Genomic DNA, 71,006 nt, shown 5'->3' with positions numbered 1-71,006 from the left:
CTACATGTTCGCGGGCATTTTATTCAGGGGTCGCCCATGTGCCTGCTTTCCTTTTCGCTTCTCCGTTTTTAGGCAGGACAATCGGAAAGTCTCACTCCATTCCGGCGTTAGGCCACCACACCCACTCCCCTTTGGATGCCGGGCTTCCAGACAGCGAGGATATTTCACCCGGTGCTGCGTGCATACAAAGGACACCTGCTGAAATTCCTTTTTCTGTACAAATGTAGAAGATAGAGAGGCCCCTGTCCTCCTTTCCATAGGGTCGCCCTAAAAGGCACAAGCATGGTGGGATGAAACGACACCCTTGGCCCTGAAATGTTGCACTGGGAGGAGGGAAATTCCATTTGAAATGTTTGGATTTATGTGAAATGGCAGCAAATTGTGCTGGGCAGCTCCTGAGCCCCCCACGGTGTATCCTGCTCACAAGATGGCTCCTGGGAGTCATTTCAGTAGGGCTGTGCTCCGCTCCGATTCGGATCGCGACTCCGGAGCGGAGCAACCAGATCCGCCTCCGCCAAAGGCGGATCCGAATCAGGTTGGGGGAGCTGCGGATTGAGGCGAAGCGGTTCACCTCCATCCAGAGCTCCGAGTGCAGGTAAGTGGGGGGGAAGGGGGCTTACCGTCACTGCGCTTACATGCAGTGACGACGGCGGAGCCAGGTAAGGGGGAGGGGGGCTTATTCGGCCCCCATTTTGCCCCCCCTTCCCCACTTACCTGCTTCTGCCGTCCGCCAGGGAGGCAAGTAAGTAGGGAAGAGCGGAGCGGGGGAGGGTCGGATCAAGCCAAAGCGGATCAGACCGATCCGAAAGTTGCGGATCGGGCCATGAAGTGGCTCGGGGGGTCCGTGCACAGCCCTACATTTCAGCTTCGTCTCCCATTTTCTTCTGACTTTTGGCAGGGATGGGAGTGGAGTTGCTGAGCACCCTGGTGGGAACGGGTATCCAAGGACAAATCGTTGGCAGTCACCATGCGAGCATGACGGAGAGCTGTGATGCTGCAAACGGCACTCTGAGGAACGGCACCTCTCTGCTCCCAGAAACGCTGGAAAATGCGGTATGAGCCAGCTGGCACTGGGCCTTGGGCAGCCAAGACTCTGGGGGCTGAAGGTAGAGTGGCCCTATGGAAAGGAGGACAGGGCTTCTGTATCTTTAACAACTGTATAGAAAAGGGAATTTCAGCAAGTGTCCTTTGTAGGCATGCAGCACCTGGAGAAATCCCCTCTTCATCACAACAGTTAAAGCTACAAGATCCCTTCCCTGTTTTGCATCTGGTCACTCTGCTGTAGCTCCCGCAGCTTTAATGGTTGTGATGAAGAGGGAATTACACCAGGTGCTGCATGCGTACAAACAACACTTTCTGAAATTCTCCTTTCAATACAACTTTTAAAGATACAGGAGCCCGGTTCTCCTTTCCATAGGGTCACTCTAACTTAGAAGAGGGCCGATGTGGGAGCTGAGTCAGTCGCAAGCCAAGAGCCAAACCTAGAAATTCATCAGTATGGGGATGGATTGGAGGGAGTGGGGGGGTGGGGCGGTAAGGCTGACCGACTAGGTAGGTAATACCTAGATCCTGATGATATAGGGCGGGATACAAATGTTTTAAATAAAATAAAATAAAATAAATAAATAGGTACATGCAGGAAAAGAACAGGCAAAAGTACCAGAGGGGGGGACACAAGAGCAAAGCCAGAGTCCACGTTTCTCCAAAGAGTCAGGCCTGACCTTGACCTACAGTATTTATCATAGAATTATAGAATAGCAGAGTTGGAAGGGGCCTACAAGGCCATCAAGTCCAACCCCCTGTTCAATGCAGGAATCCACCCTAAAGCATCCCTGACAGATGGTTGTCCAGCTGCCTCTTGAAGGCCTCTAGTGTGGGAGAGCCCCCAACCTCCCTAGGTCACTGGTTCCATTGTCGTACTGCTCTAACAGTCAGGAAGCTTTTCCTGATGTCCAGCTGGAATCTGGCTTCCTTTAACTTGAGCCCATTATTCCGTGTCCTGCACTCTGGGAGGATCGAGAAGAGATCCTGGCCCTCCTCTGTGTGACTACCTTTTACGTATTTGAAGAGTTCTATCATGTCTCCCCTATGCCAAGGTGGGTCAGGAGTAACCAAGTAGCTCCAGTTAAAAAAGGCCGGGAGGCTCTGAGTTCAAATCCAGATGCTTATGAGAGCAGATTTTATAGCAGGTTTTCCCCACCTGGTGCTTTTCAGATAAGTTAGACTCCAACTCCTATTACCTCAGCCCGCATGGCCGCTGGGTGGATCGTGGGTGTTTTAGTCTAACACAGCCTTTCTCAACCTGGGGCGCTCCAGATGTGTTGGACTGCATCTCCCAGAATGCCCCAGCCAGCTGGCTGGGGCATTCTGGGAGTTGTAGTCCAACACATCTGGAGCGCCCCAGGTTGAGAAAGGCTGGTCTAACACATACAGAGGGCACCAGGTTGGGAAAGGCTTGTCTGTGGTTTTCTGGGCCCTCCCTGCAGTTCTGAGCTGGACTCTGGCGTCTCTCTACCTCGGAGGGGGAGCGTGTGGTTCTCCTGCTTCTCATCATCTGCCCAGAAGCTGATTCTTTCTGCTTTTCTTTCTGTTTGGCAGCGCAGCGCGTACGTGGCTGCCTCCCTGGTGCTTGGCTCCCTTTATTGCTTCTCGTGTTTGGTGCTCTTCTTGGGAGTGAAAGAGCGACCAGGTAAAAATGGATTATGATTTAATTTATTTGGTATACGCACCCTGCCTTTTCTTGAAGGTATTAAGTACCCGGAGTTTGCAGTTGATCACATTTGGAAGAGCGCCCATGTGAAGAAGCCCTGCTGAAGTTAATACAACGTTTTTCTTGTATTGTATATACAATCATACATTTGTCTTGGACATTTTTTATGGGAAAGCAACTTAGGGTGCAATCCTAGGCATGCTTAGACAGAAAAAAAAAGTCCTGTTTCTTTGCACCCTGCTTTTCTACCAAAAATGGAGGCTTACAATCACTAATAAGATTTGATAAAATAATAATAATAATAATAATAATAATAATAATAATAATAATACATTAAACAACAATTAAAAACACAACAATTGAAAAAAGAGTCTCTCCAGAAGATGTTAAGCATCTTGGACTTGTCTATACGCTCTGTATTTCCTGTCGTGGCTGTGCGGTTACGCCCTATTGTTTATATGACGCATTCACCAACTTGTGCTTTTTCCCGCAAAACGGCACTTTTTCGAGGTGTTGTTTTACAGCGACTTTTAAAATTGCTCCGATGTCACAGTTGTTTGTTGTCTGTCAGCGGTGGCTTCTGTTCAGATTAAAAGAGTAGACGTAGTTAGGGGCGGATCCCAGTGCAGGTAGGCGCGGGATTACAGGGCAGGGGGTTGGGCTCAACTAGCATAGTAACAGCTGCCATGGCGATATTAAAGTCTGGGGAACAAAGGAAAAAGGAAAGGAACCTTTCGTGCAAGCACTGAGTCATTACTGACTCTTGGAGGGACGCCAGCTTTCGCTGACATTTTCTTGGCAGGCCTTATAGCGGGGTGGTTTGCCATTGCCTTCCCTGGCCGTGATTACCTTTCCCCAGCTAACTGGGTACTCCTTTTACTGACCTCGGGAGGATGGAAGGCTGAGTCGACCGGAGCCGGCTGCCTGAAACCAGCTTCTGCTGGGATCGAACTCAGGCCGTAGGGAGAGTTTCAGCTCCAGAAACTGCTGCTTTACCGCTCTGCACCACACGAGGCTCTATGGGGAACAAAAGTAAGGGCAATTATTATGAATATCGCATCAATTCATTGAACTCTAGCAATGCGTCTACACTGCTACAGGGTTTCAAAGTTGCGTAGAGTTGCCAGAAAAAAAAGGTTTTCGGGGTTTTCGGTCCCCCGATATCTGCTGCCCGTTACCACCATCGGACAACAGCGCTGTGATTTTTCCTGCCTGGATAGCTAGTGCACTCCTATATAACACTATCGCTACCACTTTGCAGCAGCGATGGTGCAGGGTTTTGGGGGAAGGAGTTGGCAAAGCAGTGTCCTATAGATGGCCCCCGTCTGGATTAAGCTTCAATTGGTTTGACCTCAGCCAGTCCATTACCGATATCAGATACTGATTTAGGACTAGAGCAGCTTTCTTGGATTTGGATGGAAAGGAGAGATAGAGTTGAGTGTCATCAGCATACTGGTGGCACCTGTCGTGTTTCTCCAAATCTCCTGCCTTCTTGGGAGACAATAATGAAGCCTGCTAAGTAATCCACAAAGCTTTATACAAGCAATAAACGTCTCTTCCCACCTGAAGAGAGTCTAATCTCTAGGAATTTTCCCCTAGGCAATTGTCCTTTCAAGAAGAATGGAAAGCCCTTACCCAAGACGCGTTTACTTCAGAGAGACTAGTTTTGAGGCAGCTTCTGACGGGACGCCAGTCGGGCTGACTTTCTCTCGCCTTCCTTTAGCTCTGCCCATTTTAGTCCGCGGCACACTCTAGGATCAGCTAACTTCTCCATGCTCTCCCGTTCGGAAGAATGTTGGCTTTCCATTGACTGTGTATTATTTGCCCTTGACGAGATAAGCTCTGGAAGAGGGTTCACTCCCAGTTGGTGAAGAGCCCGTGAGAGCTTTCTCCCCCCTCCCACTGGTACAGGCTGGCTTGTGTCTGGCGCCGACTCCTCTACTTCAGAGACTGATTCTGATTGATCACTTGAAACACCTTCTTCCAACCCAGGGAGAGCAGAGCTAGACGTGACAACACTGAACCCTACATTGGCTGGTGAATGCTGAAAGTTGTAGGGCTTTTTTCTGTCCAAACACACATAGAATTGCACCCTTAGAAATCTCGGGGGTGGGGGAAGAATGATTTTGCCACTCCTTCCTTTCCTCCTTCCGCAGGGCCATACAGCCCTTTGGGGAAGACGAAACTTGCATTCTTTGGCAGCTTGCGCACTATCCTAGGCCACGGACCGCACACCCGGCTCCTTGGTGGGTTCTTGTTTTCATCACTGGCTTTCCAGGTAACGATGGCTCCTACCACACAGTGACTGTTGAAGTGGCACTGTGTAGGGTGACCAGCTGCCAGGATTTCCCCGGATTTGCCTGGGTTTTTGTTCTATCCCGGGTGTCAGGTGGGATTTTCTGTAATTTTCTATAACGTCCTGGAAGGCGAGCTTTCCCTTTTAAGGCCGCCATTAGTGCAGTGGGGGAAATGACGTGCTTTCTGGAGGCGCATCATCTCCCCCCAAAAAACTGCTCCAATTGGGGACACCCGGACATTATAGAAAAGGCCCTGATTGGAGCAGTGTGGGGACGGACGGACAGGAATGACACTGAGCTAGGTCCCTGGGAAGCAGACCCAGCTCCAATCAAGAACTGGCTCTATATACACCCTCTACCTTCTCCCAGACATGTGCTGAGTTAACGCCTGTCATTGGCCTCTTTGCTCTAGAAAGCCTCTTTCCTTTTCTCCTCGCAGCTCGTGCAGGGAATCTTTGCCTTCTTCTGTACTCATGTGGCTGGATTGGCTGGGAGCTTCCAGTACCTGGTCCTTATCATGCTGGTAAGTATCCCCTTCCAGCCCTACGTGCACATTGCATCCAATGCAACTTTGGAGAGGAGAACTGAACCACACTGCCTTGTGCTCTTTCCCGCCCCGTGTGTCTGCTCTGCTCTCAGCTTCCAGGCACTGATGTCGCACGTGACTACCAGGGGACCACTGGAAGCCAGGGTTCCAGCCAGCACAGGCGCCAGCCTTCGATAGGCTCAGTTTTGTGAGATGCAGATCACACTTTGGGGTGTGTGTGTGTGTTCATGAGCGTTATGTGCATTTAGGGCCAGTGGAAGCTATTTATTTATTTATTTATTTATTGCATTTCTATACCGCCCAATAGCCGAAGCTCTCTGGACGGGTCTCAAAAATTAAAGCCAAGTATAAAACAAACAGCATAAAAACGCGATATAAAATGCAATATAAAAGCACAACCGGGATAAAATCAGCAGCAGTGCAGGAATAGGAAGCTGAGGCAGCCAGAGGAGGATGAGGAGAGGGCTACTGGGTGCCCGAACCACCTCTCCTCCCTCTGACCACCCTCTGGCTGCCTGTCCCCCGTCCCCCCTTTTTTATCATTATCTGTATCTGCGCAGCTGAGAATTTCTTTCCTGTTAGCAAATCTTATTTATTTACTTATTACATTTTTATACCGCCCAATAGCCGAAGCTCTCTGGGCGGTTCACAAAAATTAAAACCATAATAAAACTACCAACAGGTTAAAAACACAAATACAAAATACAGTATAAAAAGCACCACCAGGGTAAAACCACGCAGCAAAATTGATATAAGATTAAAATACAGAGTTAGAACAGTAAAATTTTAATTTAAGTTAAAATTAAGTGTTAAAATACTGAGAGAATAAAAAGGTCTTCAGCAGGCGACGAAAGGAGTACAGTGTAGGCGCCAGGCGGACCTCTCTGGGGAGCTCATTCCACAACCGGGGTGCCACAGCGGAGAAGGCCGTGCTCCTGGTAGCCACCTGCCTCACTTCCTTTGGCAGGGGCTCACGGAGAAAGGCCCCTGTAGATGATCTTAAAGTCCGGGCAGGTACATATGGGAGGAGGCGTTCCTTCAAATAACCTGGCCCCAAACCGTTTAGGGCTTTAAATGTCAATACCAGCACTTTGAATCAGGCAAGGACCTGGACTGGCAGCCAATGAAGTTGTAAAAGGACTGGCGTAATGTGGTCTCGCCGGCCAGTCCCTGTTAGTAAACGGTAGTAAATCTGTTACATTTGCTTACACAATCCAGGTGCCAGGGCAAAACACATTTTTATTTATCTAGATGCTTTTAGCATTCCCTGCCCAGAGGTTTTTATACTACGATTTTATTCTATTTTTAATCAAGCGTAGGGTTTTTTTTATGTTCAATCCTTTTTTGAGCGATTTTATTTTGTTGCGCTTATGATTCTTTGCTTCTAGGAAATCTTGGTTGTTTTGATTCTTTGTGTTGGGAACGTGTTTGAAATTGAAAAGCAGAGTAAAAATATCAAAATACAATTAATAGGACGGCTATTAGTTTGATGAAGAGCGCTGAGTCACCCCTGGGCTTTGGCTGCTGAGTTTTCAGTTGTTTCTTTCTGGTTCCTCCAGGCGGTCGCCTGCCTCACCATCCCTGCCTGGCAGTGGTTTCTGGTTAGGTTTGGGAAGAAGACGGCTGTCTTCTTAGGCCTGTCGGTGAGTGTCCTTCAAAAGATGCTGCTTTGATGAAATGCCTGCTGGTTGTTAGCCTTTTATTTTATTTTTGAGTGCGAAGTTTATGTGGCACTATCTGAATTACCGAGCGGCAGATGTGCAGTGCCTTTGCATGGGGCTTTTATGCTGGGTGACAGGGGGCTGGATGGCCCTAAGACATACAAAGTAGGGGTGTGCACGGACTCCCCACTCCGCTTCACTTTCAGATCCGCCATTTTCGGATCGGGCCGCTCCGCCCCGCCCCCACTCCGCCTGTGCCCACTCCGCTCTGCTCAGAGCTCCGGATCCGGATCGGAGCTCCGTTCCCCCCCCATAGGGGGGGTTACCGGGCCCTGCCGCCATCACCGCCCATGCGGCGACGGCGGCAGAGCCCAGTAAGGGACCAAGGGAGAGGGGGACCTTACCTGCCTCCGTCCGCGGTCCGTCGCCGTCTTCAATTGAGCCCGCGGTTCCACCAGGAAGTCTGGGCCGCGGCCCAGACTTCCTGGTGGAACCGCGGGCTCAATTGAAGACGGCGACGGACCGCGGACGGAGGCAGGTAAGGGAGAGGAGGGTGGGGGGGTTACCGGGCCCTGCCGCTGTCGCCGCATGGGCGACAGCGACAGCGGCAGGGCCCAATAAACCCCACGTACCTTTCCGGTGGAGCTCCGGATCGAGGCAAAGGATCCGCCTTCACCTCGATCCTCTTCGCTATGCTCCGCCGGCCCCCCAATCCTCTTCGCCTCCGCCTTAAGGGCAGGCGAAGCCCCCCGCTCCACTCCTGCTTCTCCGGTCCGATTAGAAGCAGAGCACATCCCTAATACAAAGCAGAAAACCCTAGTGGGTTTTCAGCCTCCCACTAATTATGGAGATGGTGTATGACTCAGTGGTACAGCACATATTTTGCATGGACAAGGTTCCATCCACAGCATCTCCAAGTACGCCAGGCACAGACTCCATCCAGCTTGAAAACATCTGGAGCTGCTGCCAAGTGGCACAGGCAAGATGGAGCTTGTTTAGCCCAAATTGCCACTCTCTGGATTTCTTGGGGTTGTTGAGGGTTGCTGTCCAACACTCCTGGAGGGTGCCATGTTGGGGAAGGCTGCCTCGATGGACCAAATTGGCTTGCAGGTCACGAAAGGTTGGGGACCCTTGCTCTGTGAGTATCGGGAGCACCTATCCTGCGTTCAGTCGTCTGCTACCAGCCTTTTCCTGCTGGCTGAGGATGATTGGAGATGTAGTCCAACACATCTGGAAAGCCTTGGGTTGGTGAAGGCTGGTCTATTCTGAGGAGTGGCAGAGGCAGGGTCTTCTTCTGCATGCAACGCTCCCCAACAGGACTTTGGTTCCTTCCTCATGCGTATGGGCTTGCTTGGGAACTGAACCCAGGACTGCTTGCATCCCTTAAATGAGAATTGTGCCTCCTGGCTACTGAAAACTCACTCAGGCTTGCTCCTTGGGTCCTGGTAATAGGGTAGGCATCCTCCTGAATATATTCACAGAAGCCTGTCTTTGCAGCCATAAGGACTAGAAACCTGTGTCTTTTAAACACACATGCGTGCACACACAGAGAGAGAAAAGTTGAGTTCTTTATTTAGTCTATGATGCCACCCACCCAAGCACAGTATTTTTATCAAATTTGCAGATGACACAAAATTGGGTGGGATAGCTAATACCCTGGAAGACAGAAACAAACTTCAAAGTGATCTCGATAGGCTGGAGTGCTGGGCTGAAAACAACAGAATGAAATTTAATAGGCATAAATGCCAAGTTCTACATTTAGGAAATAGAAACCAAATGCACAGTTACAAGATGGGGGATACTTGGCTCAGCAATACTACAAACGAGAAGGATCTTGGAATTGTTGTAGATCGCAAGCTGAATATGAGCCAACAGTGCGATATGGCTGCAAGAAAGGCAAATGCTATTTTGGGCTGCATTAATAGAAGTATAGCTTCCAAATCATGGGAGGTACTGGTTCCTCTCTGTTCGGCCCTGGTTAGGCCTAATCTAGAGTATTGCGTCCAGTTCTGGGCTCCACAATTCAAGAAGGATGCAGACAAGCTGGAGCATGTTCAGAGGAAGGCAACCAGGATGATCAGGGGTCTAGAAACAAAGCCCTATGAAGAGAGACTGAAAGAACTGGGCATGTTTAGCCTGGAGAAGAGAAGATGGAGGGGAGACATGAGAGCACTCTTCAAATACGTAAAAGGTTGTCACACAGAGGAGGGCCAGGATCTCTTCTCGATCCTCCCAGAGTGCAGGACACGGAATAACGGGCTCAAGTTAAAGGAAGCCAGATTCCGGCTGGACATCAGGAAAAACTTCCTGACTGTTAGAGCAGTGCGACGGTGGAATCAGCTACCTAGGGAGGTTGTGGGCTCTCCCACACTAGAGGCCTTCAAGAGGCAGCTGGACAGCCATCTGTCAGGGATGCTTTAGGGTGGATTCCTGCACCGAGCAGGGGGTTGGACTCGATGGCCTTGTAGGCCCCTTCCAACTCTGCTATTCTATGATTCTGTGATTCTATGATTTGCATTGTGCTTGTAACGCATCATCCTGAGAATCTGAATGTCATCATTTTAAAACCACGTTTTTAGACCTTAAGGCTGCAAAGATGGGTTTGGGGGGGGTGTGTGCACATTGCCTGATGGACTGTCAAAGGAAAGGGAGCTGGGCAGGATTTCCGGGAATCGGGTTGGAGTTTTTGTACCGGTTATAGGGGAGTCATTGTGACCTTGCAGAGTTAATGAACAAGGTGAAAGCTTCAAAGCATTTCCTTTGCTAATGAAAAAGATGCTGTGTTGAAGAAGGTGATGATAATGATGATGATGATGATGATGATGATGATGATGATGATGATGATGGGAAACCGTTCCAGTAGGTTCCTTACTGCTACCCTCTGTCCGCAGCTGATCATCCCGGCCCTCATTCCTATCACTGTGATGACCCACAACTTCCTGCTCCACGTCTTCATGGTCACCCTGGCAGGAAGCAGCCTGGCCGTCCTGTACCTGTTGCCATGGTGAGTGGAAGGGAAGTCCCGAACAATAGCAGGTTCGTCTGGGGAGGGCGTGTTACCAAAGAGAAGCTGGTTTCCTGCAATCCCTTTTCAGCGTTGGCAAAGGGAACGGCCATTTGGCTCACAAAGCACAAATGCGTAGGCATGCGAGAAAAAGAACCCACAGGAACGAACCGACCTGACGATTGCTTGTTTATTATGCCTTGAATACATATATTCCTCCCCCCCGCAAAATAATGTGAAATACAAATAATAGGATCTGTCGTTCCATTCCTTTTAGTTTCTGATCAGGGCTTTTCTTGCAATTCTGATTTGCTCAACTCAAATCCCTTCTCACTCAGGGAGCGTCCTTAAATTGAGACTCGTATCACAGTAGGGGATTAGATGTAAAAAGGAGAAAGCATGGGTTACGGCACTGGGGAGGAACCACTTTCAGTCTGAGGGCCGGATTCCATTTTGGAGAAGTTTTTTTGGGGTGTGTGTGTCACATTCCAGTGGTGGGCGGGGCCAAAAGGGGCAGGTCCAAAATACCCCAAACACCAGCATATTGTAGCTTAAAGCGCTTACCACCTGTAAGGAAATTTATTTATTTATTTATTTATTTATTTATTGCATTTCTATACTGCCCAATAGCCGGAGCTCTCTGGGCGGTCTACAAAATTAAGACAATTCAAAACAAAACAACAGTATAAAACCATAATATAAAATACAATATAAAAGCACAACCAAGATAAAAACAGCAGCAATGCAAAAATATACAAATTTAAAATGCAAATTTAAAACAGCCAAGTTAAAATTAATTTGTAGACTGTTAAAATACTGAAGGCCTCGTGTGGCGCAGAGTGGTAAGCGGCAGTTACTGCAGCTGAAACTCTCCCCACGGCCTGAGTTCGATCCCAGCGGAAGCTGGTTCTCAGGCAGCCGGCTCAGGTCGACTCAGCCTTCCATCCTTCCGAGGTCGGTAAAACAAATACCCAGCTAGCTGGGGGAAAGGGAACCATGACTGGGGAAGGCAACGGCAAACCATCCTGCTACAAAGTCTGCCAAGAAAACGTCAGTGAAAGCAGGCGTCCCTCTAGGAGTCAGCAATGACTCAAGTGCTTGCACGAGAGGTTCCTTTCCTTTCCCTTAAAATACTGAGAGAATAAAAAGGTCTTCACCTGGCATCTAAAAGAATATAATGTAGGTGCCAGGTGAAGCTCCTTAGGGAGCTCATTGCACAGCCGGGGTGCCACAGCAGAGAAGGCCCTGCTCCTGGTAGCCACCTGCCTCACTTCCTTTGGCAGGGGCTCGCGGAGAAGGACCCCTGAGGATGACCTTAGGGTCCGGGCAGGTACATATGGGAGGAGGCGTTCCTTCAGATAGCCTGGCCCCAAGCTGTTTAGGGCTTTAAATGTTAATACCAGCACTTAGGATCTGGCCTTGGGAGAGCCATTTCAACCTTTCAGAATGGGTGAAAAAACAAACAGAAAAAAGCTAGGAAACCCCCAAGAGATTGGTAGTGGGGGGGGGGAATAGGTGGGGCTGGCTACTTCCTGCAGTGTGATCCATTTGTCAGATTGCAAGAACTGCTATCATGCATGCTTGCAAATTCGTTTTTGGCTCCTGGTGCAGTTAGTTCTCTTTTACAGCTGCTCTGTTTAATGCAAACAGCTTAAAGATAGAATACTGGGTTAGCATCCAGTGATGAAGAAAAGCCCGGCTCTTAGAGCCGAAACTGCGCAGCTGTTAATGCTCTGCAAATGCACACCTGCGGAGAAACGTGTGTGTGTGTTTGTTGGTGGGCAGTGATAGGGAGTGAAAGGGGTCCGTCGCACGTCGCAGGTGAAACTGGAAGTTACTTCCAAAGGATGCCCATTTAATTGACCCAGATTGACCCCCAACCCTGCCCCAGTGACACACTGACACAAAACCGATGTGACCTGGGAGAAAAGTGGAAACCCGCGGTAAAACGACACTTCGATAATGTGCGGTTTCACAGGGAAATCCACGAAGTGGCTTCAGGTTGACAGCTATGTTGCATAAATGACACAGTGCCGCTGTGCAGCCACAAGCCATATAGATAGCGCCAGGAGTTCTTTCCTCTGTATTTCATTTTCCTGGTGTCTTGAACCAGCCAAACTGAGTTTATTTAAAAAAAGGCTTGCCCCAAACTGAATGTATTCTAGACTTGACGGCTGTGTACATCCTGATTTGCAACTAAATGTTTGAACAAACCCCATTGAAAAGCATGTGTTTATTAATTCATAGAATCATAGAATCATAGAATAGCAGAGTTGGAAGGGGCCTACAAGGCCATCGAGTCCAACCCCCTGCTCAATGCAGGAATCCACCCAAAATTAATTTATATAGCACCCTCAGTGCATATGGTGCTGTACAGAGTAAAACAATAAAATAGCAAAACCCTGCCGCATAGGCTTACATTCTAATAGAATCATAATAAAACAATAAGAAGGGGAAGAGAATGCACCAAACAGGCACAGGGTAGAGTAAAGCTAACAGTATAAAAGTCAGATCAAAATCAAGTTTTAAAAGTTTTAGAAAAAAGAAAAGTTTTTAGACGAGCTTTAAAACTGCAATTGAACTTGTAGTTCGCAAATGTTCTGGAAGAGCATTCCAGGCGTAACGGGCAGCGGAAGAAAATGGACGAAGCCGAGCAAGGGAAGTAGAGACCCTTGGGCAGGCGAGAAACATGGCATCAGAGGAGCGAATAGCTCGAGCGGGGCAATAGTGTGAGATGAGAGAGGAAAGGTAGGAAGGAGCTAGACCATGAAAAGCTTTGTAGGTCAACAGGAGAAGTTTATATTGGACTTCCTGACTGTTAGAGCAGTACAACAATGGAATCAGTTACCTAGGGAGGTTGTGGGCTCTCCCACACTAGAGGTTTTCAAGAGGCAGCTGGACAGCCATCTGTCGGGGATGCTTTAGGGTGGGTTCCTGCATTGAGCAGGGGGTTGGACTCGATGGCCTTGTAGGCCCCTTCCGGCTCTGCTATTCTATGATTCTGAGGTGAATTTGAAGCCAATGAAGAGATTTCAGAAGTGGAGTAAGGAGTTAGGTCCCTATGGAAGTTCTTTCTGTGATGTCAGATTTGTGGCAGCTCTTTCACATTTGAGGCATTGCTAGATGCCGTCGCCATCAGGCAGTCACCTTGCATGTGTCAGGCCGTGCCGACTTGACCCCCTTCTCCTTCTCAGGTCCATGCTTCCAGATGCAGTGGACAATTTCAAACTGGAACACCCTGACTGCCCCAACCTGGAACCTTTTTTCTACTCGCTCTACGTTTTCTTCAACAAGTTTGCAGGAGGGCTTTCCCTGGGCATTTCCACCATGAGCTTACAGTTAGCTTCCTGTTTTATCAGCTCAGTTCAGACAACATGATAGTCAATGCAGTGTGAAAACCAGGGCTGTGCTCCGCTTCGCTTCAGATCAGAGAAGCGATAGCGAGGCGGCCTGATTCGCCTCTGACAAAGGCGGAGACAGATCGAGTCGGGGGAGCTGTGGATTGAGACCAAGCGGATCGAGACCAAGCGGATCCTTCGCCTCGATCCGGAGCTCCGAAAAAAGGTAAGTGGGGGCTTACCTGTTGCTGCTGCAGTCTGTGTGGCGACGGGGGCAGAGCCAGGTAAAGGGCAGGGGAGAGGGTGGCTTACTTGGCTCCATTGCGGTCCGGCGGCGGCTTCAACTGAGGCCATGGATTCAAACCTGAAGACCAGGCCACAGCTGCAGCCTGGTCTTCCTGTTTGAGTCCTCGGTCTCAGTTGTAGCCGCCGCTGGACCACAATGGAGGCAGGTAAGTTGTGAGGGGGTAGGGGGGCCTTACCTGGCGCCGCTGCCGCTGCGGAGCTCTGATTCGGATCCGGAGCTCTGCAGCAGAGTGGAGTGGCACATAGGCGGATCGATGCGGGGCGGAGCAGACCCAATCCGGAAGTTGCGGATCGGGATCCAGAGCGGATTGGGGGGGGTCTGTGCACAGCCCTAGCGAACACTCGAAGATTGAGTTTTTAGATGGCACTCCCCACATTGCACATTCTAACTCCTCCGCTGTGTGACTGTGGGCTACTGCGGAGTTGAGTAAAATCCATCGTGATGCTTGATTGACAGTTCCTCCGCCCTGACTCCTGCCCCGGTCCTCCTATCCCATCAGCCATTGCTGCAAAAAACAAAACAACCCCCCCCCTCCAAGCCTGGTGGCTCTCCTAGAGCGACAGTCACTCCTTTCACCGCTCTTGCTAGGGAACTCTGTAGCCAGTAGGAAAAGTTTGCGGTCGTCTCTGGCTGCATTCATCTTCCCCGTAGCTAGGTATGTGCACTCCATCACGCCTGCTTGCTGGCTGCCTCCAGAGAGGGCTTCCTCACCCATGACACAGTTTGACCACCCCACCCCTTCAGCTTTGCAGGTTACAGAGCCACGGACTGCGCGCACAACCCCCGGGTCATCCTCACGCTGCGCATCCTCATGGCCCCGGTGCCTGTTACCCTGTTGCTCTGTGCCATGTCAGTGTTCTCCTCCTACCCCATCAACGAAGAGCAGAGGAAATGGATCAGGGTGGAAATGGAAGCTGTTGGGTAAGGATGGGGTTTCCTGAGGAAGAGGAAGGGTAGGACAGCCCCAAAGTACGAAGGGCTACCCAATTATTGACGAGTAAAGCCTGCCCTATCTTGAAGGCTTGGGGTGGGCAATAATGCATTTTAAAAGCTTATATAAAACACCAGAGATCAGTAAGATGACATGGATGGGCCGTGACACTGCCAATAAAAAGACATTGTGCATCTTTTCCTCCTTAACACATTCTTTGGGGAAAGAAAAAAGAAGGAACAAGTAGTGGGAAAACACAGGAAGATTCCCAGGGGCAGATGTTGACATTTAGATGCCCCCCCTCTCCCCTTAAAAGTCTGTGTATGAGGTAGGCGATTGCACAATAAACACTCCTCTGGAACCACCCTGTTTAAATAGGAGAGCGTTTAAATATGGAGTTCCCCCACCCTCAGCCTGAAGTGACACATCGTTCACTCCACAACCTCCTTCCCACTTCCTTCAATATGCTGTGTGTGTAAAGTAGGGCTTAAAAAGTAAGAGCTGCAACAAGAGATTATAGTGTGCAGTTCTTCCGTTTAGGATTCCAACCATGTTCTTCCCTAGGGCATCGCCATTCCAGTTTTCATCCTTCCCCCAGCAGACAAGTCAGGCCTCATCTAGAGCATCGCGTCCATTTCTTGGCTCCACAATTCAAGAAGGACGCAGACAAGCTGGAGCGTGTTCAGAGGAGGGCAACGAGGATGATCAGGGGTCTGGAAACAAAGCCCTATGAAGAGAGACTGAAAGAACTGGGCATGTTTAGCCTGGAGAAGAGAAGATGGAGGGGAAACATGATCGCACTCTTCAAATACTTAAAAGGTTGTCACACAGAGGAGGGCCAGGATCTCTTCTCGATCCTCCCAGAGTGCAGGACACGGAATAACGGGCTCAAGTTACAGGAAGCCAGATTCCGTCTGGACATCAGGAAAAACTTCCTGACTGTTAGAGCAGTCCGTCAATGGCACCATTTACCTAGGGAGGTTGTGGGCTCTCCCACACTAGAGGCCTTCAAGAGGCAGCCGGACAACCACCTGTCAGGGATGCTTTAGGGTGGATTCCTGCATTGAGCAGGGGGTTGGACTCGATGGCCTTGTAGGTCCCTTCCAACTCTGCTATTCTATGATTCTATGGCCCATGACCCTGTCGAGTCCTCTTTGAGCTGCGCAAAGTGTATTTTTAGCTACTTTCAAGTTTATTCCTAACCTTTTTTCTATTGCTGCAAACCTGGGGGTTTCCCGAGTCTGCTGGTACTTCTTTCTAGTGCATGGATGGTGTTATTTTGGCTACGTAACGACCTGCCCTCAGAGAATGAGCTGGCTATTAGTATTTTGGATTAGAAGATTCCTGCCCCAAGCCTCATTCTTTGTTCCCACTTCTTGAGCTACTCAGCCAGGAGAATGATCCAGGGTGTCCTCTTCACACGCTCATTTGTCCTTTTCAGAGGAGCTCAATATATGCCCAAACCCACACAGCTTATTAGACTTTGAACCTTTCTAATTTCATATCTGTCTTTGGTCTTTTTAAGCAGGCAGCAAGGTCAAACTGAATGCCTAGAATGAGAGGTACGTTAGGCTCTGGAGAGAACGAGGAATTCATTCACTCCTGGCTTGGGAACAAGAAATCATGACGATGGCAGGGATGTTACTGACAGCTCTCGCCTCTGATTTTAACACTACAAAGGAGAGACCTCCATTATCGCCTTTTGTATTTGGAATAGCACAGAAGAGGTAAAATGTCTTCCAGAGTTTTCCCTGATCTGGAGGGCTCCAGGTGTTCCAGACTACAACTCCTATCATCCTTACACAGACCGGAGTGTGCTGCTAAGGTTGGGGATGAAGGGAGTTGTAATCCAACCCATGTGCAATGTCCCAGCTTGGTATACCGGTTTGCCAAGAGGGCTGGCTTTCCTTCTGCATACAGAAATACCCCCAAGGGAGTGGGCGGCATACAGCGTGTGCTCTTTTATCCCATACTGCTTCATTTTTATTATATTCCGGGCTGTTTCCACACAACCACCCCCCTCAAAGAAAATTGCCTTTTGGTGCCAGGAAATCAAAAGCGGTTCTTATCCCATCCTTCTAAAAGCTTTGCAATTGCTGTGATGATTTGTATTCAGGTATTCTTGTAACTTGTATGTTACACCGTGTGGGTGAGAAGCGGGGGTGAATATCAAGCTGTGCTTTATACATCAGAGCTTGACTGTACATTAACTGAGTTTTTTTCTCCTTCTTCTTTATTTTTTTTTTAATGCGGATGTCTCTGGGGTTGTTTTATTTCAGCTGACAAAAAAGTGCCTTTTATTTTGTACGATCTGACAACCAATACAGATGTTTTACTTTCTCCCTGCCTGTGTGGTGTCCCTTATTTTACAGCAGGGGGCAATGTGTTCCATGCCTAGTCCTCTGTTTCCGTGTTTGTATTCCAGAGGGGGAGTAGTGCCCAGTGCACAGGGAGGAAGGTTGAATCCATGCCCCCTTCCCACCATCTCCCCTGGCCTGGTTGTTAAGCATCTCTGCATGAACATTCTGTAGTGTAGGCAGAAAACTTCCTTTGCTTCTTTGAGAATGGGAAGATGAGATCCCTGTCACCGTGGAGACTGAACTGGGCTGTGATAAGACACCGTTGATTTATAGCTTCATCCCACGTACCTCTTTCCTCGATTTATCCCCTACAGCGCTAAGCTGTCACCGTTGTTGTCATTGTTGCTACCGGGCGGCTAGATCCTTTGCATACCAGGAAATGGGTTTAAGGGGGGAAATGTAAAAACACACACATAAAAAATCAACGGATGATCCAATCCGATTCAAATTTGGCATGCTTAAAGCTCTCCTTAATATCTATTACTGTGCCAATTTTGATGTCTTTATCTTTAAAGCTTACGCAGATGTAAGCATTTGCTTAATTTTTCTTCAAATCCTGCCCCTGCGCCCCAGTGGCCGCTCAGATGATACACTCGAAAACTAGTATCAAAATACGGCGAGGCTTTTGCCTTTGAAGCACAATTAAAGCAGGATGCATGGGAGCACTTCACAATAAAAGCAGATTATAAGCTGGAAAACTTCGGAGTCCTTTGCATGCAATTTGCAGTGATTGCACATAACGCTGGTGTGATAAAGCTGTTAATAAGAATGCCAGAAGAGCCCTGCTGGATCAGACCAAGGGTCCATCTTGTCTAGCATTTTGTTCACACAGTGGCCAATCAGCTGTCAACTAGGAACCCACAAGCAGGACATGGTGCAACAGCACCCTCCCACCCATTTTCCCCAGCAGCTGGTGTATATAGCCTTACTGCCTCTGAAACTGGAAGTAGCACTTAGCCATCCAGACTAGTAGCCATTGATAGCCTTTTCCATGAATTTGTCCTTTTAAAGCCATCCAAAGTGGTGGCCATCACTACATTTTGTCAAAGCGAAATCCACAGTTTAACTATACGCTGTGTGAAGAAATATTTTCTTTTATCTGTCCTGAATTTCCAACCGATCAGCTTCATGGGACGACCCCATTGGGTGTTAATAGTATGAGAGAGGGTGAAAAATGTCTTCCTATCCACATTCTCAACATCATGCAACATGCCTGCCTTTAACCTCATTTTTTTCCAAGTGAAATAGTACCAGGTGTTGTAACCTTCTGTCTTAAGGGAGATGCAGATGCATAAAGCAGGCTGAGTTAATGGCAAGTATTTTCGATAGTCATGGACTGAAACATGTTGGACAGCAAGTCAAGTTCATGCGGTGAGATCTTTAGGTATAATATATAATTTCTGTGACATGGCGCTCCACCCCGGCTCTGTGTTCTTGTATTCGGTACACACTGACAAGGCATGGACTACTAAGCTTCTTATTGTTGCTGTTGTTATTGTTATTATTATTACTACTACTACTATTTATTATATTTATATACCGCCCCATAGCCGAAGCTCTCTGGGCAGTTTACAAAAGTTTAAAACAGTGAACATTAAAAAGAAATATACAAAATTTTAAACCATAAAAACATAAATTACATACAATGCATATATTGTGGGGAGTGACATCTGATTTCGTTTAATTTTTGGAACTTTTAAGTCAGCCCCGGATATTTCAAGGATATTCGTGGTGGTGATGGTGGGGAAACCGCAAATTTATGAAAAAAACAGCTTTGAATTTTTGAAAATATTTGCCAGGTTAAATAGAGTAATCCCATATATTACATAAATAATCCAAGGTATAATACTAATCTTAAGTGTATTTACCTTACCTCTCAGACTCAACTTTAAAGATACCCAACTATCTATGTCCCGAGAGATCTCAATAATCAACTTATTCAAATTTAGGTTGATCATTTGAGATATGTCTCTGGAAATAAGTATTCCCAAATAAGTAATAAAATCTGGGCACCATCGAAATTGCCTATTGGCTAGTGCACTATGAGATGTAATATCTCCAATTGGCATCAATTCAGACTTTGACCAGTAAATTGAATAGCCAGACAAGGCAATGTGCCAGGATCATACTGGGACATTCACCATTTTCCCATGCCTGTTGTAAACAGGTAAAGGCTGTGAAAGAATATTATTCAACTCATATTTAATATTCTGATGCTCCTGATAAAGTTGTGCAGCTGGCTGAATGGCAAACTGGGTTATAAGAGATTTCAACTTCTTATTTTGAGAAATATGTTGCATTTTAAAAAAAACTTATAGGACGCATAGGCAATAATTTGGCCTCCCAGTCAATGGTGCAAGAATCAAAAGTACCCTCATTAGTATGACCTACTCGAGTAACTCAGCAAAGATCTGATTTTTAAACATCTCATGAATAGAAACATTAAACTGCCACAGATTGGATGCCTTGGCAAATCTGTCCAGGTCCGGGCCCGTTTCAAAGTTCTGGTATTAACATTTAAAGCCCTAAACGGCTTGGGGCCAGGCTATCTGAAGTATATACCTCCTTGGGCAGGTACCTCCTCCCGTATGTACGTGCCCAGACCCTAAGGTCATCCTCAGGGGTCCTTCTCCGTGAGCCCCTGCCAAAGGAAGTGAGGCAGGCGGCTACCAGGAGGAGGGCTTTCTCTGCTGTGGCACCCCGGCTGTGGAATGAGCTCCCTAAGGAGGTTCGCTTGGCACCTACATTATATGCTTTTAGACGCCAGCTGAAGACCTTTTTATTCTCCCAGCATTTTAACAGTCTATAAATAAATTTTAACTTGGTGTTTTAAATTCGTAATTTTGCATTGCTGCTGTTTTTATCTGGTTGAGCTTTTATATTGTATTTTATATGATGGTTTTATACTGTTGTTTTATACTTTGAATGTTTTTTATTTTTGTGAACCGCCCAGAGAGCTCCGGCTATTGGGCGGTATAGAAATGTAATAAATAAATAAATAAATGAATGAATGAAAATACTGCGGCATGGTCTGAAACCACAAGTGTATCAGTCTTACAAACACTTACTTTTCATAGCAAACATGTAGAAACCAATAAATAAATAAATAAATAAATAATCTAATTGAAAGCTATTATGTTTGACAAGTGAAAAGAAGGTACAGTTTCCTTCACCAGGATGCGAAATTCTCCAAGCATCAATCAAAACGAATTCAGCCCTTTAAGTCTGAAGTGTAAATCTCACCACCGTTTAGGGTCAGCTGTACTCCTATCTAGCAAAGATCTCATTGAAGTTCCCGCCCACAATCATCTAAGCATAAGCTATATCAACCAATTTGCTAAAACGTTCATGAAACGTATCTGGGAAACCGTTATTAGGGCCCAGTCATATTAATCATAGCAATTACTTTATTGATATATTTCCCAACTAGAATGAAAAAGTGACCATCAGGCTCAATAATCACCTGTTGAACTGAAAAGGAGAATCACTTATGAATTAAAATCGCAACCCCTTTAAACCGTGTTGAAGTATCTGTTACAATAGCCTCACCAACCCAACCTTTTCTCAACGAATGTTTCATCTACAGCCAGCAAATGGGTTTCTTTGTTTGTTTGTTTTTAAAAACACACACAACTGTCTTTTATATTGGAAAGCACTCTCTTTAAATTCTGCAATCCCTTGATGTTCCAAGTTAGATTACTGCAATGCGCTCTACGTAGGGCTGCCTTTGAAGATGGTTCGGAAGCTGCAGCTCGTGCAAAATGCAGCGGCCAGATTGATTTCGGGAACCAGAAGGTTCGACCATATAACCCCTGCTCTGGTCCGCTTGCACTGGCTGCCTGTATGTTTCCGAGCCCAATTCAAGGTGCTGGTTTTGACCTATAAAGCCTTACACGGCTTGGGACCACAATACCTGATGGAACGCCTCTCCCGACGTGAATATACCCGGTCACTACGTTCAACATCTAAGGTCCTCCTCCGGGTGCCTGCTCCGAGAGCGGCTCAGAGTGTGGCAACAAGGGACAGGGCCTTTTCAGTGGTGGCCCCCAGACTATGGAACGATCTCCCTGACGAGGCTCGCCTGGCACCAACGCTGCTATCTTTCCGGCGCCAGGTTAAGACTTTCCTCTCTGCCCAGGCATATGGCGGCACATCTTAATCACCCACATGTTTAGTTTTTTAACGGTTTTTAATGCTTTATGTGTGTATGTTCTGTGGTTTAGAATTTTAAATTTTGTATACTTGTTTTTATCTCAATTTTAGAATTTCTGTAAACCGTCCAGAGAGCCCTGGCTATGGGAGCAGTATATAAGTTTAATAAATAAATAAATAAATAAATGTTCCATGAAATCACAATGAACACAGAAAAAGAAAAAGAAATATGATTTGCCTCTCCACGCATACAGATATTGCCAATTTTACAGAGGTTACCTACTTTTAAATTATACAACATATTGGTTTGGTTTGAAATCCCTGCTCAGCTATGCTATACAGAATGCACACGCTGGGCCTATTCAGATGACATTTCAAGCTCTGTGGTTAGTGAAACTGTGGTTCTCTGGAGGTTAGCACTAACCATAAACTGTGCTGTCGCACACAACACTTTAAGCCACGGCTAGAGCCGCTAACTGGTCTGGCTGTGGTTAGTGAGTGACCAGGGTTTAGCAAAATGTATTGCACAAGACACCTTAAACCCTGCTGCTTAACCAAAAGCCTTAACCAGCATCCATCCAATGTAGTTACATGTGACAGGAGGTTTTGGTTATTTATCTCACTTGGATGTTCCCGTTCCAGGCCATATTATAAAATATACGGACTGTTTTCTGAAACAGGCACAAGAAAATGGCTGTGTGGAGATTTTATAGCTTATTACATCACCCTCATATAATCATGTGTGACTGGTGAATTTGTTTGCTTTGGCTCACTTTGAAGTTGGTGTTCCAGGCCATTTTCCAAAATATGGACTATTGCCTGGAACAGGTATTCAAATGTGGCTTCTGTGGACGTTTTGTGGTTTATTGTATCACTCCGATGTAGTTATGTCTGACTAGTGAATTTAGTTGATTTGGCTCACTTGGAAATTTCCTTTCTAGGCTGTTTTTCGGTGGGTATTGGATAGGGTGACCATATTTGGGAAACCAAAAAAGAGGACACCTAGTGTGTGTGTGGGGAAGCAGCTTTCTGAGTCCTGCAGAAAGTACGTTATTCCCCCGCCACCTTAAAGAACCCGATAGGAGTGGAGGAGGGGAAAGGATTTCATTCTGTACCACCACCATCCACTCCAATTGGGGCCTTTTCTATAATGTCCACGAATGACCCACTTTCCCCTTTAAGACCTCAATTGGAGCTCGGGGTGGGGGAACGATGTGCCTCAAGAAAGCATATCATTCACTCCTGCCATGCTAATGGCAGCCTTAAAGGGGAAGGTGTGTCATTCCAGGGCATTATTGAAAATTATAGAAAATCCCCCCTGACACCATGGAAAGAACAAAAACCAGGACAAATCCGGGGAAATCCTGACAGTTGGTCACCCTAGTATTGGACCAATTCTTTTCAACTTATTCATAAATGATCTGGAATTAGGAGTGAGCAGTGAAGTGGCCAAGTTTGTCGATGACACCGAATTATTTTAGGTTGTTAAAACACAAAGGGATTGTGAAGAGCTCCGAAGGGATCTCTCCAAGCTGGGAGAGTGGGTGTCCAAATGGCAGATGCGGTTCAATGTCAGCAAGTGTAAGGTGATGCACGTTGGGGGAAAAAAACCCAACTTCAAGTATAACCTAATGGGTTCTCAGCTGGTGGTGACCAAACAAGAAAGAGATCTTGGGATTGTGGTGGACAGCTCGATGAAAATGTCCACCTAGTGTGCGGCCGCTGTAAAGAAGGTAAACTCCATGTTAGGCATTATAAGAAAAGGAATTGAGAATAAAACGGACAGTATCATACTGCCCTTATACAAATCCATGGTGCAACTACACTTAGAATATTGTGTACAGTTCTGTTCACCACAGCTGGAAAAAGTGCAGAAAAGAACAACTATGAGGGAAGGTTACATCAACTGGGGCCTTAGCTAGACCTAAGGATTATCCCAGGCAAACGGAGGGGTCGTCCCTGCCTGCTCCCAGTATCCCCTGTGTGTCATTTGGATGTACAGGGATGATCCCGGGACAATCCCAGGATATAGGCCTGGTCTAGCCATGGCCTAAGATTGTTTAGCTTGGAAAAAGGAGGTTAAGGGGAGACCTGATAGAGGTGTACAAAATCATGCATGGTGTGGAGAATGTGGATAGGGAGACATTTTTCTCCCTCTCTCAAAATACTAGAACCCAAAGGGGTCATCCTATGAACCTGATTGGTGGGAGATCCAGGACAGATCAAAGGAAGGACTTCTTCTCACAGTGCATAGTTAAACGATGGAACTCACTACCACAAGATGTAGTGATGGCCACCAATTTGGATGGCTTTAAAAGGGGGTTGGAGAAATTCCTGGAGGTGAAGGCTATCCATGGCTACTAGCCCTGATGGTTGTTTGCTACCTCCAGTATTCGAGGCAGTAAGCCTGTGTGCACCAGTTGCTGGGGAACATGGGTGGGAGGGTGCTGTTGCTCCATGTCCTGCTTGCTCGCCCCTGGCAGATGGCTGGTTGGCCACTGTGTGAGCAGAGTGCTGGACTAGATGGACCCTTGGTCTGATCCATTGTCCAGAACAGGTTTCCAGATGTAGTTTCTGTGGACCTATTGAGGGCTATTGCATCCTTCCCATAAGGGACTGGTGAATGTGGTTGTTGGCTCACTTGGAAGTTGCTGTTGGCCGTTTTTTGAGAATGTCAACTATTACCCAGAAGCAGTATCCAAACCCAGTTTCTGTCGAAATTTTGTGGCTGTAGGTATATGTGGCTGGTGAATTTGGTTGATTTGGCTCCCTTGGAAGTGGCTGTTCAGGGCTGTTTTTCTAGAACGTTGACTATTGTCTAGGGTGACCTTATGAAAAGGAGGACAGGGCTCCTGTATCTTTAACAGTTGTATTGAAAAGGGAATTTCAGCAGGTGTCATTTGTAGATATGGAGAACCTGGTGAACTTTCCTATTCATCACACCAGTTAAAGCTGCAGGTGCCCTGCCCTCTTTTAAATCTGGGCACTCTAGTATATCTCCTGCAGCTTTAATTGTTGTGATGAAGAGGGAATTTCACCAGGTTCCCCATATATACAAATGACACCTGCTGAAATTCCCTTTTCTATGCAACTGTTAAAGATACAGGAGCCCTGTCCTCCTTTTCACAGGGTCACCCTAATGCAGGGTTTTTTAACCTGGGGTCCATTGACCCCCAAGGGGTCCATGAATGGGCTTCAGGGGGTCCGTGAAAGTCAAATTTATTTATTTATTTATTTATTTATTATTACATTTCTATACCGCCCAATAGCCGGAGGTCTCTGGGCGGTTCATACTTTGTGTATGTCATACACTGTATGAGGCAATCAATTTTCAATAAAATAAAGTATATTCCTTGCATGCAAAGTCGTGTTTATGTGCTTATGTGCATTTTTCTAGGGAGGGGGTCCATAGCTTCCACCAGCTTTTCAAAGGGGTCCTTGACTCAAAAAAAGATTAAGAACCACTGCCCTAATGAATGCGCCTTTATAAGAAAGCGGCGTTGGGGAAACCATCCCGCAGAAAAAGTGCATGTCAAAGTGACTAGGCCGACCCCGTTGCCCTGACATGCTACTTTTCAATATGCAGGTTTTTAGAGTGACCCTATGAAAAGGAGGACAGGGCTCCTGTATCTTTAACAGTTGTATTGAAAAGGGAATTTCAGCAGGTGTCATTTGTATATATGGGGAACCTGGTGAAATTCCCTCTTCATCACAGCAGTTAAAGCTGCAGGAGCCCTTCCCTCTTTTATATTTGCTCACTCTAGTATAGCTCCTGCAGCTTTAACTGTGGCGATGAAGAGGAAATTTCACCAGGTTCTCCATATACACCTGCTGAAATTCCCTTTTCTATGCAGCTGTTAAAGATACTGGAGCCCAGTCCTCCTTTTCATAGGGTTACTCTACAGGTTTTGTTTTTAATATTGGTAGCAGGTGTCATGCGAAAGACTCCATATTGGATTCTGTGGTGGTGGGGAGTGTGTGTGTGTGTGTGGGGGGCTTTTATTATTATGTTTTATTATGGTTTTAATTTCTGTGAACTGCCCAGAGAGCTTCGGCTATTGGGCGTTATAAAAATGTAATAAAATAAATAAATAAAATAATTTTTTATCTGGTTGAGCTTTTCTGTGGTATTTTATCTTATGGTTTTCTACTGTTGTTTTATAGTCTTTGAATAAATTGTTTTACTTTGAATAAACTGAATAAATGTTGTTTTCTACTTTTAATTTTTTTGTGAATCGTCCTGGCTGTTGGGCGGTATAGAAATGTAATAAATAAATAAATGAATGAATGAATGAATAAATAAATATATTATGTGGGGCCTGAGGGGAAAAGCCGCCGCCCCTCCCCCAACGGCCGCTGAGGGGGAGCCAAGATGGCGGCGGTCTCTCCTCTCTCTCTCTCTCTCTGTCTCTCTCTCTCTCTCACACACACACGCATACACGCACACGCGTGCGCGCACGCACACTCCTCGGCCACGCGCTCTCGGCGTTCTGAGCGCGGGGCCCGGGGCCGGGCGTGGCTCTGAGGGGGGCGGCCGAGCCCGGCGAGGCGGCGGTTGGGCGGAGCCGCGGCGGGCTGTTGCTGCGCACGCGCGGCTCCTCCCCTCCACCGCGCTGCTTCTGGGCTGCAGGGTTCAGTGGAGCCTCCGCCGCTGCAGCTGCTGCTTGGACGGACTCGCTGCTCCTCCTCCTCCTCCTCCTCCTCCTCCACCCGGTGCGGATTTGGGACTGGCATCGCCGCGGGCCGGGCGAGATGGGCGTGCACGTGGAAACCATCGCCCCAGGGGACGGTGAGCAAGCAGGCAGGCAGGCAGGCAGGCAGGCAGGCGAACACCGGCCGCCCCAGCCCCACCCTATCCTCATAAAAGTGTGGGGGGGGTCTCGAGCCCCCCCTCTCCTCTAATAGCCTTTCTTTTTCTGTCTCTCCCCTCCGCCCCACATTGCAGGGAGGACCTTTCCTAAGCGCGGGCAGACCTGCGTGGTGCACTACACGGGTAAGTGAGTCGTGGGAATGGGGGGAGGGGGCGCACGAGCGCTTCACGGGGGTGGGTGGGGGGTGGGGGGGAGGGGGGGGAGGGAAGGTGACTGTATATGGGGTGGGTGGGGGTGGGGGCGTCTCCTCGCTTTGGGAGGGGGGAGGGTTCGACTGGGAAGCGTGTGAATGTGAGTGTGTGTGTGTGAGAGAGAGAGGGAAGGTCACAGCTGTGCCATACGCGTGATAGGGCACAGGAATGGGGAAGAAGGAGGGGGGGGCAGGTGTGTGGCAGCAGGGTGGGTACCTGGGAGCTTTGTGGGGGATTAAATGGGGAGGGGGAAGAGGCTGGAAACTGCTTTGCTCCCCCTTCCCCAGCAATGCCCTAACATCTGGCTGGTCTCCTCCTCTGCCCATGGTGTTATACAGCTTCCCCAACCAGGCGCCCTCCAGATGTGTGGAACTACAGCCCCTGGTATCTCCAGCCAGCATAGCTCTCTAGGCATGGCTGGCTGGTCTCCTCCTCCTCCTCTGCCCAGGGTGTTATACAGCTTCCCCAACTGGGTGCCCTCCAGATGTGTGGAACTACTCCCCCTGGTATCCCCAGCCAGCATAGCTCTCTAGGCATGGCTGGCTGGTCTCCTCCTCCTCCTCCTCTGCCCAGGGTGTTATACAGCTTCCCCAGCCAGGCGCCCTCCAGATGTGTGGAACTACAGCCCCTGGTATCTCCAGCCAGCATAGCTCTCTAGGCATGGCTGGCTGGTCTCCTCCTCCTCCTCCTCCTCTGCCCAGGGTGTTATACAGCTTCCCCAACCGGGCGCCCTCCAGATGTGTGGAACTACTCCCCCTGGTATCCCCAGCCAGCATAGCTCTCTAGGCATGGCTGGCTGGTCTCCTCCTCCTCCTCCTCTGCCCAGGGTGTTATACAGCTTCCCCAACCGGGTGCCCTCCAGATGTGTGGAACTACAGCCCTGGTCTCCTCCTCCTCCTCCTCTGCCCAGGGTGTTATACAGCTTCCCCAACCGGGTGCCCTCCAGATGTGTGGAACTACACCCCCTGGTATCCCCAGCCAGCATAGCTCTCTAGGCATGGCTGGCTGGCAGTTGTAGTCCAAGACATCTGGAGGGCACTAGGTTGGGGAAGGCTGACTGTGATAGGTAATGAGGCCATCTCTAAATAAATAAATAAATCCTATTTGTAAAAAGGAGGGGAGGCTTTCCTCCCCACCCACCCGTAGCTCGCCCCCTTCTTTGGGCATAGCTACAAGCCTGCTTTCTGAAGCTCTGCATCCGGAAACAGAACGGCTGTCGTTTCTCGCAGATGGCTTAAGGCGGTGGCACTTACCCGCTTGACGACTGGCACTTCTTAGCGCTGTGGGGTAAGGCAGAAGGGACCGTGCGCGTGGGCATCTGCCCCATGGATCTTTGTGGCATGCGGGGTGGGGAGGCTTGCCCACGTTCAAACCCGGCGTGTCATTTCCTGAGCCACCCTCTGCATGCTGAGGTTTTCTGGAACAGTGACTGATTCCCAAACAGCTGTGCTCTCAGGCTGGGCAGAAATCATCTCGCGGAGAGGAAGATATGTCTTAGATAAGCAGTTGTTGTCCTTAATACCTTAATTTTGTCGTAAATCGTGTAGCTTCTTCTGGCAAAGTGTCTTCGGCTGTGATTAGCATCTTGCAGGGTGTATTTCTCCCTTTTTCTCTGCAACCGTGTGGTTCTCTCTCAGCTGCTCTTTCATTTCATGCAAGGCTAAAAAAAAGGGGGGGGGCTCTTGAGGTTTCTTTTTGTCATGGCCTACTCTGGTTCCTGAGTGATTTTATGCCAATATCTCTGCATCCAAATTATCCCCCCCCCCCAATTGACTTACCTGTTTGTCTCTATTCCTGGGATTGTTAGAATATTTCTGGAATATTATTTCAAATTCCTAGGCATGAAACAACAAATACTTAGGAACTGATTTCTCTTATGCCAGGACAAGGCTGGACACCACCCCTCGCAAGTTTTTGGGGAGCAGAAGATTTTGCCCCCCCCCCCCCCAGTCTCTTCCACTTTGGAGTATCTTTATAATTATATGAAGGTGCCTTACATTATCAGACCATTATTAATCATTTATTATTAACATGTACTGCTTTACGTGCTAAAAAGCCATCAGGACATTATAATAACACATCTCAAATAACAAAACCTTCAAACACTGAACACAACATTAAAAACTTAAAATATTAAAGTCGCAGATTTTGAAAGGCCACATTGAAAAGATGACGTCCATCTTGCATAGTATTGGTTACTCTGCTATGTGAGAAGCTTTATTACAAATGATTCTGACTGTGAGGACAGAACTTGGGGTGGTTATGTTCTTCTGGATTAATTAGCAGTGAATGTGCTTTTATTGTGGAGTCTGTCATTCATACACGTAAGGTCGAAATGATATGTGCGGTGGATCCAAATAAAAGCTGTCTCACTTTTTAAACGCAAACACATGCCTCACCAGGTTTCAGTACATCTTGCCTCCCTTCATATGTGTCAGAACAGTGACGAGTCGTTGTCTCTGCATCAGTCTGATTCTTTGGTGCTCTGCAAGGAATCTAATCTTGGCATGGTGAGGAAAGTGCAGGTCTGGGAATGTTTGTTCCCGAATATTGTACTTAATTGTCAGTGTGCAGCTCTCTGAAGAGGCGATTTGTGTACTACGTTAGAATGAAAAGTATTTCTGCTTTGGCTCATATTAAGCCCTTCTAGCAATTATTGTACCTGCACTGCAGTTCGGCTCTTAGTGTTGTTTAAAAGGTCCCTGAAATTGATTCAGGTGGAAGGCTAGCCTCCTTGCTGTGTGGACTTAGAAAATAACTAGACCAGCATGCCGCTTCATGGGCCTCTGTTGTGTGTCGGGTCATACTTGTGAGAGTAAGCACTTCTTAGCCTTGTCCTGTCTGTGTGCCCATTCCTCTTTTGTGGTAACGGCCTCCCTGATTTTGAATCCACTGGAATGTGAACTCTCCATGTTACCTTCTTTGGTAGGTATTTTTGCTTTCCTGCTTCGAAAGCTGATTGGCTGCTGCGTGGAACTGACAGGCAGTTTGTCCAATAAAGTGTTCTCCTTTCTAGACTAGGCTTCATCACAAGGAAGAGATGAAGGTGACAGCTGAATCTCTGGAAGAAGGCTTTTAAAAAACCAGACAAGTGTGCATAGAAACACACACACCTGCCTGCCTCTATCTCTTAGGGCTGCTAACAAAATTAAACACACACACACACACACACTCTCCAAAATCCCTTGTGCTTCCACATCCAATGAATGACAGTCTAAATACTTGGTAAATAAAGCTCTGATTGTGGCAGATTTCCGTATGGCCTGGGATTTCATCCCTGGATTGTAGCTTTGGAGAATGTCTCTTTAGGTTAGTGTGGAGGGTATTCCGTTGGCATCGTTGGCCGGCCATAGAGATTGAATGGGACGAGGAAGAGATGATATTGGACAACAATATCATAATGCCTCTATTGTTGAGGTTTGAGTGCACAGTTCCATGCTCCTGATTATCCTGTGCTTGGTGCCTCGATGTGTAACAATCCACAAAGCTAGCAGTGTGGTGCCATCCTGGTGTGTGAGATTACACCTCCTGTAAACCCCGGCCAGCATGGCCAGTGGTTGTGGGCATTGCAGGCCAGCACATCTGGAAAGCCGCCAGCCTGGGACGGGGCACCTGCACAGCTGGTGTCTTGCACTAAGCACAGGGCTCTCCAAGAAGTAAAAGTACCTGCTTTTTCCTTGTAGGGCTTGAAGCTGATGGGGAAACTGTACCGTCTGTAAGGGCAAAACGCCTTGAGGATGGTGCAGAGTAAAAAAAAAAAAAGCTGAATATATGGCAGTGCTCTGCAGAAATGGGTGGGATGGTCTGGTTTTCAGCAAAGCAATTGCTGACGTTCCCCACCACCACCACCCGGGTGTGTGTTGTTTTATATACTATGTTTGACAAGGATTCATGCTGAGATAGTATAGGTAGTTTAGAAATGTGAGCAGGGCAGGCACCTGCTGAGTGGTGACTGCTGGCATCTGCAAGAATTCTGAAAAAATATAGTTTCATGGCTAGAAATAGTAGGTTTACATTTCAGGGTTGAGGGAGCAATCTGTGGAAACATGGATTTTGAGTCTAGGGAGGAAAAGCAATTTTGGAAGCTTCAAGGAAACAAGGAAGGGCAACTTCTGGGGGTGGTATAAATAGAAGATGGGGCCCAGTTGTGAAGAGACCAGATGGGATCATCTGGTCTCTTCCACCTATGTACTGTAGCTGTGGGATCTATGATGCTGACAAATGGGCTTTTGGACTCTAGGCTGAATGGTCCACAGCGATTCCAAATCACGTGACGTACTGGTTCCTCTCTATTCGGCCCTGGTTAGGCCTCATCTAGAGTATTGCATCCAGTTCTGGGCTCCACAATTCAAGAAGGACGCAGACAAGCTGGAGCGTGTTCAGAAGAGGGCAACCAGGATGATCAGGGGTCTGGAAACAAAGCCCTGTGAAGAGAGACTGAAAGAACTGGGCATGTTTAGCCTGGAGAAGAGAAGATGGAGGGGAGACATGAGAGCACTCTTCAAATACTTAAAAGTTTGTCACACAGAGGAGGGCCAGGATCTCTTCTCAATCCTCCCAGAGTGCAGGACACGGAATAACGGGCTCAAGTTAAAGGAAGCCAGATTCCAGCTGGACATCAGGAAAAACTTCCTGACTGTTAGAGCAGTACGACAATGGAATCAGTTCCCTAGGGAGGTTGTGGGCTCTCCCACACTAGAGGCCTTCAAGAGGCAGCTGGACAAGCATCTGTCAGGGATGCTTTAGGGTGGATACCTGCATTGAGCAGAGGGTTGGACTCGATGGCCTTGTAGGCCCCTTCCAACTCTGCTATTCTATGATTCTATGATTAGAATAGTAGAGTTGGAAGAGGCCTATAAGGCCATCGAGTCCAACCCCCTGCTCAATGCAGGAATCCACCCTAAAGCATGGTTGTCCAGCTGCCTCTTGAAGGCCTCCAGTGTGGGAGAGCCCACAACATCCCTAGGTCACTGGTTCCATGGTCGTACTGCTCGAACAGTCAGGAAGTTTTTCCTGATATCCAGCTGGAATCTGGCTTCCTTTAACTTGAGCCCGTTATTCCGTGTCCTGCACTCTGGGAGGATCGAGAAGAGATCCTGGCCCTCCTCTGTGTGGGTGGGATTAGGAATGGCCCTCCTTGCATGCTTGTGGGTGAGGATAACCCCTGTATGGGAAATGTGGGGAATCCTTACTCTTAATTCAGATTTAAACAGGAAAAACGGCTTTTCACCTTTGGAGAACTGCCCTTTGTTTTTGCTCTCCCCAATGGAGTGAGGCGGTGCTTTGCCCGTGGGTCATCTTTGCTTTGCAATCCGTTTTCCTTCTTCCTTTCTCCTCCTCGTAGATGCGGTGCAACATTCCCTGATGGCCCCGTTCCTATAGATGTCAGAGGGAAGAAAAGAAAAGGGTTGGTGCATAAACAAAGCCCCTCCCTTCTCCTCCCCCCTTCCCTCTGGCCTACCAGCCACTCCATCTGCTTCTCTTCCCTTTCCTGCTGTCATTGGGTGGGGAAAGGAAATGAGGATGGTCTCTCCCTGGCTGCCTCTTGTGCAGACAGGAAGAACAAAGGAATGGCTGGCAGGGGATCAAGAGGCTGTTAGTCCGGACAGCAGCCTTGTCAGCCCTCTTCAGTCCATAGGTGATGCCTCTCTGACATCTTCCATAGGATTTTGTGTTCGAACGACATCTGCTTGCTTTTAGCAAGAGCTGTTGTGCTAAAATTCTGCCCCTCCTGCAAAGGTTTTCTTGCCCTTTCCTCAGGTATTTCCTGTGCTCCTTTGCTTTCTCGGCAAGGAAGGCTGGCTTGTCTTTGAATTAGTGACATCAAATGTAAACAGGGTAAGGATTGCTTGGTAATGTACCTCCATAACGCAGGTGGAAACATCCAGTTTTGGGAGACAAAATCTACTAAGAAGGAAAGAAAACAGAGGAACGGTCCGTGGGAGAATCATTGCAGGCTGCCTTTCCCTTTTTTTTTTTATTCTGCCGTTTTAGAAGTTGTCCTTTGGAAGGTGATGTTCTATAGCATTTATTTTCTAGGAAGAAGGCTAAATGTACATGGTGATTAAAGAACTACAGAAAAACGCCCCAATCTCTTGTTGTTCAAAGAGTAATAGATCTAGATCTACAGCATTTAAGAACTGCTGCTAACAAATCTTGCTCTCCGCTGCGCTACAATAATTTTAATAACTATGGGCTCACTGCAGCTTCATAGCTGTATGCTTTAACCATTCCCAAGTATAGGAGAGCATTTACCCTGGCTCGCTTTAATGTGTTGCCATCAGCGTTACTAGAAGGACGATTTAGTAAGATCCCAGTTAATGAACGGAAATGTCTGTTGAACATGTCATTTTGCATTGTAACATGTATGAGGAATGCAGAAAAAAAGTTAATCTTTCCTTTATTAACAGCCTTTTCTGGATGTAGCCCCGCAACGTTGGTGTTAATCTGTTTAAGGGATGTGTCCTCCCATATTACTGAAAGGGTCTCTAAGTTTCTCATAGCCTCAATGCAAATTAGAAAAATAACATTGCAATTCTTCTGAGAGAAGCAACATCAGGAAAAACTTCCTGACTGTTAAAGCAGTACGACAATGGAATCAGTTACCTAGGGAGGTTGGGGGCTCTCCCACCCTAGAGGCCTTCAAGAGGCAGCTGGACAACCCTCTGTCAGGGATGCTTTAGGGTGGATTCCTGCATTGAGCAGGGAGTTGGACTCGATGGCCTTGTAGGCCCCTTCCAACTCTGCTATTCTACGATTCACCAAGCTGTGTTTTGTTTTTATGTCAATTTTTATCTATCCTTTGTATGTTTTGGTGTTGATTTTGCTGGTCTGTGACCGTAATAAATAACGATGAATGAAGCTACAGAAAAACGAACAGCAAAGCCTACTACTAGCAAAGGTTGTCAATGGCTACTAGTCATGATGGCCGTAAATTCCTTCAATATCAGAGGTAGGCATGTCTCTTCATGTCAGTTGCTGGGGGACATGAGTGGCAGGTGGGTGTTGTGGTGTTTGTGCCCTGCTTGCAGGCTTTCCATAGGCTTCTGGTTGGCCACCATGGGAAATGTGATAGTTGACTAGATCAGCATTTTCCTCTGTATGTTCTTGCGTACCTGTTTGCGGACAAAATAGCGCACGAGGTGCTCAACTACTATAGTATAAACGTTAAAGTCAAAGACAGGGTGAACGTGTCTCAATACTATTGATTAATAGTATCCCATTTATCCTGGTTGTGCTTTTTATATTGTATTTTGTATTTGTATTTTTAACTTGTTGGTTGTTTTATGATGGTTTTAATTTTTGTGAACCGCCCAGAGAGCTTCGGCTATTGGGCGGTATAAAAATGTAATAAATAAATAAATAAATAAATAAAAAATTAATATTACAATTGTGCAATATTGCAGTTGTTTATAACTTTGATGTTATCTGCTAAAGATTGTTTTTGTCACTATAATGTTGAATTTTTTTGTTCTTGTTATAAAACCTTCGGTTCGTTATAACTGTTCACCCCGTCTTTGACTTTAGCATTTATATTATAGTAGTTCTGTGCCTCGTGTGCTATTTTGGCTGCATTCATAGAATCATAGAAGAGCAGAGTTGGAAGGGGCCTAAAAGGCCATCGAGTCCAACCCCCTGCTCAATGCGGGAATCCACCCTAAAGCATCCCTGACAGATTCTGTTTGTATCAACTCCTGCCTTCTCTATCTATACACGTGTGTACCTGTTTGCCATCTCTTAACATATTTCTTCCGCTCACAAAATTATCAACTTCTCTCTCTTTCCTCTGGCTTCTCTGTTGCTTTCAAGCAACAGAGAAGTCTAAAAAAAGAAATCTCCTTTGAGCCTCGTGTGGCGCAGAGTGGTAAGCGGCAGTTACTGCAGCTGAAACTCTCCCCACGGCCTGAGTTCGATCCCAGCGGAAGCTGGTTCTCAGGCAGCCGGCTCAGGTCGACTCAGCCTTCCATCCTTCCGAGGTCGGTAAAACGAGTACCCAGCTAGCTGGGGGAAAGGTAACCGCGACTGGGGAAGGCAATGGCAAACCACCCCGCTACAAGTCTGCCAAGAAAACGTCAGCGAAAGCAAGCGTCCCTCTAGGAGTCAGTAATGACTCAAGTGCTTGCACGAGAGGTTCCTTTCCTTTCCTTTCCTTTCCTAAAAAAAGAAAATTCCTTTGATCCATCTGCCTTCAAAAGCACCACCTGATTTGCCTTCTGCTCCTCTTTTTACCCCAGCAATCTTGCTTCTGCCTTCTTGCACTCCACTGAAAGCGATTTTTGGTGATTTTGGTGTTGGCAATCTCCTCACTGCCTTTACATCCTCCTCGAACTCTTGGCTGCCTTTGATACTGTTGAAGACTCTCCTGTTTGACTCCCATTATACCCTAAGCCTCAGTGATTGTCACCAGGTGGCTGTACCTGTCTAACCCATTTGTTTACCATGTTCCCAGCTGGATGCTCTTCCTGTGTCCCCTCTCATTCCCTCTCTTCCCTTCTGAAGATAAAAATAACTGAATTAAATGGATATCTTTCCTATTTACTCTCCATTTTCCTGTCCTTACTGTATCGTCTTCCCTATGTCTGATTCGTCATTGTAAGCGCTTCATGCAGGGACCTCTCCTATAAATTGGATTGTGCTCTATAATTAATGCCTGGGTTGCCAGAAAACGGCCCAGGCAACATTGATTTATGGTACACTTATCAGGAGGGCCTGTGTAGACGTCTGTGCCATTAGGTCAAGCCTACGGACTCGCTTGGACTCCCATTGGTAGCCTGTTGCCTATTCCCAGCTTAGTAGTGACTAGAGCAAAAACCGCTTCAAGGCCCAGAAGGCTGCGTCTATACTTCAGGCTGCACCCGGATAGCACACTCCTATCCTTTGGGATTCTGTGGGAGACTTGCCAGAAAGGTTGGCTGCGTCTGATTTTTGTGTGCACTGGTTCCCCTTGTACTTCCGTATTCGCTAAATTGCTCACAAGGCTTCCTCCCCACACTACCATGGCTGCATGTTTTGGGTGGTGGGTGTTCTGATGGCAAGCTGAATATGAGCCAACAGTGTGATATGGCTGCAAGAAAGGCAAATGCTATTTTGGGCTGCATTAAGAGAAGTAGAGCTTCCAAATCACGTGAGGTCCTGTTCCTCTCTATTTGGCCCTGGCTAGGCCTCATCTAGAGTATTGCATCCAGTTCTGGGCTCCACAATTCAAGAAGGACGCAGACAAGCTGGAGCGTGTTCAGAGGAGGGCAGCCAGGATGATCAGGGGTCTGGAAACAAAGCCCTATGAAGAGAGACTGAAAGAACTGGGCAGGTTTAGTCTGGAGAAGAGGAGATGGAGGGGAGACATGATAGCACTCTTCAAATACTTGAAAGGTTGTCTCACAAAGGAGGGTCAGGATCTCTTCTCGATCCTCCCAGAGTGCAGGACATAACAGGCTCAAGATAAAGGAAGCCAGATTCCAACTGGACGTCGGGAAAAACTTCCTGACTGTTAGAGCAGTACGACAATGGAATCAGTTCCCTAAGGAGGTTGTGGGCTCTCCCACACTAGAGGCCTTCAAGAGGCAGCTGGACAAGCATCTGTCAGGGATGCTTTAGGGTGGATTCCTGCATTGAGCAGGGGGTTGGACTCGATGGCCTTGTAGGCCCCTTCCAACTCTGCTATTCTATGATTCCAGCCACGTCCCCATGGTGGTAGTTTTGGATTAGGCGAGGTGTTAATGTGTGCTCTCTGTGGTGCCAGTGTGGGGGCAGCAGGGACCAAGTCTCTGTACCTGCAGCATTTGGTTTAGAGGTGGACTTAACTACCGTATTTCTTTGATTGTAAGACACCATCAATTGTAAGACACACACTAATTTCAGTACCACCAACAGAAAAAAAAAACCCGAAGACACGCCTGTGATTCTAAGACGCACCCTGTTTTTAAAGATGTTTATATGGGAAAAAAGTGCATCTTAGAATTGAAGAAATACGGTAACTCCTGTTCCCCTTCTGGAACATTGGGTGATCTGCAGGAATTCTATAGTATTTTCAGATACATTTATTAGAAAAATTGTGAGATTAAGAGCAGCATCATTTCAAGTTGTTCCAGGATAAGATGCTTCTGGCCATGGCCCCAGCCTGATAAGCTATAAAAGCAGCGTAATGTGATTGAGCACAGGCCCAATTTTGCAGTAATTGCAGCTCTGGAGTCAACTTGTCTAACTGGCCTAGTGGGGTAAGGAATCCTCCCCCCTCCTCTCACTCTTTTTTCATAATATAAGTGGAGGCAAGGTGTTAGATAGGATTGCTGTTAAAAGTTTGGCTGCACCAAATGTTCGGCTGCACCAAAAGCCCTATGAAGAGAGACTGAAAGAACTGGGCATGTTTAGCCTGGAGAAGAGAAGATTGAGGGGAGACATGATAGCACTCTTCAAAGACATGAAAGGTTGTCACACAGAGGAGGGCCAGGATCAATTCTCGGTCCTCCCAGAGGGCAGGACACGGAATAACGGGCTCAAGTTAAAGGAAGCCAGATTCCAGCTGGACATCAGGAAAAACTTCCTGACTGTTAGAGCAGTACGACAGTGGAATCAGTTACCTAGGGAGGTTGTGGGCTCTCCCACACTAGAGGCCTTCAAGAGGCAGCTGGACAAGCATCTGTCAGGGATGCTTTAGGGTGGATTCCTGCATTGAGCAGGGGGTTGGACTCGATGGCCTTGTAGGCCCCTTCCAACTCTGCTATTCTATGATTCTATGATTCTCCAGTTTCAACTTCCAGGTAGAAATCATTAATCTTGGTAGGGCAGAAATTGTGCAAATGCTCTTTCAGTGCTCTCTTGACATCTCCTCCTGCTTCTTCCTTCGTGGACAAATCACTTGTGTCTCAGGGATCATGGATAGGATGTTGCAAAGAGGGCAAAATAAATGCACGTGCAAACATTCCCCCCCCCCCTGCCAAAAGCATTGAGAACGGACTGTTCCAGATAAGATTGATGATATCCCTCGGCAGAGACATGTGTCTTGGCATCTCAGATAACATGTGGTAAAACATGCTAGGGTATCTTACTGTCCGCCCCCGGCCAGCTTTCAGTGTGTCATGTGTCTATATTGAAATGTTCAGGGGCTGCACGTGCTTTTGGGAATTCTATTTGGACGAATGGAATACATACAGCTCCTTCTACAGCACTTGAAAGCGGACTTTTTGTTAAAGCAGTGCTACCCTGCTGAAGAGATTATTTCAGCTTGAGGCACACTGTTTTGGTTTTTTACTAGATACCATCAAAATAAAGAAACCCCACTTCCCTGTTACACTTGGGTTTGTGATGCTATCCTCTTCGTTCATATGTGCATCTCAGTGGCTTGGTTCTCACATAATGACTAAACACGGGTAGTCAGGGTTGCATGGGGGAAAGAGAGCGAGCATGGCCTGCCCTACCGCTCTTTGCTTGTGCTTTATTTTTTATTTTATTATTTTAAAACATTTCTTACCTGCCTCTCCCTCTGGATCTCCCTTCGTTTCCAGTTTACAAAAATCCAGGCGATCCTGGGTTGTCCTCCCGTGATGTGCGAACCTGGAACATTAGAGGCAGAAACAATCTAAAGCTTTAACTCAATGCACTGTGGGTTCATAGAATCATAGAATAGCAGAGTTGGAAGGGGCCTACGAGGCCATCGAGTCCAACCCCCTGCTCAAGGCAGGAATCCACCCTAAAGCATCCCTGACAGATGGTTGTCCAGCTGCCTCTTGAAGGCCTCTAGTGTGGGAGAGCCCACAACCTCGTTGGTTGTTCTTTGGTTGTTTTCTGTACCAGAAGCAAAGGCGAGAGTGGTGAGCGGTTGGGAGGCAGTGTGCAGGCATGCAACCACATGGCTCCCATTACCCATGGGTTGGTCGTTACTTGTGAACCAGGTCAGCATGTAGGCTCTGGGCGCTGCCGTTGCCAGCATACTGTCTGTGCTGCTCTTGCGAGCTACCAATACTCCAGTCCTCTTCCAGTCTTTTAATTCTTTAAAACGTTTGTATCCCAACTCCCCAAAGCTTGAGGTGGCTTACCTGAACCTCAGTTTCACACCGAAAAATGCCATTAAAACCAGCACAGGGTATGAGTGAGCATAGCGACGTGGAATCCTGTGATCTAGCAAGATGGGCATCTCATGCTACAAGACTGAAACAGCTGGGCATGTTTAGCCTGGCGAAAAGAAGATTGAGGGGAGACACAATAGCACTCTTCAAAGACTTAAAAGCTTGTCACACAGAGGAGGGCCAAGATCTCTTCCCGATCCTCCCAGAGTGCAGGACACGGAATAACGGGCTCAAGTTACAGGAAGTCAGATTCCAGCTGGACATCAGGAAAAACTTCCTGACTGTTAGAGCAGTACGACAATGGAACCAATTACCTAGGGAGGTTGTGGGCTCTCCCACACTGGAGGCCTTCAAGAGGCAGCTGGATAACCCTCTGTCAGGGATGCTTTAAGGTGGATTCCTGCATTGAGCTGGGGGTTGGACTCGATGGCCTTATAGGCCCCTTCCAACTCTATGATTCTAGGTGTATGGGCTCAACTTCTAGGGTTATCCATGTATTTCCTGCGTGGCCTCTAACCCTGTGAGTTCCTTGCTGCAGGAGGAAACTTTCAAGCAAGGTTTTGTCTTGTTCCAACTTGCTTTTTATTGTATTTGTCAAGTTTTAAATATAATTGCAGGCTGCCTTGAAGACCCTTTTAAGGTCTGAACAGTGGAGTATAAACATTTTTATAAAGAACGAATGTAAGTGGTTCTGACTGAAAAGCAGTGTGTATTCATTTTTTAAATTGATCATTTGTTGTGGTACGTATACCTCGCCCTGCCCTGATCAATCATACTCCATGCAGCTTACAAATAAAAAAACGTTACAGCAGATTAAAAACGAACAGCAGTACACCGTCAGCAAAACCGTATCAGTGAGATTTAAGTGTTGTTGAACTGGTTGGAAACATTGACTACAGTGCTCTCAAAGTTTCTAAGGAAGTCCTGCAGAGCTGCATTTGACTTCAAAAGAGAAAACTTTTCAGAAATGAGGGTACTGGTAAAAGGTAAAGTCAAGAGGTCAAGTCTCTTGGGAGAGTTTGGAAGTTTCTCAAAACTGCAAGAAGCTCAGCTTGAATGTGTACCACGGGTCAGGAAAGGTACCGTGAAGTTCAAGAAGGTCATCAGCGTAGTTTAAAAAAGCAGTGTGGAGGAAGCTGTTAGACTCCCTCAACCTGGGGCGCTCCAGATGTGTTGGACTGCATCTCCCAGAATGCCCCAGCCAGCTCTGCTGGCTGGGGCATTCTGGGAGTTGTAGTCCAACACATCTGGAGCGCCCCAGGTTGAGGAAGGCTATTAGAGAAATCAAAGCTTCCTTCAGAAAGTGGAAGTATTGCCCAAAGGAGGAAAGCAAAGGATCACGAACGAAATGCAAGCAAACAAGGGATGTGGAAACCACTCTTGAGCGTATTGCTAGTATCAAGATCGACAATTAAAAAAAATAATTCTCTGAACACATTAGAAGCAGAAAACTGGCAGGGATGTGGTCAGACCTTTGGATGAAAACGTGTTAAAGGGATGCTCTTTATGTCTGCCTTCTCTATAGAAGATGTAGAGGCGATACTTGTGTCTGAGTCATTTAAGGAGAGGAATCTGAGGACGATAGTGATCATGAGATGACAAATTGAAAACGAAACAAATAAGAATGTCCCTCAAATTGGCCTCTGTGCTTCCGGAGGACTGGAAAGTGGTCAGTTTGACACCATTTTAAAGCAAAACAACTGATCTAGGCGGGAAATGACGAATTACAGGCTGGTTAGCGTAATCTCTGTTCCAGTAAATTGTTGGAAATGGTTGGTAAAGATAAAATTACCAAGCGTATAGATCAGGGGGCACAGTTGGCATGTGTTCTCCTAGATGCCTATTGTATGCCTTCTTCTCACATCAGTCTGTTGGTTTCTGTCCACCACTCTGCTGCTAAGATCATCTTCTTGGCTCGCCGCTCTGTCCATGTCACTCCACTTCTGAAATCTCTTCATTGGCTTCCAATTCACTTCAGAATCCAATATAAACTTCTCCTGTTGACCTACAAAGCTTTTCACTGTCTAGCTCCTTCCTATCTTTCCTCTCTCATCTCACACTATTGCCCCGCTCGTGCTCTTCGCTCCTCTGACGCCATGTTTTTCACCCTCCCAGGGGTCTCTCCTTCCCTTGCTCGGCTTCGTCCATTCTCTTCCGCAGGCTGCCCTTTACGCCTGGAACGCTCTTCCAGAACATTTGAGAACTACAAGTTCAATCGCAGTTTTTAAAGCTCGGCTAAAAACTTTTCTTTTTTCTAAAGCTTTTAAAACTTGATTTTGATCTGACTTTTATACTGTTAGTTTTACTCTACCCTGTGCCTGTTTGGTGCATTCTCTTCCCCTTCCTATTGTTTTATTATGATTCTATTAGAATGTAAGCCTATGCGGCAGGGTTTTGCTATTGTATTGTTTTACTCTGTACAGCACCATGTACACTGGTGGTGCTATATAAATAATAATAATAATAATAATAATAATAATAAGCACCCCATGCCTGTTTGGGTCGCTGAGAAGGGGAGTTGGGAGGCACAAAGCAGAGAAGCCTATTGCGCCTATGCATCGTAATTCCTGACCGTTGACTATACTTGCTGGGGCTTATGGGTGTTGTAGTCCAAAGCAGATTGCCTATCCCAGGGTCTAAGCAAAACACTATCTTTGGGCATTCTCCCAAAGGTATGTCCGTCCGTCCTGGGCCTCCTGCCTTTCCAGTGAGCCACAGGGGCACGCTGTCCTTGCTTGACTGCGTCCTCTACGCCAAGTGGTCTTTATTTTGTCCTTCATTGTTAAACTTGCTGAGGCTCACCACTGTTTGCAAACGGGCTGTCATGCGTCTTGGCTTAACCCTGGCCCTTTGCCTACCACCAGGAAGTCTTCTATCCTGTTAACAACTGCCAAGCTCCACAGGCTGCCAAAGCGTTGCGTCCCCCTCCTAGTTTAGTAAGATGGCACTCTAGGAAATGTCGCACATTCTGTTCATACCTTCCCAAAGTAAACCGCTCTCGTGCAGGAATGCCCTTTGCTTTTCCAGCTGCTGCTTTTAGTGGGGACTCTGGCTGGTGGGGGAGTGCTTTACCGTGTAAGGTGATGAGGCTTTCTGGCTGAAAGGCCAGTTGTGCGGCCAGAGACTGAGAGTTGCAGTTAAAGCTGCCTTGGGTGCACTCCTTCCTCTCTGCTCTGTAATTCAGAGTGGGTGGGAACTCCTGGGTTGGTCTTGCCAATTTGCACATTGCCTTCTGAGGCTCTGGAGGGCAGCCTGCCAAGTGTGGCAAAGTCCCAATGAATGTGAGATGTCTGCCCTTCTTGAAATGGAGCCATTCTTCATTCAGTTCCAACGTCTATGTATATGACCGTTGCTTAGGCTACAAGCGTGGGTAGGGTGCAGTTTCTCACTTTTTGCGACAAACTGTCGGAGGAATTTTCTGGTGGTCTGTTTAAGAGGTACTGAACGCAGGCGCAGGTTCCTGCAGTGCCTTGCAACAGGACTCCTTCAATTCCCCACTCTAGTAGTTGTGAAGAAGATCCGGAGGTAGACATCCAGAATGATTGACTTTCACTCAGACTCACAAGCACTAGGGCTGTGCTCCGCTCCGATTCGGATCGTGAATCCGGAGCGGAGCGGCCTGATCCGCCTCCGCCAAAGGCGGATCTGGATCGGGTCGGGGGAGCTGCGGATTGAGGCGAAGCGGTTCGCCTCCATCCAGAGCTCTGAAGGCAGGTAAGGGAGGGAAAGGGGGGTCACCTGGCGCTGGTGCTGCCGCACTCCATGCAGTGACGACAGTGGAGCCAGGTAAGGGAGGAGGGGGCTTACCTGCCTCCGGCGCCGGCTTCAACTGAGGGCCAGGCCTCAAGCTGGAAGAGCAGGCCACTGCCTGCTCTTCCGGTTTGAGGCTTGGCCCTCAGTTGAAGCCGGCACCGGACCGCACCGGAGGCAGGTAAATTGGGGGGGGGGGGCTTACCTGCCCCTGCCATCGCAGTCCATGCAGCGAGGGAGGTGGAGCCTGGTAAGGGGGAGGGGGGCTTATTTGACCCCCATTTTGCCCTCCTTTCCCCACTTACCTGCCTCCGCCGCCCACCGCGGAGGCAAGTAAGTAGGGAAGGGGGGGGCAAAATGTTGTTCCGCCCCTTTGGATCTCGCTCCGTGGAGAGGGGGAGGGGTGGATTGGCTCGAAGCCGATCAGCCCGATCCGAAAGTTGTTTATTGGGCCACGAAGCGGTTCTGGGGGTCCTAACCAGCACTGCGAAACTGTTGTCACTTTAAAACATTTATTAAAACAATTTAAGGAAGTTAAGGTCAAACAGTCACACAAACCTCCATTCAGCAAAGCAAATTAAAAGAACGTACAAGTCTGGCAGATTTGGAGAACAAGGCAATCATAGACAAACACAAAGACAGACACAGACTGTCAAGTTCTCTGTTCTTGTGGTTAACCTGTCTGGGTTATTTCTCTATTCTTAGGTACAATCTCACCTGTCCTTTACCGTGGAGCCTTCCCCTAGTTACACTTAGTACGTGTCACTGTCACAAGTTGTTATGACTAAAGTCTTTTGAGCAATACCAAGTTGCAAGTCCTCATGAGTAACGTCTCTGAGCAACCTCAAATCATATTTCCAAATAATTTTCTATCAGGCCTTATTTAACTAAATCATCTAAGCCTTGATACAGTGTTCTCTGTGTGTATGCCTACTTACGCAGACAAGCTGGAGCGTGTTCGGAGGAGGGCAACCAGGATGATCAGGGGTCTGGAAACAAAGCCCTATGAAGAGAGACTGAAAGAACTGGGCAGGTTTAGCCTGGAGAAGAGAAGATTGAGGGGAGACATGAGAGCACTCTTCAAATACTTGTAAGGTTGTCACCCAGAGGAGGGCCAGGATCTCTTCTCGATCCTCCCAGAGTGCAGGACACGGAATAACGGGCTCAAGTTACAGGAAGCCAGATTCCAGCTGGACATCAGGAAAAACTTCCTGACTGTTAGAGCAGTACGACAATGGAACCAGTGACCTAGGGAGGTTGTGGGCTCTCCCACACTGAAGGCCTTCAAGAGGCAGCTGGACAAGCATCTGTCAGGGATGCTTTAGGGTGGATTCCTGCATTGAGCAGGGGGTTGGACTCGATGGCCTTGTAGGCCCCTTCCGACTCTGCTATTCTATGATTCTTTGATTCTATTAAACCACTACCCTATCACTTGTACACCCATTTAAACCCATTCTATGGCCCCCCAAAAGCTTCTTTCTCTATGCTATCCCAACAAACTTTTATAATCCCAATCTTACATATATTAGTAAAATTTCAAATGAAAAAATAAGCTTACAGAACGCAGTCTTTTGGAGCTGTCTGATTATTGGAGTCATATTCTAGAAGAGTGTCAGTGTGCTGCAGCAGCAGGGCTGTGTCAGATTCCGGATATCCTCTGCATTCTTACCTGAGAGTAATTGCATTTGAGACAATTCTTCTCAAAGATGCAGGTTGTACATTATATACAAAAGTAGTACTGACTTCAGTGGGGCTAACATACAGTTAAACATGCTTAAGTTTAGGCCAGCCTTCCCCAACCTGGTGCCCTCCAGATGTGTTGGACTGCAAGAACTGCCCCCCATTCCCACCCAGCATGGCCATTGAAAGTCAAATAGGTGTTCAAGGGAGTTGATATGCTTGCTCACTGGTTTGTTACGTTTCCACTTGCAATGTGCGTTGTGCGTTCGGTTGGCTTTGGTGTTGTCCTATTTGACCAGTGAAACCATAGAAAAGTATTTATGAATAGCCCACAAGTGGCTCAAATACCCCTCCTTGTCTGCGTATAAAGGCTGTAATTTCTGGCATACTTGGAATTCTTCCAGATTTATGGAGAGGAAGGTTATGGATGGACTACAGAAGAGATAGTAGGATTCATAGAGAATTAGAGGGCTCTCAGGAAAGGGGATTTTGGCTGTGCAGAGTTCCTGATTTGTGGCTGCTAAACACCTGTGTGTTAACACCCCTTCTGAGTTTATCAGAACATCTTAGTAGCCAGCTGGAAGAAACTAAAGCCACAGCATTTCGCAGATCCCACGAAAGTTTGCACTAGACGCTGCTTTCTACACTACTGTGCACTTACTACAAAACCTACTGCAGTTCTTGAAGTAAGCCATAACCCAGAGCAGAGATGAAACAACCAAACAATAAAAATTGAATGGCTAAAGGTGACATGGATAAAGAAATACAGGTAAGATAGAAGACGTAAACAAGACATTCCTGTATAGCAGTGGTTCTCAACCTTCCTAATGCCGCGACCCTTTAATACAGTTCCTCATGTTGTGGTGACCCCCAACCATAAAATTATTTTCGTTGCTATTTCATAACTGTAATTTTGCTACTGTTATGAATTGTAATGTAAATATCTGATATATGCAGGATGTATTTTCATTGTTACAAATTGAACATAATTAAAGCATAGTGATTAATCACAAAAACAATATGTAATTATATATTGTGAAATATTTATTTCTAATTACAAATAAATGTCGTCACGCCAGGCACTCGTATGTGGACGGACCCTCCTGGAGACGGATAAAGGAGCGGTGTCTCGGTTCCTAAGACCATTGGAAATATGTGTTTTCCGATGGTCTTAGGCGACCCCTGTGAAAGGGTCGTTCGACCCCCAAAGGAGTTGCGACCCACAGGTTGAGAACCGCTGCTGTATAGGAAGCCTTTAATATCTTTTGAAAGGTGCTGCAGGATCTTAGGAGAGAATTCCATAAAATTCAAAGGCTAGCTCTCTGGCCCCAGAAGGAGACTGAGCAAAGGTTGCCCCTGTAAATGGGCCAGTTTCATAGAATCATAGAATAGCAGAGTTGGAAGGGGCCTACAAGGCCACCGAGTCCAACCCCCTGCTCAATGCAGGAATCCACCCTAAAGCATCCCTGACAGAGGGTTGTCCAGCTGCCTCTAGTGTGGGAGAGCCCACCACCTCCCTAGGTAACTGATTCCATTGTCGTACTGCTCTAACAGTCAGGAAGTTTTTCCTGATGTCCAACCGGAATCTGGCTTCCTTTAACTTGAGCCCGTTATTCCGTGTCCTGCACTCTGGGAGGATCGAGAAGAGATCCTGGCCCTCCTCTGTGTGACAACCTTTTAAGGATTTGAAGAGTGCTCTCCTGTTTCCAGAGGGATAGCTGTGTTAATTATTACAGGAAAAACACAAAACCTTGTGGCACTATAAAAAACAAACACACTTAACTATGGCATCAGCTTTTGTGGACCGGCTCATTAAGTGCATGGAGTGTTATCCTGAGTTTCAGGTGTGTGTACACACACCTGTTTTTGGTGTGAGGACTATAAACAGTCAACATGTACAGACATCGCTGATTACTTTATTTGCAGTGGCTATTCACAAAAGAGCTGTTGAGTGATAGCACAGACATCCGGGCACGGATGAGCTGATTAACACACAGTGTAATTTAAAACAAAACCTTTGTCCCTGTTGAAGCTCTTGATGAATTGTAGCGCAACTATTTCGCGTTGAAATCTGCTTTTGAAGTCCAAGAATGGCCAATTGAAGGGTCAGTGACAAAGTCTCCTAGGAAGTTGAAGTCGTCCCCCCATGGTTTTTTTTTTAATATTGCTATTTGTGATAACAGATTTGTGTCCATTTGTTCATTTCCATAACGACTGGTCTGTTTGTACTATGTAAGTAGGGCATAACTGGCAAGTTATGTTATATATCACATTGGAATATGAGCAAGTTATGAACCCTCCTGATGTTGTAGATGGCATTTTGAGGACCTGTAATACTGTTGCCAGAGTAAGCATGAATTAGTATGAAGTGTTAGTCCTACATAGAGTAGACCCATTGAAATTAATGGGACTTAAATTAGTTGTAAATAACTTAAATCTCATTTATTTCAATGAGGGCAACCAGGATGATCAGAGGTCTAGAAACAAAGCCCTATGAAGAGAGACTGAAAGAACTGGGCATGTTTAGCCTGGAGAAGAGAAGATTGGGGGGAGACATGATAGCAGTCTTCAAATACTTAAAAGGTTGTCACACAGAGGAGGGCCAGGATCTCTTCTCGATCCTCCCAGAGTGCAGAACACGGAATAACGGGCTCAAGTTAAAGGAAGCCAGATTCCGGCTGGACATCAGGAAAAACTTCCTGACTGTTAGAGCAGTGCGATGGTGGAATCAGCTACCTAGGGAGGTTGTGGGCTCTCCCACACTAGAGGCCTTCAAGAGGCAGCTGGACAAGCATCTGTCAGGGATGCTTTAGGGTGGATTCCTGCGTTGAGCAGGGGGTTGGACTCGATGGCCTTGTAGGCCCCTTCCAACTCTGCTATTCTATGATTCTATGAGTCTATCCTACATAAATAACTACTATAGGGTCAAAGTTGGTATTTGAAGAGTTGGTTCTTGTGTTTGTAACTCTTTCCCGTAATCTCTTGCTGAGGAGAGCTCTTTTAGGTTGGTGTGTGTGTGTGACAGGCCTACCACCCTAGGTCTGTGAGAGATTGAAGTATTGCTGTCCAGGGTGGGTTATAGATCGCTGATATGTTTGAGTGGTTTTAGTTGGGAACCGTAGGTGATGGTAAGTGGTGGTCTCTTTTCTCTCCTGGGTCTGTCCTGTAGTAGATGGTTCCTGGGTAAGCGGTCTGACCTTGTTTTGCTTTGTGTCCCTCACTTCGGTAGGTATTGTAGTCTTGAGGTCTGCCTGATTTAAATCCTTAAATTGTGTGCCTCTGTCAGACAAATCGGATAAGACACACTGGCATTATAGGGCTTGGCTGTAGACAATGGATCTTGTGGTGTGTTCTGGATGGAACCTGGAAGCATGTAGCTATGTTCAGCGACCATCCCTTTTCTGGTCAAGGTGGTGTGGCGCTTTTTTGTCCACTGTGTGATGACTGGTCTAGGTTCAGGTCAATGGCGCCTAGACCATCACAGCCTTCTGTCCATGAGCCCAGATAATAAAGTTGTCATCAGTGAATCAAGAGAACAGGAACTGAGAAAACATTCTTCTAAGTCAAACATGAAGATGTTGGCATACTGTGGGGCCCATAGCAGAGTCGACGATCTGATGATACATGTTCTCCCCAAAGCTGAAGTAATTTGTGAGTAAGCAGAAAGTTTGTGAGTAAGCAGAATTTGTTAGGTGTGCTGTAGCGGAAGGGTAGGTAACTCAGCGCCATCCAGGTGTTATGAAAGATAACTCCCATAAGCCTCAGCCAGTATGGCTAATAGTCATAGATTCTGAGAGTTTTAGTCCAAAACATCTGGAGGGCACCAGGTTGCCTGTCCCTGCTGTAGCACCATCAATGATAACATTCCGGATGGCTTGTAGCCCATCTTTGAAGGATATTGGTGCAAAGGACCTCAACATATTGGTAACTGGCATATTTTTTTCCTAGGATATTGTCAGTGGGTTGTAATTGTATGTGTTGGTGACAAATAGTCCGAGACTAGTCCAAAACAATGGGGGGGGGTCACCTGTTTCCTCAAACATTGGGCTTGCCTGATATAAAGCTTCATCCCACGTACCTGTTTTCCTCAAATTATCCCCTACAGCACTAAGCTGTCGCCGTTGTTGTTGCGGCTAGATCCTTTGCATACCAGGAAATGGGTTTAAGGGGGGAAATGTAAAAAAAAAATCGACGGATGACCCAATCCATTTCAAATTTGGTATGCTTAAAGCTCTCCTTAATATCTATCACTGTGCCAATTTTGATGTCTTTATCTTTAAAGCTTACGCAGATGTAAGCATTTGTTTAATTTTTCTTCAAATCCTGCTCCTGCACCCCAGTGGCCGCTCGGAAAACAACAAATGATATTTTATTTATTTATTTATTACATTTTTATACAGCCCAATAGCCGAAGCTCTCTGGGCCCTCCACAGAAATTAAAACCATAATAAAACAACCGACAGGTTAAAAGCACAAATACAAAATACAGTACAAAAAGCACAACCAGGATAAAACCACGCAGCAAAAATTGATATAAGATTAAAATATTTATTTATTTATTTATTTATTTAAGGATTTTTATGCCGCCATTCAGCCAAAAAAGGCTCTCACGGCGGCTTACAAAAGTATTTCTTGACAGTCCCTGCCCACAGGCTTACAATCTAAAAGGATTGTATTTATTACATTTTTATACTGCCCAATAGCTGAAGCTCTCTGGGCGGTTCACAAAATACAGAGTTAGAACAGTAGAATTTAAGTTTAAGTTAAAATTAAGTGTTAAAATACTGGGAGAACAAAAAGGTCTTCAGCTGGCGACGAAAGGAATACAGTGTAGGCACCAGGCGGACCTCTCTGGGGAGCTCATTCCACAGCCGGGGTGCCACAGCGGAGAAGGCCCTGCTCCTAGTAGCCACCTGCCTCACTTCCTTTGGCAGGGGCTCACAGAGAAGGACCCCTGTAGATGATCTTAAGGTCCGGGCAGGTACATATGGGAGGAGGCGTTCCTTCAAATAACCTGGCCCCAAACCGTTTAGGGCTTTAAATGTCAATACCAGCACTTTGAATCGGGCCCGGACCTGGACTGGCAGCCCATGAAGTTGTAAAAGGACTGGCGTAATGTGATCTCGCCGGCCAGTCCCTGTTATGCTCGAAAACTAGTAGCAAAATACGGCGAGGCTTTTGCCTTTGAAGCACAATTAAAGGCCGGATGCACGGGAGCACTTCACAATCAAAGCAGATTATAAGCTGGAAAACTTCGGAGTCCTTTGCATGCAATTCGCAGTGATTGCACAGTATAACGCTGGTGTGATGAAGCTTGTATTTGTTTTGTCCTCCTATGAAAAATCGACGTGTAGCACCTGGATGCTTCATTGTTCCTCAAACTCTGTCCAGGGCTGAACCTTCTCCTTATCCGTTGCCAAGCGTCACCACCCGCCCGGTTGAACAGGCACAAACCCCCGGCTTTCTTTGACTGTTCTCTCTCCTTTGTTCCTCCATATTCGTCGTGGGGCCGTGATGTCTATATTTGGTCCTGTTTGGATGGAACGTTAAAAATTATTTTTACGGCAGGAATGTATTGTGTGGATTCTTTCGAGGAAAAATGTGTGGGTTTAGCTTTTTTTGCCAGTTTTGAGCTTTGCCGGTCCTGTAATCAAATGGAGTTCACGTTTGTTACGGTTAGTGAGGACGGTTCTGCGGTCCCCTGTGTGCGAAATATTTAAATGGTTTTCTTGTTAAACGTTATTTTGAGGAAGATAAATGGGTTTGGCTACTTATTTATTTATTTATTTATCGTATTTTTACCCCGCTCTTCAGCCAAAAAACTCGCTCGTAGTGGCTTACAGTCAGTTAGCAAAGAAGACGGTCCCTGCCCTCAGGCTGACAATCTAAAAATACGTAAAGGAATTGGAGAGGGAAGAGGGAGGGAGAGAGAGAAATCAAAATAATAACAACAACAACATTTATATTCCAGTTCTTTCCTCCTCAAGGAACCCAAGGCAGGTTACGTAGTCCTCAGCTAGACCTATGGGTCTAGTGTGACGGAGGGGTGAGGATCTCGCGATATTATGATCGCCAGTTCGTTCCCCCTCTGTTTACACGCGGCGCACGACGTTCAGGAAGAAAGAGGACATTGTGCCCGCCATTTTGTTTTTGTTTTTTTAACGAAGAAGGCGCCGAAATGTGAGGTTGTTTTTTTTAAAAAATAATAATAATCCCCCACTCCCCCCACCCCACCCCCGATGGCCACAGAGCTCCTGAGGAGCTCTGTGCCCCGTGCATTGTTCCCGGCTCCTCGCGGTTACTCACGAGGAGCCGGGACAAACGGCAACACGCGCCCACACTTTCTGCGGTCTCAGGATCGTCCCGAGGCCGCGGAAAAAGCGCGCTTAAAGGGTAGGGCGAGATCCTGAGACAAGGGAGGGATCATCCCTCCCTGATCCCGGGATCCCCTGTGTGTCATGTGGACGCACAGGGATGATCCCGGGGATCGCCCTGTCTAGCTGTGTCCGTAATCCTCCTCCCTTTTTTATCCTCACAACAACAACCCTGCGAGGTGGGTTGGGCTGAGAGTCTGTGACCGGCCCAAAGACACCCAGTGAGCTTCCATGGCCGAGTGGGGACTAGAACCTGGATCTCCCGGCTCTTCGTCCAACACTCTAGCCACTACTCCACGCTAGTTCTCACCGCACTGGCTCTCGATTTTTAAAAAGAAAATATTAATTGAAGGTGCAGTAGCCCCTGGGAGGAGGGTGTTCCAGGGGCCCTAGGAACTGAGGACCTCCCTTTCCGCCTATGGGGAGAGAGGGAGATCCTCGCTGAATGGTGGTGGGAGTTTCTACTACTGTGGCCACTACCCTGCTATTGGTGAGGACAAAGCAACAAATCAAGAGTTTACTTCTGACATCTCATGCATTTGGAATCATGTAACAGCCCCCTCTTTTATTCTGTCACAATGTCTTATTCCTTTATAACACTGCAAAAATATGCTCCGTTCTCTGTGCCCCTTCTGCCATAATTCTGCTTCATATCTTGATAATCTTTCACCTTGACTATTAGTCTCTCTGCTGTCAAAGTGAGTCAACTCTCTTCTTCTGATCACATGACACCCTGCTTCCTTCCTGTCTGCTGCTGGACCCACCAGAATCTCTCTCTCTCTCTCTCTCCCTGTCTTCTCCTCCTGCCCCGCCTTATATCATGACACATGCTTACTTGTTGCCTCCTCCAGCTCCAGCTCCATCACTCATCCCAAGACCTCCTTCAAACAGGGGTCTGGAAACAAAGCCCTATGAAGAGAGACTGAACGAACTGGGCATGTTTAGCCTGGAGAAGAGAAGATTGAGGGGAGACATGAGAGTACTCTTCAAATACTTAAAAGGTCGTCACACAGAGGAGGGCCAGGATCTCTTCTCGATCCTCCCAGAGTGCAGGACACGTAATAACGGGCTCAAGTTAAAAGAAGCCAGATTCCAGCTGGACATCAGGAAAAACTTCCTGACTGTTAGAGCAGTACGGCAATGGAATCAGTTACCTGGTGAGGTTGTGGGCTCTCCCACACTAGAGGCCTTCAAGAGGCAGCTGGACAACCCTCTGTCAGGGATGCTTTAGGGTGGATTCCTGCATTGAGCAGGGGGTTGGACTCGATGGCCTTGTAGGCCCCTTCCAACTCTGCTATTCTATGATTCTTTGATTCTATGATCTCAGCCCTTTCTCACTTGTTGTCCTCGATGCTTGGAACTGGCTACTGAAGCACTTGCATGATTTCACCTCTCTGCCTTTATTATTATTATTATTATTATTTATTTATATAGCACCATCAATGTACATGGTGCTGTACAGAGTAAAACAGTAAATAGCAAGACTCCGCCGCATAGGCTTACAATCTAATAAAATCATAGTAAAACAATAAGGAGGGGAAGAGAATACCAACAGGTACAGGGAAGGGTAAGCAGGCACAGGGTAGGGAAAAACTAACAGTAAAAGTAACAGTAGAAGTCTGCACAACATCAAGTTTTAAAAGCTTTAGGAAAAAGAAAAGTTTTTAGTTGAGCTTTAAAAGCTGTGGTTGAACTTGTAGTTCTCAAATGTTCTGGAAGAGCGTTCCAGGCGTAAGGGGCAGCAGACGAAAATGGACGAAGCCGAGCAAGGGAAGTAGAGGCCCTTGGGCAGGCGAGAAACATGGCATCAGAGGCGCGAAGAGCACGAGCGGGGCAATAGTGTGAGATGAGAGAGGAGAGATAGGAAGGAGCTAGACCGTGAAAAGCTTTGAAGGTTAACAGGAGAAGTTTATATTGGATTCTGAAGTGAATTGGAAGCCAATGAAGAGATTTCAGAAGCGGAGTAACATGGTCGGAGCGGCGTCCCTCCTCCAAATGGCATCTTCTTAGAGAAGTCTTTGGTAGAATCTCCTAGTCCTCATGTGATACTGGAGGGGTCCTCAACCCTTTGGAGGTGGTGGACACATCTGACTTTTTGAGAGTGTGGTATGAGAGCTCTCGCAAAATGGCGGACCTTTGAAGTTTCCGAACTAGGTACAACGGTAGCCCTATGTACAGCGCATTGCATTATGAGTTACAATGCCCATTTCCCAGAAGGCAAACTGGTGAGGCTAAAAGAAAAGTAACTTTCCCAGAACTTTTGTACAAAGCAGACTTGGGAGTGGAGTTCCAAAACACGGAAGCCGCCCCTTTGAACTCACAATTTCCTGCTTCAGCATCAACCATTTCAGAGGGCAAACTGATGAGGCTCAGAGACCAAATAACATGGCCATGGACGAGGTCTGAGCCCCAAATGCCAAAAAAGATATTTACCCCACAAAGCACAACAAAATACCCATTTCACAGATGGCAAACCAGTGATGCTCAAGCATGCTCACAGTCTTCCTAGGCAGAGATATTGGGGTTTTTTTTAAGGCTGTGCTGGTTTTAATGATTGTTACTTTCATGTTGTTGAAAAAAAACAGAATTTGTTTTATGGGACATTTAACTAATATAAAAATGACAGTGAGCCTTTTCAGAAGATACTTTAAACCCTGCTGGATGATGATGGTGATAATGATGATTATATTTATTTGTATCCCGCCTTTGGCCCAATACTGGGCCTCAAGGCGGCACTACAAAATCACTACTGGGCCCTTCTGGTGTTAAAGCTTTTGATTAAGCGGCCGGGTTTAAGGCGTCTTGTGCGATGTGTTTTGCTAAACCCTGCTCACTCGCTAACCCCAGTCGGACCGTCTGCAGCAGGGTTAGCGGCTCTAACCATGGCTTAAAGTGTTGTGTGCGACAGCACGGCTTGTGGCTAGTGCTAATCCCAGAGAATCATGTTTCTCTGGGGTTAGCACACTTAGTTTCTCTGGGGTTAGAACACGGGTTCTCTGTATGTTTCCGAGCCCAATTCAAGGTGCTGGTTTTGACCTATAAAGCCTTACACGGCTTGGGACCACAATACCTGATGGAACGCCTCTCCTGACGTGAATATACCCGGTCACTACGTTCAACATCTAAGGTCCTCCTCCGGGTGCCTACTCCGAGAGAGGCTCGGAGTGTGGCAACGAGGGATAGGGCCTTTTTGGTGGTGGCCTCCAGACTGTGGAATGATCTCCCTGATGAGTCTCGCCTGGCACCAACACTACTATCTTTCTGGCACCAGGTTAAGACTTTCCTCTTTGCCCGGGCATATGGCGGCACATCCTAATTACCCACATGTTTAGTTTTTAATTGGTTTTTAATGCTCTATGTGTGTATGTACTGTGTTTTAGAGTTTTAAATTTTGTATTCTTGTTTTTATCTCAATTTTAGAATTTCTGTAAACCGCCCAGAGAGCCCTGGCTATGGGAGCGGTATATAAGTGTAATAAATAAATAATCACAGTTTTGCTAACCACAGAGCCTAAAGTGTCATCTGAACAGGCCCACTGTGGATGGAGGCGGCCTGGGAAAAGGTGGTAAGGCTGTAAGGTAGCAATGCCAGCTTGAACAATATATAGCGTGTGTCCTGAGGAAGCATTCCTGGCGAAACAGGTTATGTGTACCGGACTCCTGTTACTGAATTACTACACGCTGTATAACCTTTTTGAGGCACAGGGTTTTCAACATATAGACATAGTAGGTGTTTGCTTCTTTTATCTCAGTCTTCCCCAGGCTTCCTCTAGATTTTTTAGACTGCAACTCCCATTATTATTAGAAATACAAATTAATCTGAGGCGTCGTGTTCAGTCCTGTTCCTTGAGGTTTTATTCCCATGGCTCTGGGGGTGTAGTTGTCAGATAGCTTGTTTATCTGGGAACTCCCTAACTCGAGTCGAGGTGAAAATGTCCTTCCGAGTATGAAAACGAACAGCCATGTTACACCCTTGCGAATAATTATACTGACGCAGTATATAAGTATACGGGGTAAGAATTTTAGCGAAGTGCGGGTAGAAAGAGGGATAGGAGTGAGGGATGTGAACAAGCTGGAGCGTGTTCAGAGGAGGGCAACCAGGATGATCAGGGGTCTGGAAACGAAGCCCTATGAAGAGAGACTGAAAGAACTGGGCATGTTTAGCCTGGAGAAGAGAAGATTGAGAGGAGACATGAGAGCACTCTTCAAATACTTGAAAGGTTGTCACAAAGAGGAGGGCCAGGATCTCTTCTTGATCCTCCCAGAGTGCAGGACACGGAATAACGGGCTCAAGTTAAAGGAAGCCAGATTCCAGCTGGACATCAGGAAAAACTTCCTGACTGTTAGAGCAGTATGACAATGGAATCAGTTACCTAGGGAGGTGGTGGGCTCTCCCACACTAGAGGCCTTCAAGAGGCAGCTGGACAACCCTCTGTCAGGGATGCTTTAGGGTGGATTCCTGCATTGAGCAGGGGGTTGGACTCGATGGCCTTGTAGGCCCCTTCCAACTCTGCTATACTATGATTCTATGAGGATAACGATTCTGTTTTTAATAGACTGAAAGGATAGCTTTTGCCTGGGGCATGAAGGCACACTGATGGCACTTAAAGCAGACCGGGCCTGATAAATCATAGAATCATAGAATAGCAGAGTTGGAAGGGTCCTACAAGGCCATCTAGTCCAACCCCCTGCTCAATGCAGGAATCCACCCCTTTTTTTAAAAAAGATTCTTGATTTGTAGGCTTGGGTTGCTATATAGCTCCTCTAAGGGCAGCAGCCCACCCGCCTTCAAGCCCTCGGTGCTTCTGGCTGTGGGCTTCATGTAAGTGCCAATTCCCCCGACGTAATGCTTTTGTTTGCCTTATTCCCCTTTGTACGTTTTCCTCCACTAGTGGAATCCGTGTAGAGACACATCTGTGAGCCGCTTTTCCTGCTGCTTCCTATTCGGTTTCAGCTCAGATGCTGTGGATACCGCGATAACGTGATCCTGGACTGGTTTTCCAAGAAGAGACACAATATTTATCCTTTTGTGTCTCGGCTTTCTCTCTCTCTCCCCCCACTTCCTGTAGACAGCGATTTGCTGACTCTCGTGATCACAATGAAACTGCCTCGCAATGTGCGTTGTGGCATTTAGGCTTCTCCCAGAATATTATTTTCATGCAGTGAACAGTTTCCTGTCTTAATTCCTGGTAATCCGGGGTCATTCGTTCCACGGTTAGGTTTCTTACTGATATTCAGCTATCGAGAATGTAGCAAACACTGTAGATCTGTTCCAGCCTAATGCTTTTGCAGGTAGATTATTAATCGCCTGGCTTTGAGAGTGGGACATTTATTTTATATTTATTTATTTATTTTATTTATTTATTGCACTTATATACCGCTCCCATAGCCAGGGCTCTCTGGGCGGTTTACAGAAATTCTAAAATTAAGATTAAAACAAGCATACAAAATTTAAAATTCTAAAACACAGAACATACACACATAAAGCATTAAAAACCGTTAAAAAATTAAACATGTGGGTGATTAAGATGTGCCGCCATATGCCTGGGCAAAGAGGAAAGTCTTAACCTGGCGCCGGAAAGATAGCAGCGTTGGCGCCAGGCGAGCCTCGTCAGGGAGATCATTCCATAGTCTGGGGGCCACCACCGAAAAGGCCCTGTCCCTCGTTGCCACACTCCGAGCCTCTCTCGGAGTAGGCACCCATTATGGCAGAACAATACGAAGTTTGCGTTTTTAGGGGTGTGTGGAGTGGGGAGATTGCCTAGATTCGGTTTAAATTGAGCTGTGATGAAATCTGGTACATCTGAGAGCTGGTACTATCACTGATTTTCATTTTAAAAAGTAGACGATAAAGTATTGCGCTACTGAAATTGCCTTTGTGTATGGAAGGAAAGGAAAGGAACCTCTCGTGCAAGCACTGAGTCATTACTGACTCTTGGAGGGACGCCAGCTTTCGCTGACGTTTTCTTGGCAGGCCTCATAGCGGGGTGGTTTGCCGTTGCCTTCCCCGGCCGTGATTACCTTTCTCCCAGCTAGCTGGGTACTCATTTTACCGACCTCGGGAGGATGGAAGGCTGAGTCGACCCGAGCCGGCTGCCTGAGAACCAGCTTCCACTGGGATCGAACTCAGGCCGTGGGGAGAGTTTCGGCTGCAGAAACTGCTGCTTTACTGCTCTGCGCCACACGAGGCCATACTCTTTGTGTATGGAGACTTTTCAAATTGTCAGAGCTTATGGGAGCCCCTGTTGGTAAAGTCAGACCCCAGTATAGTATGTGGCCTGTTTTGAATAAGCTTTTCGCAACTAATTTTTAAGGTGCTGTGGGGTTTTGCAGTAGACTAGCATGCCTGCCCTCTGGAAATTATCTTTGGATGTTTGGTTTATTTCGTGTTCAAAAAAGAATTTGGAACTAGCAAGACAGAACTTTACTTTATCTAAAGTAAAGTTCTGTCTTGCTAGTTCCAAATTCTTTTTTTAAACCATAACAATGATTTATCACGCTGGCTTGTAATTCTCTTAATAGGAAACCTTGAGTGTGCTCTGAAGTCTCTCTTCCCCTCCCAGGGTGCAGTGTTCCGGTTTGGTGAACACAACAATTTCCTTTGTACCTAAGATGCATTGCTCTGTGGTTTTAAGTAGCTTATTTGGTGGCTTACAGCCTTTATCTTGGGTGAAAAGTTTCTAAGAGCTCTGTAGTTAAATGTAGATTTATTGGGGACCTGTACTTGATGGAGAATTCCGACATGGGCAAGGAACAGTTAGTATTTTGCTCATGTTTTGCTGCAGGGAGATTACTGGGCATTGCAGAATTTATTCTCTTTCGGTTCTTGGATGTGCTTGTTCAGCAAGTACAACACTTGCCGGGCACACGGATCTTATTTATTTGTTTATTTATTTATTGCACTTATATACCGCTCCCATAGCCAGGGCTCTCTGGGCGGTTTACAGAAATTCTAAAATTGGGATAAAAACAAGTATACAAAATTTTAAAATGCAGAACATAAAACATTAAAAACCATTAAAAAAACTAAACATGTGGGTGATTAAGATGTGCCGCCATATGCCTGGGCAAAGAGGAAAGTCAACCTGGCGCCGGAAAGATAGCAGCGTTGGCGCCAGGCGAGCCTCGTCAGGGAGATCATTCCACAGTCTGGGGGCCACCACCGAAAAGGCCCTATCCCTCGTTGCCACACTCCGAGCAGGCACCCGGAGGAGGAGCTTAGATGTTGAACGTAGTGACCGGGTATATTCACTTCGGGAGAGGCGTTCCATCAGGTATTGTGGTCCCAAGCCGTGTAAGGCTTTTTAGGTCAAAACCAGCATCTTGAATTGGGCTCGGAAACATACAGGCAGCCAGTGCAAGCGGACCAGAGCAGGTGTTATATGGTCGAACCTTCTGGTTCCCGAAATCAATCTGGCTGCTGCATTTTGCATGAGCTGCAGCTTCCGAACTGTCTTCAAAGGCAGCCCTACATAGAGTGTGTGGCAGTAATCTAACTTGGAGGTTACCAGAGCATGGACAACTGAAGCCAGGTTATCCCTGTCTAGATAGGGGCGTAGCTGGGCCACCAACCGGAGTTTGTAGAAGGCACTCCGTGCCACTGAGGTCACCTGAGCCTCAAGTGACAATGATGGATCTAAAAGAACCCCCAAGCTACGAACCCGCTCCTTCAGGGTGAGTGCAATCCCATCCAGAACCGGTAGAACACCCCCCATCCTGTCAGCGGAGTCACCTACTAACAGCATCTCAGTCTTGTCTGGATTGAGTCTCAGTTTAATAGCCCTCATCCAGTCCATTGTTGCAGCCAGGCACTGGTTCAACACATCCACAGCCTCTCCTGCTGAAGATGAAAAGGAGAAATAGAGCTGTGTGTCGTTTCTGTGGAGATAATGCAAGATGGCTATCCTTGGCTCTGCATGAGGAAGGTCCATGGCTCAGTGGTAGAGCGCTTGCTTTGCATGCCAAAAGTCCCAACTCCAGGTAGGACTGTAAAAATTCCTTCCTGAAATCCTGGAGAGGTGCTACCAGTCATGATGACCACGGCTCATCCCAGATGAGTATGCTAAAACTGCTGGTGACAAAATTCCCGTGTTGCAATTCCTTTTCCTTCCACGCTTCTGCTTTAATGCAGAACTCTGAGCTAGGGGTTCCAGAAGGCATTTTGTAGATCATAGAATCATAGAATGGCAGAGTTGGAAGGGGCCTACAAGGTCATTGAGTCCAACCCCTTGCTCAATGCAGGAATCCACCCTAAAGCATCCCTGACAGATGGCTGTCCAGCTGCCTCTTGAAGGCCTCTAGTGTGGGAGAGCCCACAACCTCCCTAGGTACCTGGTTCCATTGTCGTACTGCTCTAACAGTCAGGAAGTTTTTCCTGATGTCCAGCCGGAATCTGGCTTCCTTTAACTTGAGCCCGTTATTCCGTGTCCTGCACTCTGGGAGGATCAAGAAGAGATCCTGGTCCTCCTCTGTGACAACCTTTCAAGTATTTGAAGAGTGCTATCGTGTCTCCCCTCAATCTTCTCTTCTCCAGGCTAAACCTGCCCAGTTCTTTCAGTCTCTCTTCATAGGGCTTTGTTTCCAGACCCCTGATCATCCTGGTTGCCCTCCTCTGAACACACTCCAGCTTGTCTGCATCCTTCTTGAATTGTGGAGCCCAGAACTGGACGCAATACTCTAGATGAGGCCTAACCAGGGCCGAATAGAGAAGAACCAGTACCTCCCGTGATTTGGAAGCTCTACTTCTATTAATGCAGCCCAAAACAGCATTTGCCTTTCTTGCAGCCATATCGTACTGTCGTCTCATATTCAGCTTGTGATCTACAACAATTCCAAGATCCTTCTCGTTTGTAGTATTGCTGAGCCAAGTGTCCCCCATCTTGTAACTGTGCCTTTGGTCTCTATTTCCTAAATGTAGAACTTGGCATTTATCTTTTCAGCCCAGCACTCCAGCCTATCAAGATCACTTTGAAGGTTGTTTCTGTCTTCCGGTGTATGAGCTATCCCACCCAATTTTGTGTCATCTGCAAATTTGATCAGCGTTCCATGCACCTCCTCGTCCAAATCATTAATAGTTTAATGATTTGGACGAGATGTGATTTTGGCCTTTGCTAGATGGGGCTTTATCCCGGGAGATTCCTGGAATCGTTCCTGTTTGTCTACATGATGCGCAGGGGATCAGGGAGAGATGATCCCTTTAAGCCCGTTTTTTCCTCCGGTCTTGGGCTGAGCCTGAGACCATGGCACATGTGGCCGGGCATCACGGTTTGTCACAGCTCCTCATAGAATCATAGAATAGTAGAGTTGGAAGGGGCCTATAAGGCCATCGAGTCCAAGGACCCGGGACCCGCGCACGGGGCGCAGAGCTCCTCAGGAACTCTGCACCCATGGGGGGGAATTAAAATTTTTAGACGAACGACTTACCTTTTGCGCATGAGCACTTGTGCGCTGCTGACTTTTTTTTTAAAAAAAGGCAGTAGCGACACCTCTCCCTCTGAGGTCGTCGTGCGCCACGTGTGAACAGAGGGGGAGATCTTGTGATAAAAATATTACGGGACCTTCACCCCTCCGTCCTGCTACACCAGTAGATCTAGCTAAGGCCTTTGATTTGAGGAACACCAACTACCGTATTTCTTTGATTGTAAGACGCCATCGATTGTAAGACGCACACTAATTTCAGTACCACCAACAGAGAGAAAAAAAAACCCTAAGACAAATCCGCGATTCTAAGACGCACCCCGTTTTTAGAGATGTTTATATGGGGGGAAAAGTGCATCTTAGAATTGAAGAAATACGGTAGTTGGGTGGGAGGTTAGGGTTACCGTATTTCTTCGATTGTAAGACGCCATCGATTGTAAGACGCACACTAATTTCAGTACCACCAACAGAAAAACAAACAAACCCTAAGACACACCCGTGATTCTAAGACATACCCCGTTTTTCGAGATGTTTATATGGGGGGAAAAGTGTGTCTTAGAATTGAAGAAATACGGTAATTGGGTGGGAGGTTAGGGTTACCGTAATTTTCCATCTTTAGGTATAGATGGTGGAATTGGAGACTGGCAATGCCCTAGAGCAGCCTTCCTCAACCTGGGGTGCTCCAGATGTGTTGGACTGCACCTCCCAGAATGCCCCAGCCAGCCGAGCTGGCTGGGGCATTCTGGGAGCTGTAGTCCAACACATCTGGAGCGCCCCAGGTTAAGGAAGGCTGCTCTAGAGAAAGAAGAGGCCATGAAGCTAAGAGAAATTTCTCTGCAGATGGTAGAGCAGAGCTATATTGAGGAAGCGGAAAAGAAGGAAGAAAAGAAAATCTATAGGGTTGCCATTGAAAGCTGAGCTGGAAGGGTGCTGTAGAAGGAGATTTTAAAATTAAGAAAGAGGAGATTAAAAATAGTCTAATGGTTACCAATTCTCAGATTTTCAGAATTTGGGTATTAGCATTATTCATGTAAATAACGATGTCTGCGCCTTGAGACTTCTTGAGGAGAATGTTCTGAAACTGGCAAAACTAGAAGGTGTGGAGGAACTCCTGCTCCAGGTCACTCATGCTGAAGAGAGGACAAGGAAGGCAGAGGAACCTAAAAGTGAAAGAGGAATGTTTAAATGAATAGAGACCGAGAAGCACAACTCCATGCAGGAATCAAAAGGTTATAAATATGAAAAAGACATACCTGCCTATAAATAAGAAGCTGAAAAATTTAAAGGTGGAAGGTAGAAGGTGACAAACTTGACCTTGGGGGAGCTAGGGGTGGCGACAGCCGACAGAAAGCTCTGGCGTGGGCTGGTCCATGAAGTCACGAAGAGTCGGAAACGACTGAACGAATAAACAACAACAACAAGATAGTTTCGAGAGGAGTCAGAGATGGAAGATCAACCTTGAAAAGGTGCAGAATAAGCTATGCCAGTGGGACAGAGAGTCAGTTCGATACTGCATTGCGCAGTGCAAAATCTAAATAAAGTCCAAAATGACACTGAAAACTTTAAATCTGACAACTGTTTAAGAAATCATATGGTAGAACTAAACTCAGAGCTGTTGGAAAAGACAAATTAGCTAAACATTTTGTGAGGCAGGAGCAGTCAGGCTTATTTATTTATTTATTTCATTTTTATACCGCCCAATAGCCGAAGCTCTCTGGGCGGTTCACAAAAATTAAAACCATAATAAAACAACCAACAGGTTAAAAGCACAAATACAAAATACAGTATCAAAAGCACAACCAGGATAACACCAGGCAGCAAAAATTGATATAAGATTAAAATGCAGAGTTAGAACAGTAAAAATTAAATTTAAGTTAAAATTAAGTGTTAAAATACTGAGAGAATAAAAAGGTCTTCAGCTGGCAACGAAAGGAGTACAGTGTAGGCGCCAGGCGGACCTCTCTGGGGAGCTCATTCCACAGCCGGGGTGCCACAGCGGAGAAGGCCCTGCTCCTAGTAGCCACCTGCCTCACAGTCTTGGACACACAGGTGTGTGTGTGTAGACATTGCTGGGTTCTTCAAGGCAGTGTTTGTCCCTCAATTAATATAGAGCAGGGTTAGGAAATCTGGTACTCTCCAGTGTTGCACTGCAATTCCCACAATCCCCAGTCATTGGGCATGCTGGCTGTAGCTTATGGGAGTTGTATTCCAAAACAAAGTGAGGGCACTGGGCTGCCTACCCCTTGCTGTAGAGACAGGAGGGATGGAAAAAGCCTGAGTCGAAGGAGAACGGAAGCTGTATACTGGGGTAATTTTACTGGATGAAAGCTGTGTCGGGCATGTGAGCGGGGGCGCTGGTTGTATTTGTTCAGCCACAATTAGCAGCGTGCACTTTAAGGGAAGCCAGAAAGTTATGAATGTCTACAGGAAGGGTAGGTTTATACTTAATAAAATCTATTTCCTGCACCTGTTCATATCTCGTTGGCTTGGTTGCGTCTTGGGGGTGCCGCCGTCTCCCGCTGCGTCTGAGCTCACGCTAGCTGCGAGCCCGGGGGATTTCCACTCGCTCCTGGGTGGGTGGGTTGTAGGAAGCGTCTGTCTCGGCTGTGCAGCCCCTGGCAGCTGATTGGCAAAAGGAAATGGCTGACCCGGTTGATCCCGCATGCCCTTGAGCGCAAGGGATGGGGAAAGTTGGCCAAATCGAGCCAAGCACAGCTTATTTGAAAGCCTGTTCTGGGGTGATGCGGATGGCAGTGGCATCTCCCCTGTCCCCTTACCCCTCTCATACGGTGTCTCCTAGTGGAGCTGTTTTGGGGTGGTTAGGTGGCTTCTGTATCTGCACTGTGCTTTTACTTTTTTCCGTGATGCTTTGCAGATAAGGCTGCTTTGCCTCTGCTCTGCAATTTATGTATTTATTTATTACATTTATATACCGCCCTGTAGCCGAAGCTCTCTGGGCGGTTTACAAAAGTTTAAAACAGTAAACATTAAAAAAAAGTATACAAAGTTTTAAACCATCAAAAACATAAAGACAACGGTATAAAAACAACAGTATCCATTTAAAAACAACAATTCTGGGGCCCATTAAAAACAAACTTAGCGTTGTTCAATGCTGTTAAAATGCCTGGGAGAAGAGAAAAGTCTTGACCTGGTGCCTGAAAGATAACAGTGTTGGCGCCAGGCGAGCCTCGTCAGGGAGATCATTCCACAGTCAAGGGGCCACCACCGAAAAGGCCCTCTCCCTTGTTGCCATCCTCCGAGCTTCCCTTGGAGTAGGCGCTCGGAGGAGGACCTTAGATGTTGAGCGCAGTGTACGGGGAGGTTCATGTCGGGAAAGGCGTTCCGTCAGGTATTGCGGTCCCAAGCTATGTAGGGCTTTACAGGTTAAAACCAGCACCTTGAATTGGGCTCGGGAACGTATAGGCAGTGTTGCTGATCCTGCGCTGGAGTTCTGCCTGATTTATTTTTGTGGCAGTTGCTTATATCTTCTCCCCCCCCCCCCGGGAGGGTGTAGACAAAGCACTCGGAGAAGTCTGAGTCACGCGTGTTTCCTCAACCCTTTGCCCTTCCCTAGCTGGCAATAGCCAAGGCTGGCTGGATTGGGCTGCAGGATTGACCCTTTTGGCAGAGACCACACCTGCCGCTTTGACAAGGGGCATGGCACCTCCTAAAGGAACGATCTTTGGGTCCTCTTGACCTTAATAATGAGAGAGATCTGAGATGTAAAATTTTCCTGGAGATTCTGAAGCCGTGGGTGAGAGAATTACGTTTTCCCTTTTTCGTTTCGCTTTTTTTAAAAAAAACAACAACAACAACCCCTCAACTCTGTAAAATTTGAAAATAATTGAAGTATATGTAGTGCTGTCTTTTTTGTTGTTGTTTATTCGTTCGGTCGCTTCCGACTCTTCGTGACTTCATGGACCAGCCCACGGCAGAGCTTTCTGTCGGCCGTCGCCACCCCTAGCTCCCCCAAGGTCGAGTCCGTCACCTCCAGAATATCATCCGTCCGTCTTGCCCTTGGTCGGCCCCTCTTCCTTTTGCCTTCCACTTTCCCTAGCATCAGCCTCTTCTCCAGGGTATCCTGTCTTCTCATTATGTGGCCAAAGTACTTCAGTTTTGCCTTTAATACCATTCCCTCAAGGGAGCAGTCTGGCTTTATTTCCTGGAGTATGGACTGGTTTGATCTTCTTGCAGTCCACGGCACTCTCAGAATTTTCCTCCAACACCACAGTTCAAAAGCATCTATCTTCCTTCGCTCAGCTTTCCTTACGTCCGGCTCTCGCAGCCATAGGTTACTACGGGGAATACCATTGCTTTAACTATGCAGACCTTTGTTGTCAGTGTGGTGTCTCTGCTCTTAACTATTTTATCAAGATTTGTCATTGCTCTCCTCCCAAGAAGTAAACGTCTTCTGACTTCCTGGCTGCAGTCCGCGTCTGCAGTAATCTTTGCGCCCAGAAATACAAAGTCTGTCACTGCCTCCACGTTTTCTCCCTCTATTTGCCAGTCATCAATCGAGCTGGTTGCCAAAATCTTGGTTTTTTTGAGGTTTAACTGCAACCCAGCTTTTGCACTTTCTTCTTTCACCTTCATCATAAGGCTTCTCAGCTCCTCCTCGCTTTCAGCCATCAAAGTAGTATCATCTGCCTATCTGAGATTGTTAATGTTTCTTCCCGCAATTTTAACTCCAGCCTTGGATTCGTCAAGCCCAGCACGTCGCATGATGTGTTCTGCGTACAAGTTGAATAGGTAGGGTGAGAGTATACAACCCTGCCGTACTCCTTACCAAACCTTAAACTTATTTTGTTGATTTAACCTACATAAACAACATGATCTATAAATTAGCAAATAAAATTCTACTATTTGGCGTATTTGTAACACTATGCAGAGCAACCCTGTGCCTGTTTGTTTAGAATTTATTTTATTTATTACATTTATATACCACCCCACAGCCGAAGCAAGCCGAAGACTCGCCCACTCAGTTTAGTGTAGGTTATTCCCAGTTAAAAGATCATGGGATTGCAGCCTCAAAATGCTGCTGCTGCTGCTGCTGCTGCTGTTGTTGTTGTTGTTATTATTATTATTATTATTATTATTATTATTATTATTAATTTACATTTCTATACCACCCCATAGCTGAATCTCTCTGGGCAATTTAGAAAAGCTTAAGACATTAAATATCGATATACATGAGAACATCAGAAGTGCCCTGATGCTGGATCAGACCAAGGGTCCATCTAGTCCAGGGCCGGATCTACACTATTGCTTTAAAGCACTTTATAACAGTTTTATAGCGCTTTAAAGCAGTTAAAGCACTTTATAACTGTTATAAAGCGCTTTAAAGCAGTAGTGGAGATCTGGCCAAGCACTCTGTTCACACAGGGACCAACCAGCCATCGGCCAAGGATGAACAAGCAGGACATGAGTGCAACAGTACCAGCCATCAGCCGAAATCACCTTTCTCTAATGCTGTGGATTGTCTTGCATTACATTTTTCATATACTACCCTAAAATCTTGTTTTAAAACCCGTTTCACATTCTGAAAGAGAAGAGTAGTGTGTGGTTTTTTTTTCAGGGTTTCTCAAAATTTCCGGTGTGTCCTGTAGAAAATTTGGGAAAGTTCCTTAGAACAGTGTCATCTGAAATCCCCACTCACCCCCCCCCCAGTTCCCTTTTGTGCCCGTTTGTTTGCTTTGCTAGCACAACCGCTCTGGGAAATATTTGATGGTGTGGGGCTTCCTTTTCTCCCCAGGTATGCTTGAAGATGGGAAAAAGTTTGACTCCTCTCGAGACAGGAACAAGCCATTCAAATTCGTGATGGGCAAGCAGGAGGTCATCCGTGGCTGGGAAGAAGGGGTTGCCCAGGTAGGTTGGGACAACTGTGGAGGGTACCAGGAGTTGTGGAAACAGTCTGGTGGCAGTGGGTGCTAAACAGATGTGGGATTTCCTGCTGTGGGTGGAAAAGGGATCCTCCCACCTTCAGGAAGGTATTCAGCTGGAAGAGTTGGGATGATAAAAGTTGCTGTTGGCTGGCTGGGCTTGTTTGCATCATCTGAATTCAGCGAGAGTGACCTCGGTGAGGTTCTTCTGAGAAAACCACCTCTGTCCACACAAATAAGGAATTCAGCGGTGGGGAATGAATTGCACACCTCCGTCACAATTTTGAGTTTGAGTCACAATAGGTAGATCCAGATGTCCTGTTCGCTACCTCACGTGAAGTCCTGGTTCCTCTCTATTCGGCCCTGGTTAGGCCTCATCTAGAGTATTGCGTCTAGTTCTGGACTCCACAGTTCAAGAAGGATGCAGACAAGCTGGAGCGTGTTCAGAGGAGGGCAACCAGGATGATCAGGGGTCTGGAAACAAAGCCCTATGAAGAGAGACTGAAAGAACTGGGCAGGTTTAGCCTGGAGAAGAGAAGATTGAGGGGAGACATGAGAGCACTCTTCAAATACTTAAAAGGTTGTCCCACAGAGGTGGGCCAGGATCTCTTCTCAATCCTCCCAGAGTGCAGGACACGGAATAACGGGCTCAAGTTAAAGGAAACCAGATTCCAGCTGGACATCAGGAAAAACTTCCTGACTGTTAGAGCAGTACGACAATGGAATCAGTTACCTGGGGAGGTTGTGGGCTCTCCCACACTAGAGGCCTTCAAGAGGCAGCTGGACAACCCTCTGTCAGGGATGCTTTAGGGTAGATTCCTGCTTTGAGCAGGGGGTTGGACTCAATGGCCTTGTAGGCCCCTTCCAACTCTGCTATTCTATGATTCTATGATTAGACAGCGGAGGTATGGACTTGAAATGCAGTGGAGGACCATCTCTCCTTTGGAGAGCAAACCAAATATAATTGTGGAGTACCCATCACTCTTCACTGTTGACAGCTGTCTTGGCCTTATTGTTGGAAGTAGGAAGATGAAGGGGGGGTATATATGCATTAAGTATATGGCTGCCAATGAGTTTCTGGGCGAAGTATAAAGTGTTGGTTATCACCTTTAAAGCCCTACATCAGTGGTTCTCAACCTGGGGCCCTCCAGATGTGTTGGACTGCATCTCCCAGAATGCCCCAGCCAGCAGAGCTGGCTGGGGCATTCTGGGAGTTGTAGTCCAACACATCTGGAGCGCCCCAGGTTGAGAAAGGCTGCCCTACATGGTTTAGGTCCAGGCTACCTGCAGGATCGCCTCCTCCCGTACAATCCGCCCCGCACACTCAGGTCCTCTGGGAAGAATTTCCTTCAGCCAGCCAAAACTAGGCTGACCGGTATCACCCAGAGGACCTTCCCTTCTGCTGCTCCCAGGAGGAGACTCATCAAAACAGTCTTTTAGCATTTAAGAAAGCTATAAAGACTGATCTCTTCCGGCAGGCCTATTGAGTAGAACGTTAAGATGCTTTTTAATAATGTGCTGCTTTTAATAATGTATTAGTTTTAAATGTTTGAATTAGTTACATGTATTTTATGGTGTTTGCATTTGTGTTGTACCCTTCCTCGAACCAGAGGGAGAGGCGGGTTAACATGATTATTTATGTGTCTTGCCTTTGGCCTAGTCATGACCGCTCAGCCACAGCAAGGATCCCGGGAGCATTTCGCTGTCAGGGGCGTCTCCGTTGTACACCTTGCCCCTGCCGTGCTGGGTTCCCCAACTTTCTAGGGCTGTAAACAGGGACTTGCGTCTGTCCTCATGGTCTGGTCTTCCTTTTACAGATGAGTGTTGGCCAACGGGCCAAGATGATCATCTCGCCAGACTACGCCTACGGCCTTACCGGCCACCCGGGAATCATCCCACCCAACGCCACTCTAATTTTTGACGTGGAGCTTCTCAAAATGGAATGACAAGAGGCGCAGGTCCTCCCATTTCCCTGCTCTGGGGTAGGTGATGGGCTTGGAAGACTCCTGTTGTACTGCTCACTGAAGCCTGTGGAGGGAGGGAGGGAGGGAAACCCAATGGCTTAGTGAAGGCAGGTGTCAGGAAGCCCTGCATTGAGAGTGGGTGAATAATTGCCATGAGAAGTAATAGCAGGAGATGGAGAGCTTCCTGCCAAAGCTGGGCTTGGCAGCGGAACAGAGTTGCCTTTGCAACTAACAGACGCTGCGCCTTGATCAAGTGGCCTCTGTCAGCTCTTCTCCGCCTCGCTGGCTTTTGGCGATCCCCACTCCTCCTTCCAGGCTGGGCATACAGTCATTAGAACATCAGAAGTGCCCTGATGCTGGATCAGACCAAGGGTCCAGCTAGTCCAGCACTCAGTTCACACAGTGGCCAACCAGCCGTCGGCCAGCGACCAACAAGGCAGGACATGGTGCAACAGCACCCTCCCACCCATGTTCCCCAGCAACTGGTGCACACAGGCTTACTGCCTTGAATGCTGGAGATAGCGCACAACCATCAGGGCTAGTACCCATGGATAGCCTTCGCCTCCAGGAATTGATCCAACCCCCCTTTTGAAGCCATCCAGATGGGTGGCCATCACTTCATCTTGTGGTAGTGAGTTCCATAATTTAACTATGCACTGTGAGAAGAAGTCCTTCTTTTTATTTGTCCTGGGTCTCCCACCCATCAGCTTCATGGGATGACCCCTTTGGGTTCTAGTATTTTGAGAGAGGGAGAAAAATGTCTCGCTGTCCACATTCTCCACACCATGCCTAATTTTGTACACCTCTATCAGGTCTCCCCTTAGCCTCCTTTTTCCAAGCTAAACAATCTTACGCCATGGCTAGACCAGGCCTATTATTTATTTATTTATTTATTTATTTATTTATTTATTTATTTATATAGCACCATCAATGTACATGGTGCTGTACAGAGTAAAACAGTAAATAGCAAGACTCCTGGATCGTCCCGGGATCATCCCTGTACATCCAAATGACACACAGGGGATACCGGGAGCAGGCGCTATGTGAAGAAGTACTACCTTGTATTTGTCCTGGATCTCCCACCCATCATGGGATGATGACCCCATTGGGTTCTAGTATTTTGAGAGAGGGAGAAAAATGTCTCCCCGTCCACATTCTCCACACCCTGCCTAATTTTGCACACCTCTATCAGGTCTCCCCTCGGCCTCCTTTTTTCCAAGCTAAACAATCCCCGTTGATGGAACCTTCCTCCTTTCCAAGGCAGACTCTTAACGCGCGTTCTCTTCTGTCCGAACAGGTTTGGCACATGGAGAAATCCAGAAATCTTTGCTTCAAGATGAATGCACATGAATTTGTATGGAGCTTTCCCCAGCTGTCCACTACACTCTTGGTGTAACCATCCACCCTGATTTGAATGTTTTGGGTCACTCGGCTCCGCTTCTGACTCTCCTTCCTCGTTTTCCTCTGATTTTTGACGTTTTTAAGCGACATGCTGTAAACCTCAGCTTTTTTTTTCTTTTTTTTGGGTCAAGTTCTTTAATCTTATTTTTGTTTTTTGTTTTTGGGTGTAGATTGAGTTGTGTATGATTGAGCATTACTAGTAAATATACTGATTGGTTCACATTATATAGGAATAATTGCTTGAAGAAGGCAAACTTTTGTTTTGTTTTGGAAGTATCTATTGTATTAAAAAAATCATTTTGCTGCTGCAAAGCCATACAAAAGCAGTTTAAGGAGCTATTGAGGGCTGATTCATCCCAAAAGCCGTGTAAATCATAGGAGTTGATCTGGTTCTCTGCCTGAAACTTGGGGCCACAAGGGACTCCCCCCTCTCTCCCCCCCCACGCCCTTCTCACTACTATTTTGGGGAAGGGGCAGTTTTCAGTGACATAGCACCATCCGTGTTGCTCTGGGGCAGTTCTTGCTCTCATGTCATTGACCCCTTTTCCCCTGCCAACGTCGTGGTCTGTGGCGTTTTCTACTGGATTTTCAGGATATTTTTAACCTTTAGCAGTATGAATTCCACGGCTAGCTAAATGCAAGAACAATGAAGGTGCTGTTTACCATAGGGCGAAGGGATAAATCCCTGCCACCTCCCCAGCCATCAGTGCGGATATGCTAGAGAGTTCTTTACTGAGATCTGATGCTGGTCATCGCAGCTTGCAACAGCCTCGTGTACAATGCACCGACCCCTCCTGGCGTCCTACCGACCCCCCCCCCCCGACCCCCCTCTTTCCCATGTAGTGAATTTTGGTAAGAGAATTGCCGCTGCCACTTCCTCCACCAACACCATCACCACGTAAACATATAGAGTTTTATTATCGCAATAAAAACGCTTTATGCTGGCTTTTCTCAACTCCTGTTTGCTGGTTGTGAATTTTTCCCCCGCTTGATGCTCTGGCCTAAGAGGAGGGGGGGCGGGGAGTTCCTTGTGAAACCGTTTTGTGCGCCAGTTTGCCTCCATTCCGTGACCCGGTGGCGTGTATTTTATCACACTTATCCCACCTTCCATGCCGTGCTGGGTCTAAATTTTGGGCAGACTCGCCTGTCCCCCCCCCGAGTGTTCGCTTTTCTCCTTTGTCTGCTTAATGGCAGAGTTGTTTCTCACTGCATCAAGAGAATGGTTTCCAACCCGTGGGAACCCCAGGATCCTCAATGAGAAGATTCAGGGTGGCATTGGCTCTCTCTCCCACTGTTGGGCCTCTGGAAGTTAATTGTGGGGTGATAGTCAAGTCTCTTTGCTTTTCAAAGAGCCTTGGAACTCCTGTTCAGCCACCACAGGTTCCTCAAGCTTCCAGCTACTGTAGAGTCCTTTTAATAGAGAGAGAGAGAGAGAGAGATCTAGATACTAGATCTCGTTTGTAGAGATACTACAAATGAGAAGGATCTTGGAATTGTTGTAGATCGCAAGCTGAATAGGAGCCAACAGTGCGATATGGCTGCAAGAAAGGCAAATGCTGTTTTGGGCTGCATTAATAGAAGTATAGCTTCCAAATCACATGAGGTACTGGTTCCTCTCTATTCGGCACTGATTCGGCCTCATCTAAAGTATTGCGTCCAGTTCTGGGCTCCACAATTCAAGAAGGACGCAGACAAACTGGAGCGTGTTCAGAGGAGGGCAACCAGGATGATCAGGGGTCTGGAAACAAAGCCCTATGAAGAGAGACTGAAAGAACTGGGCATGTTTAGCCTGGAGAAGAGAAGATTGAGGGGAGACATGATAGCACTCTTCAAATCCTTAAAAGGTTGTCACACAGAGGAGGGCCAGGATCTCTTCTCAATCCTCCCAGAGTGCAGGACACGGAATTACGGGCTCAAGTTAAAGGAAGCCAGATACCAGCTGGACATCAGGAAAAACTTCCTAACTGTTAGAGCAGTACGATAATGGAACCAGTCACCTAGGGAGGTTGTGGGCTCTCCCACACGAGAGGCCTTCAAGAGGCAGCTGGACAACCATCTGTCAGGGATGCTTTAGGGTGGATTCCTGCACTGATCAGGGGGTTGGACTTGAT

At 47.0% G+C, this 71,006-nt stretch overlaps 2 protein-coding genes across 2 annotated transcripts in view; both read left to right on the top strand.

Moving 5' to 3' along the window:
- The window catches only part of LOC134410502 (sodium-dependent lysophosphatidylcholine symporter 1-like), a 22,047-nt gene extending 7,258 nt beyond the window's left edge, over positions 1-14,789 (top strand). Inside the window, exons 5-12 of the mRNA XM_063143834.1 lie at positions 899-1,053; positions 2,599-2,689; positions 4,867-4,988; positions 5,447-5,530; positions 7,114-7,197; positions 10,107-10,219; positions 13,414-13,557; positions 14,609-14,789. Of these exons, the coding sequence (XP_062999904.1) occupies positions 899-1,053; positions 2,599-2,689; positions 4,867-4,988; positions 5,447-5,530; positions 7,114-7,197; positions 10,107-10,219; positions 13,414-13,557; positions 14,609-14,789 (974 nt within the window). The remainder of the gene's footprint in view (positions 1-898; positions 1,054-2,598; positions 2,690-4,866; positions 4,989-5,446; positions 5,531-7,113; positions 7,198-10,106; positions 10,220-13,413; positions 13,558-14,608) is intronic.
- Positions 14,790-25,918: 11,129 nt separating this feature from the next.
- On the top strand, positions 25,919-69,850 carry FKBP1A (FKBP prolyl isomerase 1A). The gene is made up of 5 exons (XM_063147442.1): positions 25,919-26,096; positions 26,253-26,300; positions 65,404-65,516; positions 67,348-67,512; positions 68,792-69,850. Exons 1-4 carry the CDS (start codon positions 26,060-26,062, stop codon positions 67,474-67,476), a joined length of 327 nt encoding a protein of 108 aa, XP_063003512.1. The 5' UTR covers positions 25,919-26,059; the 3' UTR covers positions 67,477-67,512; positions 68,792-69,850.
- The last annotated feature ends 1,156 nt before the right edge of the window (positions 69,851-71,006 follow it).

Source organism: Elgaria multicarinata, chromosome 1 (genome assembly GCF_023053635.1).
Source record: "Elgaria multicarinata webbii isolate HBS135686 ecotype San Diego chromosome 1, rElgMul1.1.pri, whole genome shotgun sequence".
NCBI lineage: Eukaryota > Metazoa > Chordata > Lepidosauria > Squamata > Anguidae > Elgaria > Elgaria multicarinata.
This window is presented reverse-complemented; position numbering and strand designations above follow the sequence as displayed.

Coding starts and splice junctions, on each gene's coding strand:
- FKBP1A (XM_063147442.1), top strand. CDS start 26,060: ATGGGCGTGCACGTGGAAACCATCGCCCCAGGGGACG. Junction 26,097..26,252: donor AACCATCGCCCCAGGGGACG/GTGAGCAAGCAG, acceptor CCCACATTGCAG/GGAGGACCTTTCCTAAGCGC. Junction 65,517..67,347: donor GGGAAGAAGGGGTTGCCCAG/GTAGGTTGGGAC, acceptor TTCCTTTTACAG/ATGAGTGTTGGCCAACGGGC.